Raw genomic sequence first — 72,089 nt, forward strand, 5'->3', positions numbered from 1 at the left:
GTTTTGGCTACTGTCAACGTACCAATGAGTACAAGGTTGTTCAAATTCACATGGATGGTAAACTTCAAATACACACTCTAGGAGACAAAAAGGGATGGAGGAACATAGCAGAGGAGATTCCTTATACTTTTCGGAGTTCAGGTGTGTACGCACATGGTTGTATTTTTTGGACGGATTGTTGTCAGTGGGATGGTGGCATAGTTTCTTTCAATTTGGAAATTGAGACATTTCATCAACATTCATTAGAAAAATAATCAATCTTCAAACAGGAAAATGGTTGGTATCCTAGCGACAAGCTGGGCACCAACACCTTTTTGAATCGCTACACCAAGCCTATGAAAAATAAAATTATTTATTCTAGTAGTAACATCATGACTAGGAAGACGGTTCTTTTTTATTTTTTGGCGTTTGGATTTTTTCTTATATATAGTGTTGCCGCTAAATGTTGAGGCATTGTTTAACCAGCCAACCTTTGTTTTTTTTCTTTTTTTGCTTTACACCTATGGTCAAGCCGGCCGGCCCACCCCAACCGACCTAGGTAATTAGTTGGAAAGTAGAAAAATTATTTGGGTATTTCCTAAGAGATCGTGTATATTAAATTAAAAAGGAAATTAGATAAATATGAAAATATTCATTCCATATCTCATGAGATCGCGTATATTATTTGTTATGTTCGTAATGTATATTAGATTAAAAAGGAAATTAGATAAACATGAAAATATTCGTTCCATACTACAATATTCGGTGTAAATACCAAAGAATAAGTGTTTTAAGATAATGATGGAAAACCTAAAAAATTAGGGTTTTCCTTACAAATATATATAAATTCCACCAAGCATAGAAAAAAATTAACATAGAGTATTAAGAGGAAAATGAGTTATGCTAAGAGGGATAGCAGAGATGAAACTGAAGAGAGGATCCAAAAATATCCTCGACTGATGCTTGGTCCTCGTAAATTGAGGATTATCATTACTGTGGACGGAGTAACTATTGTTCCTAGTGTTCCTCTCGACGCTGTAATTAGTTCTGTTGTCAGTAGTGTTGACACTGATGATGTTCCTATTTATGCTGATGTTATTCATGGTGTTCCTCTGGATGGTGTAATCAGTAGTATTGAGAATGCCGATGTTCCTGCTTATGTTGACGTTCCTACTGTGAATGATGATGCTCCTGCTTCTATTATTGATGAAGATCCCGATGTTCCGGACATGGAAGAGGATCCAAAAGTTAACAAGCATGATCTTAACAAGCATGTGGAGCCTGATGAAGCAGAAAATGCCAAATCTGAGGATGACAAGCCGCCCAAGCCTGCTGGTTGGAGTGATCAAGTTCACTTCAGCATTGCGAGAAGAATTGTTTGAAGATGGGGGATGGTTATTTGATATGTTTTGTTTTTTTGATGATAGGGTTTGATTTATGGATTTCTTTTTGTGGACGCTTTGAAAGTTGTTTTCATTTCTTGTTTCGTTTGCTAATTTTGTCATTTAGAAGAAGGTGATGTTTAAAATTTCTTTTATTATTTAGGTATTGGAATCATGAAATAAATCAGATAATTATTCACAAGTTCACAGACTTTACAGAATGCAATATACTCTTGCAAATTTATTTATTTATGGGGTGTGCAGTCTTTAGGAAAAATAAATACAATTAGCTGAAATAACGGAGGAAATGTAGAAACATACAGTTGTTCCCCCCTGTAAACGATAAGAATCAATTTATCACTTTAGGTCTGATCTTATTATCTCCTTGCCAATACTTTTAACAAAAATACGAGTTTGAACAAGTAAAGTGTTATTGAAAGTAAAGTACTGCTATACGACGATGTTAATGATAATGATCTTTGCGTGGGTTTGGATGAGAATGAGGAACCAGACTAATCTGACAAAGAACCTGACTCATCTAACAAGTTCTTTGCTTTTTTAAATAGGGTTTTTGATGTGTGAACTTTTAGTTTATGTATTTTGTAAGTACTGCACTAGATGCATGCTTCTTATGCTGATAGATAGGTTGACATTTATGTGATGAACGATTCACGCTGAATTTTTATGTTTTCTGGAAATGATGAACATGAAAATGGATGGGTTTAGTTTATTTATCTCTACTATCTTACTGTATGATTAGAATAATATGTTTCCTACATAGGTGCCACTAATAATTCATATGTTTCCTCCCTAAAATACAGGAGACAACCCAGCATAAAATTTTTAAGGAAAATATTATTCGAAATAGGAAAGTAATTTTTTTCTATGGCCTCTTGTCGATTTGGTTAGAGATAGGAAACTAAATTTCGAAAATTTTGGGAAACAATTTTATCATAACTGTCTACGATATATTCTCTCATAAAATAAGGAAACTAACCATATTGGTTACACATCAAAAATTTGGAAATTAAAAAAGAAAAACACCAAAAATCTTTTGTTTGGCGGGTGATGAAAATGAATTTTACTGGGCGGGATGATTTCAAAAGGAAAATCAATTCCCGCCTGATGGTTTGGTTAAATACCAAAAAGAAAAAGAAAGATGAGTTCGATCTACTTTTTTCATTTGTTATTACTCGATTCATTCTCTCTATGAAATCATAATTATGCTACTGTCTCTAATATTTACAAGGAACCTACCTCTTCAGACTTGATCTTTGTTGTTGGTATTATTTCTACGACCCATTATCGAATGAATATTAAATTGATGTTAGATTTTTTATTCGATCTGATGGAATCAGATGTTAGATCTTATAGGTTTACTAGTTAAAGCATGATTAGGGTTTTTATTCTATTATTTCTTATAGGTTTACTAGTTAAAGCATGATTAGGGTTTTTATTATATTTTTACTATCTCTAATCTTTACACGGAACCTACCTCTTCAGACTCGATCTCTGCACTCGATATTTTTTGTTGGTATTATTTCTACAACCCATTATCGAATGAGTCTATGTTATTTGGCGAGCCTGTAACGTCTGCATTTAAGTTTCCACTTTTAATGATACCGTGTTGCTGGTTGGCTAATTTTACAACCATATTCAAGCTAAAAATGGATAATCATTATGTGGTGCTTTAGTACTCTTGTCCTTTGTAACAAAAAGTACCTTTCGCTTCGTGTATAACACAATATTCATGAGGATATTTTGTGGGTTGCATTGATGTTTTAGCCTCAAGTTACATGCATCAATGAGTTCATGTTTGTTTTCTTTTCATATAATAGAAAATAGTTGTAACATATGTTTCCTATCTTGTTAGGTTTAGCTAATATTTTCCAAAATAAGCTCAAATTCCTAACTGAGATGCACGTACCTAAATAGCTTTTGTCATGGAAGAAGATGATGATTACAACGTGCCCCTAGAGGAGGACCAATGGGATGATGAGGTTGACTCTGATAAAGAAGCGATGGAGTTGGATGAGAGTCAATATGAAATTGTACAATCAGATGGCGGTGATGATGAAGATATGGTCCCCACTGATAGATTTGAAGAATTAACAGGTAATGTTCGAAATCTTGTACTTACTTGTTTCTACTTAAACATCACATGGTTTCATATTTTGCCTCAGTTATTTCTAGAGTCAGACGATTCTGAAAATGAAAATCTTGAAGTGTTAGAAGAAAAAGAATTGGAAAATGCTCCAGAAGCAGAAAAGCAGCCACAACAGGGAGACTCTACAGAAGAGATCAGAAAAGAGAGGGGAATGGCAAGAATGTTGAAGTTGAATAAAGACTTCTCGGATAAAGAATCCAAAAAAAGGGATATTCAATTTGACAAAATGTTCCGGCCTATTGGTGGCCATAGAATTGAATTCAGTAGTTACCTAGGCTATTTGGCATGTGATATGGTTGGCATAAAATATTTATGTTGGAAGGAAGTCCCTGCAACAACAAGGAAAAATATGTGGGAGAAAATTCTGGTATGCATATGCGGTTATCAATTCGTCGTTTTTGTTGTCGAACTGTGAGTCTGTGATGAACATACATTAGTTGTTATTGCAGTTTCATTATGAGGTGCCCTATGAATATAAGCGAGCGGTCATGAAGCGTCTACATATTCAGCTGCGGGACTTCAGAAGGAAATTGTACAATAATCATGTAAAACCCTTCCTGGAAAGACCGGACAAACTAAAAACTTTCCCCAAAAAGTACGAAACGGTAATAAATCAAGAAGACTGGGACAAATACCTTATGTATGTACTAGAATCACCTATATTCAAGGTATGGAATACACATTGCTTTTTCTAATTTGTGTTTCATTCTTGTTGTCTATCCCAGCATACTAATGGAATTATTTTTATTTCTTCTGCAAGAAAAATTCGGAGAAGGCAAAAGAGGCAATATCACAATCCAAGTTCTCACATCGGACGGGACGAGGAGGATACTCGGGATTAAAACTAAAATTAGTAAGTGTGTTGTCTTATTTATTATACACTGCACAGTAAAACCAGGCATATCAGATACTTCTATTTTGTATGTCGTGTTGCGTGTCTCATATATGCAGAAACTTATAACGGTATAGGGATGTTTCCTCTTACACAAATCTGTAATTTTGTCACATTAGATGCTTTGGAATAGGTTTTCTGTTTTACACAGTTAATATCTGTGCGGATGTAAATCCTTACTTGTTTATGGTAACTACTAGGTCAAAGAGGGAAAGGTTGCCGAAGAAGATCTTGAAGACCGGTGCTTCATGTGGTCAAAAGCACGCGAAAACAAAGACGGAATCGTACCAGACAAATTTTTCAGGGAGAAGACAAATGAAGTTGTGAGAAAACAGAAACTTTATAGTCCTCATGTTTTTAACCAAAGTAAGTATGCAAGGTTTATATCAGAATTTAACACATTATTTGAACAGGTAGAGAAGCGGAAGATGATTCAAGAGGGAACTCTAAAGGTTGGTCATAACGAGGATGCCCTAACAGTTGTGATCGGCCCGGATAAGGGTGGACGTGTCAAGGGGGCTGGCTTTGGAGTGACGGCAAGACTTTTCTTTCCAAATGGAAGAAAACCAAGACACTCAAAAGAGAATGATGAACTGCATGAAAAGTTGAAAGCTAAGGAGAAATAATTAGAGTCTACTAAAAATGCGTATCAAAGATTAATATATAACTTGTTATCTCAAGGTCACAACATTGCTAAAATTGTGGGCAACAGTATCAGCAAGTCTGGAGGAGAGGTAAGTGAAATGAGTTTTGATTAGATTGTTTAATTTTTTAAAAAAACTGGCAGACAATATCTGATTTTTTCAAACAATGTGTTCAACTACAGTGACAGGATGCAGGACCTAGCAACGCCTCCAATCCATCTAAGAATAACATAGGTCCAGAATCAGTTAAGCAACTTCCAAAAAAACATGGGAAATCCGGTCCGCAGAAGTCATCTGAAAGCATCAAAGGGTCCGCGAAGCGGGACTCTCCTTGTACTAAAACGCCGAACGTTTCTACTGAATCCCCGGTGTCTTTAGTATCAAAAAAGAAGTCTCTGTCTCCTCCATCCACTGGGGAATCTCAGAATGTGGCATCTGAAAAAGTTACCATTGATGTGTGGTTTTCCAATGCATTTAAATTTTTAATCTTCCATTCACTATCTCTCATGCGCCTTGTGTTTCTGCAGGGCATAGGATGCAAACTTTGGTCTGGAGAAAAGGACAACATTGTTGCCTTTGGTAGAGCTTACTCTACAAAGAAAATACTCTATAAAATGAAGTCAGGAGTGACGGGTTCAGCTACATGCTATGGCGTCCGGGTTAGTGAAGTACTAAATGAAACCATCAAATTACCCTTTGGCAAACCTGGGTTAAAAACTTTAAGAGATGTTGGTGATGCTGAAATTAGTTGGCCATCAAATCAAACCATCTTGGATCAAAAGGTTGGTTGCTTGGCTTGTTTGCTTTATTAACTTATTGTATATGTTTTTACACAAACCAGTTTTATATATGTATCTTGTTTGAGATAAGAGACGAATATGTTATCAGCTATATGAATCACGGATGTTAGTGCCTATTTTAGAACGAGATATGTGTTTAGCTACTTGATTATGAGTCAGTTGTGCATTGTTCTTAAATGGTTTCATTGAAAAAAGAAGGTACAACTTTCATTTCAATTTTCTGATGCAGGTAAGTCAACCAAAACATTCCGAGGCTGTGAAATCAACGGCTCTACTCAACGGAAGCCCATCTCGTATCGCAATATCTGAAAAAGTTTCGAAGGTATATGTTTTAAACCAATTACATGATCTTAAGACCATATGAGTCTGAAATATGCAATCAACTATATGAATCACGGATGCTAGGGTATATTTTGGAGAACCTTGTATATTTGTTACCTATTCAATTCATCAGTGTCTTTGCATTCACGGTGGAATTTGGTATATTTGTTACCCGAATATGGAATATTACTCTACTGCTGCAGGTAACTCAACAACATACTTTGATGTGACATTAAAAGCTACATTTAATCGAAGCAAATCTGAGATCACGAAAACTGCAGAAGTTCATCCGGTATCTGTTTTATTTTTACATGCATTTTAAATCTCAAATTTGCTTTGAAATTTTCGCTTGAAGATGTTCATATGCCATATATTTCCGCAGGGTAAAAGGTGTTACCTTTTTGACGAGTCTAAGGAGAATGTCCTTGCTAGAGGTAGATTTTTTCTGTTAGCAGGAAAACAACAATTACATGGAAAGGATGGGGTGGAGGTTGATTGCCACAAAATCCTGATTGAGGAAGTAATAAAACCGAATTTCTGCCTACCCGTACGATTTGATGGTATGGAAACATTAGGACAAACTCTTGGAAAAGCGATTCCTTGGCCAAAGTATGGTGTTAATCTTACCGAGCCTGCTAAGAAGGTTAGTTGCTTGGCTTGTTTGATTTGTAAGTCGAATATACATAAACCAATCTATCAATTATATGAATCACCGATCCAAGTGTAAATTAGAGAACCTAGAAAAACAAAAATATGTGTAACTTTCAAAAGTAGCTAATAACTCTTTTAATCTTATACAGAACCCTACCAGTAATTCACAACCAACTACTTCTCTGTGGAAGTCTCCTGCACGTAGCAACCCTTCTGATGGATCTAAGAAGCATTCTTCTAATCTTATGCAGAACTTTACTAGTAAATCCCGACCAAATCCTTCAATATCACTAGAGAAGTCGTGCACATCTACGGCAGAACATCTGGCTAAGACATCTAATGGAGTATGTTTTTTTTGATTTTTTTTTCTTCGTAAATCTATATTGCTAATTCTAGCATCTTTTTTTATATGATGTTCATATGTCGTATCTCCGCATAAAGCAAAATACAACTTTTGGAATGGATCTAGGGGAAACGTCGTTGCTAGAGGCAGTATTTTACCTCTGGTGCCTAACCAGAAAATACATGGACAAGAGCTTCGTAAACACTGTTATGCTGCCAATATTCTAGAGGTCATAGATCCATCATTCGTGTTAACGGAACCAAATGGTGAGTTTAAATTATTAAGGGAAGTTGAATATGGTTTTGTGGCATGGACGAAAGATAACTGTTCCATCTCTGATGACAAGGTTAGTTTCTTAGATCTTTTGCTTTGTTAATAAAGTATATAAATTGTTTTACATAAATTGTGTATTCAGTTTGATTAAAGAATAAGTATGAGATAAAAAATATATTAACGCCTAAATGGAACATGAATGCCAGTGTAAATTAGAAAATTGATATTTGGTTATGAATTTTATTATGGGCGGAAGCTTTGAAAAATGGCGCGGCCTTCAGTGAAGTTGGCTTTATTACATTGTTGGAAAAATGACTTTTGTTTGTCTCTTGTTGAGAATTCACATGACAGACGAATTCGCCTTGGATTTAGAATATATATATATAATACATTTAATGTCTTGCTGCAGGAAACTCCACAGCATGGAAAACCTCATAAGCAACCAGAACCAGTTTTAGATTTTGAGAAGAAATTGGACAGTGATAAACTGAATAAGGAGCACCTAGCAGTCAATCCACATTCGGGGAGTCATGCATCCTCTGAAAAGATTTCTCAGAAGATTAAAAAGGCGCAGAGAAGGTTATATGCACTAACTGTGCAGAAGGCGTACCAACTTTCAGATGGGCAACAAAGGAAGACAAGGTTTGGCGCGTCGAGAATGTCAGAACCTGATCCATTGCATGCAGAGACACCACCATCAAAAAAGTTGAAGAAAAACTGATGAGTTTTGGATAAATTCTCTTTAATATTTTTTTTTGCGGACGCTTTGAAAGTTGTTTTCATTTCTTGTTTCGTTTTCTAATTTTGTCATTTAGAAGAAAGTGATGTTTAAGAATTCTTTTATTACTTAGGTATTGGAATCATGAAATAAATCAGATAATTATTTACAAGTTCACAGACTTTACAGAATGCAATGTACTTTTGCAAATTTATTTATTTATGAGGTATGCATTCTTTAGGAAAAGTAAATATAATTAGCTAAAATAACGGAGGAAATGTAGAAACATGCAGTTGTCCCCCCTGTAAACAATAAGAATCAATTTATCACTTTAGGTCTGATCTTATTATCTCCTTGCCAATACTTTTAACAAAAATACGAGTTTGAACAAGTAAAGTGCTATTGAAAGTAAAGTACTGCTATACGACGATGTTAATGATAATGATCTTTGCGTGGATTTGGATGAGAATGAGGAACCATACTAATCTGACAAAGAACCAGATTAATCTGACAGAGAACCTGACTCATCTAACAAGTTCTTTGATTTTTTAAACAAGGTTTTTGATGTGTGAACTTTTAGTTTACGTATTTTTAAATATAAAGCATTTCGTCTGACCATTTTGTTTTCAGTGGTGGTTTTATTTATTTTTTAAGTACTGCACTAGATACATGCTTTTTACGCTGATAGATAGGTTGACATTTATGTGATGAATGATTCACGCTGAATTTTTATGTTTTCTGGAAATGATGAACATGAAAATGGATGAGTTTAGAATAATACGTTTCCTACATAGGTGCCACTAATAATTCATATGTTTCCTCCCTAAACCAAGAATAATACAGGAGACAACCCAACTTAAAATTATTAAGGAAAATATTATTCGAAATAAAGTAATTTTTTTCTATGGCCTCTTCTCGAGTTGGTTAGAGATAGGAAACTAAATTTCGAAAATTTTGGGAAACAATTTTATCATAACTGTCTACGACATATTCTCTCATAAAATAAGGAAACTAACCATATTGGTTACACATCAAAAATTTGGAAATAAAAAAAGAAAAACACCAAAAATCTTTTGTTTGGCGGGTGATGAAAATGAATTTTACTGAGCGGGATGATTTCAAAAAGACAATCAATTCCCGCCTGATGGTTTGGTTAAATTCCAAAAAGAAAAAGAAAGATGAGTTCGATCTACTTTTTCAGTTTTTATTACTCGATTCATTCTCTCTATGAAATCATAATTCTTCTACTGTCTCTAATCTTTACAAGGAACCTACCTCTTTAGACTCGATCTTTGTTGTTGGTATTAATTCTACAACCCATTATCGAATGAATATTAAATTGATGTTAGATTTTTTATTCGATCTGATGGAATCAGATGTTAGATCTTATAGGATTACTAGTTAAAGCATGATTAGGATTTTTATTCTATTACTTCTTATAGGTTTACTAGTTAAAGCATGATTAGGGTTTTTATTATATTTTTACTATCTCTAATCTTTACATGGAACCTACCTCTTCAGACTCGATCTTTGTTGTTGGTATTATTTCTACAACCCATTATCGAATGAATATTAAATTGATGTTAGATTTTTTATTCGATCTCATGAAATCAGATGTTAGATCTTATAGGTTTACTAGTTAAAGCATGATTAGGGTTTTTATTCAGTTGTATCAAAGAACAAGTTAATGACAATCACGGGTTGTAAGATGAGATGTGATTTTATTTTGTAACAACAATACTGTTTTAGGCTTAAGTTACATGTATGAACTATTATAAGATTTAGGTAAGAATCTTTCTTTCATGTTACTTAGTTAGGCTTTACTAGTTAGTTAGGTTTTACAAAACTTAACGATGCTAATAGTTTTCTCGGGTTTTTGTTTTTGTTTTTGTTTGGGTTGGATTTAGATATAACTCTACTTTGATCGACGATGTTGTGTCAATCATATATATATAAGGCTTCTCAAGATTTAATTATTTGAGTCTCTGTTACTTGGCGAGCCTGTAATGTCTGCATTTTAAGTTGCCACTTTTAATGATACCATGTTGCTGGTTGGCCAATTTGACTATCATTTTCAAGCTAAAAATGGATAATCATTATGTGGTGCTTTTAGTACTCTTGGATTTTGTAACAAAAAGTTATATAAGACCGTTTAATCGGTACCTTTCGCTTTGTGGATAACACAATATTCATGAGGATATTTTGCGTGTTGCACTGATGTTTTAGCCTCAAGTTACATGCATCAATGAGTTCATGTTTGTTTTCTTTTCATATAATAGAAAATAGGTGTAGCACATGTTGCCTATCCTGTTAGGTTTAGCTAATATTTTCCAAAATAAGCTCAAATTCCTAACTGAGATGCACGTACCTACACAGCTTTTGTCATGGCACAAGATGATTACAACGTGCCCCCATAGGAGGACCAATGGGATGATGAGGTGGATTATGATGGTGGACATAGAGTTGAATTCGGTAGTTACCTAGGCTATTTGGCCCGTGATATGGTTGGCATAAAACATTTATGTTGGAAGGAAGTCCCTGCAACAACAACAACAAAATATGTGGGAGGAAATTCTGGTATGCATATGCGGTTATCAATTCGTCGTTTTTGTTGTCGAACTGTGAGTCTATGATGAACATACATTAGTTGTTATTGCAGTTTCATTATGAGGTGCCCCGTGAATATAAGCGAGCGGTCATGAAGCGTCTACATATTCAGCTGCGGGACTTCAGAAGGAAATTGTACAATAATCATGTAAAACCCTTCCTGGAAAGACCGGACAAACTAAAAACTTTCCCCAAAAAGTACGAAACGGTAATGGACCAAAAAGACTGGGACGAATACCTTAAGTATGTACTAGAATCGCCTATATTTAAGGTATGTAATACACATTGCTTTTTCTAATTTGTGTTTCGTTCTTATTGTCTATCCCAGCATACTAATGAAATTATTTTTATTTCCTCTGCAATAAAAATTCGGAGAAGGGAAAAGAGGCAATATCACAATCCAAGTTCCCACATCGGACGGTATGAGGAGGATACTCGGGATTAAAACTAAAATTAGTAAGTCTGTTGTCTTATTTATTATACACTGCACAGTAAAACCGGGCATATCAGATACTTTTGTTTTGTATGTCGTGTTGCGTGTCTCATATATGCAGACGGTATAGGGATGTGTCCTCTTACACCAATCTGTAATTTTGTCACATTAGATGCTTTGGAATAGGTTTTATGTTTTACACAGTTAATATCTGTGCGGATGTAAATCCTTACTTGATTAAAGAATAAGTATGAGATAGAAATATATTAACACCTAAATGGAACATGAATGCCAGTGTAAATTAGAAAATTGATATTTGGTTACGGATTTTATTATGGGCGTCAGCTGTGAAAAATGGCGCGACCTTCAGTGAAGTTGGCTTTATTACATTGTTGGAAAAATGACTTTTGTCTGTCTCTTGTTGAGAATTCACATGACAGACGAATTCCCCTTGGATTTAGAATATATATATGTATATAATACATTTAATCTCTTGCTGCAGAAAACTCCACAACATGGAAAACCTCATAAGCAACCAGAACCAGTTTTAGATTTTGAGAAGAAATTGGGCAGTGATAAACTGAATGAGGAGCACATTCGGGGAGTCATGCATGCAGCCTCTGAAAATCTTTCTCAGAAGACTAAAAAGGCGCAGAGAAGGTTATATGCACCAACTGTGCAGAAGGCATACCAACTTTCAGATGGGCAACAGAGGAAGACAAAGTTTGGCGCGTCGAGAATGTCACAACCTGATCCATTGCATGCAGAGACACCACCATCAAATAAGTTGAAGAAAAACTGATGATTTTTGGATAAATGTTCTTTAATAAAAAAAATTGCAAAATGTTAGACCAAAGCTCAACATTTTTTACTGTGTTATTAATAATAATATGAATTTGAGTTTCAGCTTTAACCACAATTTATAAAGTATAAGAGAATTTGGATAGTGCCAGGTGGATGGTTTAGATGCGTCATATCTGAACGGCTTAGAGGCGTCACACGCGTAATACACACGCTTCGAGATTAATTGGCGTGGCTAAACATAATATAAAGACACATTAAGATATAAATTGGCGTGGCTAAATATCATATAAAGCCACGCTATATGGCGTGTCTATAGGTTCTCCGATGAACGGCTCCCAACGTTACATGTGGACGGTCAACGTTACATCTGAACGGTCAATATTGCATCATCTTAAACGAGATCCAATGGTTCCTAATACAGCCACGTGGATGAAGGTAATTGTAAATTGGCGTGGCAAAATATCACATATAGCCACGCTATATGGCGTGTCTATAGGTTCTTCAATGAACGGCTCACAACGTTACATGTGGACGGTGTAGGATGCATATAATTTAACGGTCAATATTGCATCATCTAAAATGAGATCCAACGATTCCTAATACGGCCATGTGGATCAAGGTAATTGTAAATTGGCATGGCTAAATATCACATATAGCCACGCTCTTGAGGCGTGTCTATAGGATATCCAATGAACGGCTCACAACCTTACATGTGCACGGTGAAGGATGCATATAATTGAACGGTTGCATCACCTTAAATGAGATCCAGCGATTCCTAATACGGCTACGTGGATCAAGGTAATTGTAAATTGGCGTGGCTAAATATCGTTGTCATGTACTTGGATGATAAAATGACAGGATAAACACTTGATTCAGAGAATCAAGTTTCTCTGCTCTTGCGAACATCCCAAAATCGAGTTAACGATCAATTTGATTATAATTTGCTTAGAGTTTCTTTACAGGTTCATTAGCTTATATATCCCTCACTCACTACCTAGCATCCAACGGCTAAACAGCCCCCAGGTGGTTACATCAGTCCACACCCTTACAATTTATAAGGACACCCACTAATAAGCTAGTTACTACCAATGATCTTAATACTAAGTATTTCCATTGAATGTGATAAGGGACACCCTCTTCTCATCATGTCAGGTATATGACATTCCCCACTTCTTGGAAACATCCTTGTCCTCAAGGATGAGAACTGAGATGCCAAGTCCTCTTCTCATCATGTCTGGTACAGCCTGGTAGCATCATGATAGTACTGCCAACTAGAAGTAGAAGATCGGAATCCAGAATTCCAGTGATCACCCTTTGTGTAGCGTTGTCGCACCTGAACTCCAAACCCAGCAATCCAGTGTCCACCAGACCACGAAATAAAATGAGCACACAAGGTAGTAGGTCCACCCAAAATGCAATTAGGGAACTGAACTCGCTTGTGCTTGGTGCTCGACAATAAGCATGTTCAGAATTATCAAAATTCGGAACTTGGTAGTCACTAATAGAAATGGCACTAGGAACAATGCTCATGGTGGCTGAGATATGAATATGAATCTCCAAGTCTGGCAGAAAATTTACGGACCATAACCAGAGGTGTTGTCTTGACAACCAATGTTGCCACTGCCTACAAAAGTTGTTTAACAGTTTACCTGGCACCAAGGAGACTGAAGTTTTCACTAGTTTCTCGTCTGTAGAATTTGCATTAGCTCCAGAAATTCGCACCAATTTTCTAGCCTGACCAGAAATTCGCACCAATATATCATTGAGATGAACATCATTATTTGTTGTAAGTGCAAACTTCCGTGTCGAAGGAATTACCCTCAGTGGATAAATTCCTATGATCCTAACGATAACACAGTCTATACAACCATAAATCTTCACCGTTTGATATGTCAAACCCCATAGAGCAGTGTAACAAGAAACATAATATTCACTACAATCAAATTTGTACAAATCTGTCAGTTTCATGCAGTGCGGGTAAAATACCGGGCAAGGTGACACGAGTGCAGATAACTCCAAAGGAACTGCCTAACTTGCAATCCAATTCTCTCGTGATTCTCCAGTCTTCCACATACTTCTGATTGAAGCCACAGAAAATACAAGTATAAACCTATCCAGGACAGATAAAAATGACTGCTCACATTGTTAGAAACTGGAAGGACCGTCAAGAGAATTTCACACTGTTTCGAAAGAATCTGTAGCGTAAGAGGATGTCTCCCTGACAGCGCAATATACAGCTTAAGACGACCACTATTATTCTCAGCTTTAGCAGACAACAGCACAAATAAAAACATAACTAAGGATGCCGGTAGCAATTCCAGTTGGTACCCAAGTTCCAAAACCAATGCAGGAGCATATTTGCTAGCACAAGCATCAATAAAATTCCACCCAGTACGAACAATCAAACAAGAAGTAAAGTAGAATTTTAAAGTATGTCTATCAAAAGTAGACCACCTCCCAACCGGTTCAATTTCTTTACCACGATCAGGTATTAGGCGAATATACTCAGCAGTAGGCAAACTAGCACAGAGTAACCAGAATTAAGTACCCGAAGAAGTGTATCTTGGTGAAATCGGTTGTGTAGGAAGGAATTTGTGGAAGAAGCAGACAAAAATAATGAATATCAAAATTCTGAATTCTTGTTTTCCGATGCTTCCCCACATAATATGCAAAGCCACCACTGACTGAAAATCTCCCATAGACCGCGAATGTAAGCAAATTCAGCAGGATATGAGCAATAGTAAAAACAAGCAGGTTAACTTCAATAGGTTTTGGCACCGTTGCTTGCTTATAATACCACTTTTGGTGCCTTTGCGCATCTGAACGAACCTATAACGAGTCAGAAAGCATGAATTTTGTAACAATAAGCACACCACCTTGAAGTTTTGAGAGAATATCTGCAACACCATTACTCACTCTCCACACCAAGCCCTCGGCGAATTTACCAAAAACTGTCTTACTCGCAACCACTGTAACGGTCAGATCCCTCTCAACAACAATTGCAGCATCATGAACACATAAAGGAACAAGCAACACTTGAAACATTTGCGATAAAACATGTCGAACATATGCCGAACTTCCATTAATTTGTTTAAACCAAGTACCCTGATCGGTAGCAAATCGCAATAGATAAAGAAGTGGAGCCCCAATAATGAATTGCAAAGCCATAAACAAGTGGGAAAAACAGATAATAATGCACAAGGCTGAATTGTAACCCCAACAAGCATTCTGAACTACACCCATTCACAACCACATAAGCATTTATAAACATTATGAATTCCACCAATTCGTAGCCACAAAGCATCGACAAACTGTTGGTAAAAAAATTCGTAAGCAACGGGTGGACAAGCAATTGACTGTTATCCCCATAAGCACTAGATGTAACCAACACAATGAATAAGAAGTCCGTAACCAACAGAATGAATAAGAAGTCCCTAAGCCACACTTGCATTCGATGAACAAACTTAGAATCAAGTGCAGGAAAACAAGAAATCCATATAATAAGGTTTACCTCCTTCCCACGATCAAACACACTGCGGATAGAATCGAACATAGGGAAGAAACATTTATCAACCAAAAACTTATAACACACCTGACCCATTTTGAGCCGTAAGAGTAAATCAATTCCTACACTACTCAAACTTCCAGGTTCACTGTCAGGCATTTTATCAAACAATATCCAAGCAGTACCAATAGCACCACCTTTAGCTAAATTACAAGCAACAATTTTCCTAAACAACCCATCTGAATGATACCCCTGTTTGTGAACCAGTTTGTAATTAAATTTTCCATTGTAATTATCCATAAAAAATGATCTATCAGACGCCTTCTCACGATCAAATAGGGAACAACTATAAACGAAGTAAAGATAGAAGCAAAAACCACCAGTAGAATTCATACAAACAGGTATAATTGAGCAATAATTAGTTAGACCAAAACTGAATTCACAGTCAGCCACAGAATAGGAAAGTCCCTGAATTAGTTCTGATCTTTCTCCACGATCAAATAAAACTCGAGAATAATCAGAAAGAACAGGAAAACAAACTTTACCCATTTTGAGATTATTCCTTTCAAAATCAATCACCAAAGCGTCACCGATTCCTTTAAATTCAAAACTCGCAATATCAGTGGAAGTATCAGCTTCGTTTTCTGCAAGGAAAAATGAAGGAATATACTCCAATTCGAGAGAATCCTTTTCGTCATCAACAACAGGAGGAGCTGATTTGATTTCCTCAGATGGAGAGACAGTAATATCCTCAACTGAAATAGTAGACTCTTCCATGTTTGATGGCTGAGGTAGATCGACTCCAAGCAGATTCAGAATAAGATCCAATTTGGTTCTCATGGAACTAAGCACAGATTTGATTTCAGTGATTGAATCTGTATGTTGTATGTTGAGTAACGATAGTTAGGATTTCTTAAAGTTTTTGTGTGGTGGCCATGATTACAGATTCCAGGATTAGAATCTGATACCAATTGTCATGTACCTGGATGGTACAATGACAGGATAAACACTTGATTCAGAGAATCAAGTTTCTCTGCTCTTGCGAACATCCCAAAATCGAGTTAACGATCAATTTGATTATAATTTGCTTAGAGTTTCTTTACAGGTTCATTAGCTTATATAGCCCTCACTCATTACCTAGCATCCAACGGCTAAACAGCCCCTAGGTGGTTACATCAGTCCATACCCCTACAATTTATAAGGACACCCACTAATAAGCTAGTTACTACTAGTGATCCTAATACTAAGTATTGTCATTGAATGTGATAAGGGACACCTTCTTCTCATCATGTCAGGTATATCATATATAGCCACGCTATATGGAGCGTGTCTATAGGTTATCCAATGAATGGCTCACAACATTACATGTGGACGATGAAGGATGGGTTTAATTTAACGATCAATATTGCATCATCTTAAATGAGATCCAACGATTCCTAATACGGCCACGTGGATCAAGGTAATTGGAAATTGGCGTGGCTAAATATCACATATAGCCACACTATATGGGACGTGTCTATATGATATCCAATAAACGGCTCACAACGTTACATGTGGATGGTATTCAACGGTTCCTAATACAACCACGTAGATGAAGGTAAGTGAAATTAGCGTGGCTAAAACATAACATATAACCACGTTAAACCTATATGGCGTGTCTATCGGATAACCAATGGCTACTCCAAAAAGCAATTTGCGTGTCTAAAGTGAACCAAATAGCCACGCCAAAAAACAATTTGCGTGTCTATAGTGAATCAAATAGCCACGCCAAAAGCAATTTGCATGTCTATAATGAACCAAATAGCCACGCCAAAACAATAAATCATGTGTCTATAGAGTACCAATACTTAAGTTTTTGGGACACTAAATAGCAACGCCTATACGACTCTGGTGTGTCTATTTCATGCAGAAATAGACACGCATGGCAGGCGTGGCTATAAGCTACCTAAAGCCACGCCATTTTACCTAAAACCACTGGTGGGCCCGAAGGTGTGTGAAAATTAAGCGCAATAAAAACGGGCCTACAGTAATACCGCAAGTGCACGGTCGTCAGTTGTAGCTCGTGCAAGTACGGGTCGATCCACAGAGACTGGGGGTGTTTGGAGTTTCTAGCTATTTGGGCTCTAAATTGCTATTGGGCTTCTAATTGTGCTTTGGGCTTAGTGGATTTTTGTAACAATGAAATGGTTTTGGGCTCAGTGGGCTTTTGGATTGACTGTGAACTTATAGCCCAGAATTGAACTGGACCTGGAGCAGCAGCAGTGGTGGCAGCTGGGGGAGAACTGGCAGCAAGGCCAGTGAAGGAAAAGTGCAGAAAAGCCAAAAAGACCTAGTGCAGCTGGAGCTAAACAAGGCAGCAGAGCACTAGGCCAAGGTAAAACATGGATATTTACAATGGCAAAAGCAAACAGCACAAAAGTATTATGAGAAGGTGACAGAACAATGAAACTAAACAAAGAACAAAAGCAAAACAAAATGGAACAAAGTGAAAGTGAGAAGGTGACAGTGAAAGTGATAAAATGTGAAACAATGAACAAGTAAACTAAAACAGCAAAGAAACTACTAGGTGATGACAGTGACTGGAAAAGTGACAGTGACACAAAGAATGACAAAGAGATAAACCAAGGCCTAAGCCAAGGGCAGTGGAGATGAGAAATTAAGTTAATAGTGAAGTAGAAACAGTGAGACAAAATGGTAATAGGGCAGTGGCACTGAGGTTTTTGATTTCACCTCAAACTTATGCTAATCAATCTTCAATGTGACTCAAATTTCTGCCTCTTGTTCTTCCTATGGGATATCCTAATTACAGCTAAAATACTTACCAAAGTACTAATTGTCTAATTAAAGTACAACTAGTCAAAGGGCTTAGCAACAACTGTGCATGAGATGCAGCACCATTAGTCACAAGGCTAGCCTAACTAAGTGCTTAAATTATGATTATCCTGCACAATTTCAGACCACAAAACTCTTCTCTACATATCAGTTAACTAGCATTCACATGAAGCTTCATCTTTTTCCTCAGCAAGGTGACAAACTAAAACATGGTAAAACTGAAATTAAAAGAAAACAACAACAATAACCTCACAGTAACAGTTAACAGTGGATAAAACAAGAGCAAAATATGAACAACACAAAGATTGGAGAGACTGGCTAATCCAGCTCTCCCAAAATCAGACCAAATGACACTGGCTATTCCAGCATGGTTACAACACACACCCACACCTTCTATTTATACCCAGAATTCAAAATTAGGGTTTACAATGTTTTCCCCCAAATTCTCAAAATTAGGGTTAGATATTTTACCTAATTTGATGTGACAAATCACTCAAAACGGTCGACCCATTTCTTCTCTGCCTCTTCTGGTCCTTCTATGCCTTCAATTGACGCCTTTGATGCTCTAATTGTTCCCTAGTTCGAGTTATTTTACTCACCCCAAAACCTAGGGTTTCAGTGGTTGTGAGATGGGGAAAATAACTAGGCTAGGGAGATGGGTTTGAGGTAGGGGAGGTGATGGTGGTTGAGACAGCGTCTCTGTGATGGTCGGGGAAGAAGGTGGAAGTGGTGAAGCTCGAGGTGGAGGCAGAGAGCAGTTCTGCCATGGTCGGGGAAGAAGAAAGAAATTTGGGGAAAATTGATTTGGGAAGAAGGAGATTTTTGTTTTAGGTCGATGGGTTCGATGGCTAGGGTGTTGAGCGAAATCATCTGAAGTTGATGCGCAGCGAGGAGATCCGTTGGATAATCACTTACTAATTGAATCGAACGGCACGATGTAAACAAGCTCTGAGCGACCGTTGGATTAAGTGATACAACGAAGCTGACGGCTCCAGATGGAGTTAGGTACTATGGTGTTTGACAGGAGCTTTGGATTTTGATGCACAATGATGAGGCGACCGTTGGATGACAAGATGGATCCAATCTGACGGCTCTCATGGAAATGGGTATGGATAATGGAAATTGATTTGGGTAAGGGCCTTGGGTATTCCATGCCCATATATTCTTTAAGAACAATTATTCCTCTTCAAGCCCACTTCTAGTTGATCCGGCTCTTGCAAACATCATTCTTCGCTTCCTCCTAGCGAGAGTCTTTGCCGTTCCTTTGCTCTTTTCGCTCCGTGAGTTAACCAGGCTTTATTTAGTACCTAAAAATGCAAAATTAATTAAGAAAATTATTTATTCTTGAAAACAACGAAAACACAGAATATGGGATAAAATGTAGAATTAATGCACAAAAGATGAGTTAAATGCCAAGAAAAATATATAGAAATATGCACTTTTTAGCACTCATCAACCACGTAAGCAGGAGCCACGCCAAGTCCAAACCAAAGTGGAGTGTCAAAACCCCTATGTACACGCCAATTTGGCGTGGCAAAAGGGTCTGTTTGTACTAGTGTATGTTGTAACGCGCAATCTTTGCGCTTCACTAACCAGACCTATAATAGACCTACCCTACCCATTATGTTCAACGTCCTCGTTTAACGCAAGCAAGCATAAAATTTTGTACTTGTCTTCACTTTGCTGCATGCACTCTCATAACCCTTTCTAAAATTCAGCAATCTTTGCTGGCTTTTGCATTACGTCCTTAGCCTACTTTCATGCCTTAGCATCAACATCACTTAGCTTTAGTGCGTTGCCAACTTGCCATCATTGATCCTACTGATCATGAGTTTTTATTGTCACGTAGCGGATACGCTCCAACTCTACCTCAAGTCGTATATCAATACCCAAATGCAAATTGAAATTCCTCTTGCCAATTCTCTGAATTAGGCTTGAATTTCGTATAAATCATCTGCGCCTAAGTGCAGGTAAGAAACGATTCTTCCCACTGATCACAATGATCATTGCCGTAGTCATATGCCTTCACTTTCCGACTTTATTTACACTGCGCAACATAACAGGACTTATACAAGACTTGTCCTTATTCTTCAATCATGTTGCGCCTATGCCATTTCGCATGCCAAAGAACCAACACCTTGTTTTTATTTACTTGCACTGTCGCAACACTATGATTGAAATGCATGACTTTGGTATAATCATGACTTAGGACTACCCGGGAAATCCCAGCGTCACTACGGACAAGGTATCCTCTTCACGAGCCTTTGAAACCAACAAGCCTCCATGTTCTTTCAAACTGCTATGCTTTAATGTAATGGAAAACAACATGTTCTTCCAAGCCATGAGTCAACCTTAACTCATTTAACTCGATGGGCTTAATCCTACATTCTTGCTGTGTTAATCCATGCTATCGCTGACAACATGCCATCACACTTCTACATAGCTCTCAACAACAAACTCGTCTGTGCCACCAATTTTATTTGCTTCTTTCACTTTCAGCGTTTTCTATTGCATATTTTGGCGTAATATGCTATGTAGCATCTTTCACGTGAACTAGCTTTACTTTGAAAAAAAGAGACAAAAACTCTCGTCTCAAATACCCTCATTCACTACTACCTTACATAGAGAGACAATTCCCAACACCAAGGTCCAAACCACCTAAACTGAAAGTATATTCAACTTGAGCAAATTATTACACCAACTGATTGCAAACTTGCAAACTTGCAAGACCCAATAATCCTTGTAATACCGACTTCATCTCCATATTTATGCAACAAAGAAGGAAACGAGACAACACCTACTGTCTCCAATGTAGCAATCCTCTTTGCCACATGCATTCTTCCAACTATCAACGTTCTTATGCAACTCCCATAACGTAGCACAATATAATTTACACTTAGTTAAATACTCCTTCAACCTGAGGGTATCATGTTGCTTTAGCTTTCATGAATATTTCCTCAAGAATAACTTCATTTCATCCTTATACATCACCACTAATTTTTCCTTCCTTCTCCATACATCTACAATTCGCCTTAACTTGCATTTTAGACACATTATGCATCCTGGCCATGCCTAAATTCCATTTGACGCATGCTAATATTGCATGTTTGTCATGCTTGTTAACACCCAAGATTTGACACAAACTTATGCACCTTTGCACAACTGGATTGGACTAACTTGGTGATTCTGAGCATCGTCATAGAACTCAGCAAAGTCATATCAATCAATGACTTTTGCGGACAAATTCCTTTAGACAATCTCAAACAAGGCTGTAATCCTTGCAAATGAGGCATCCACTGCCTACGTACCTTGAAGCAAGCCGCATTCTTCTTCAAGTTGGAACTCATTTTTACTGTCCATGCACATCTGGTTACTTTTGTCTTTCTCCAAAATCAGCTTAGTTGCAATATTGATTTGCAGTCAACAAGAATATCCGCTTGTGGTATGATCGAATGTAGGTCTTTGGACACCCTTATCCAAGCATATGGATCCCACTTTCATAAACCATGTGCAAGCACACTCCTTGTACGTATCTAGCATCAAGGAAGAATTATTTGCAAACGCAAGACCGTGGTGTATCAGTTTTTTTCCTAACTTACGTTTCTTTCTTCAACCTTTCCATAAGCTTTATGTTAGACACGAATTTTGGCCATCTAATTCTTTTTTCATGTCATCACATTGCCACAAAAATATTGGTTCACAACCAGATTTTGCATTACCACCAAGGTATATGCATTTGAGAGAGGTAACTTTCATCTTCCACCAAACTAGCTACGATGAGACACCTTCAATTCTATCGCATAGACAAGTTCTCCATTTTCTTTGCACTGCAAAGGCTAACATCATCTTTGAGTATCAGAATTTTTGCAAAATTCTGATTACAATTAGTATTACAAGTTGTAATGTACTCGCTACTGATAACACTACGAATATATGCATTCCGAATGCTTAATCTTCGCATACTTGTGAGAGACATAAACTTAAACATCTAACTTGCACCATAGAAGTCAGCATACTCTTGAGTTTTTTCATACAATCGCTTGGAAACTCGGCTTCCAATGATTCTCGCATGTTCACCTAACACTTTAGGCAAGAATTTTGACATCTTTGTCATAAAATTTCATAGCCTATTGCTACCTCAAGCTTCAAAGTTCATTCCAATTGATCTTTCCACACAAGACCAACTTATTTTAGTCTCCATACTAACGAAACCCAAAAAATTCACTTCTGAATTTGACAAACAAATGACACCAACTTGAGTAAAAGAGAGAAAAATCAAGAACTGTATCCCCAAACACAGCTCTGATACTAGCTGTCACACGCCCATTTTATGACCTAAAATTTTCCATGGGACATGACCGGCAATACTCCGTGGTCCAGTGAATCAACTTTACCCATAAGTACTCAGCCTTGCACATTTGCATCAAAGTATGCATCTATCTTCACTCTTAAGGCTTTACGCAACGGAAGTCTTTCTTCTTTTTTCTCTAGCTCTTTATACCCATAAGAGGTTTGTCATGTAGTACATAAACAAACTCAACAAGATCGGCAACTTAGTGAACACAAAGAGAGAATGGAACGCAACATTTTATTGCATTAAGAAACATTACACAAAACAGTCCATCACATGGACTAAGCAAGCCATTATTCTCTTAATGACGTCTTATTCTCTCAAACATGAGATTACATCTCTAAAAACTCTCTCTATAATCAGCCGTTCTTTTACAAATCGAAAAACACCAAACTTATCGATCTCTTGACTATTTATATTACTAGGATCAGACCAAAATTGTGTGCAACCGTTTGCACAAGCCTTAGACAACCAATCGTCCAAGGGGTAGTTTCCATAACCGCCTAAAGTGTGCATAACTGGCGAACCTTCTCTAATTTGTGACAGCTCATGCTACACATGTCCCAAACGATTGTGGACACTCTAATATGGTTATAAACACACTTTATAACCGTTCACATTTGTCTCACACCTTTGACATGCTTGTAAAGCCAATAACAACTACTTGAGCCATAATATGTCACTTCTGCGTATCACTGCACTATGGCCTTGTCATGAACTTGTTAGGACGCTTTAGCTAATCCAACTTCATGCCAACATACTTCACAACTGATGCCAATATGATTCGTATGTTCATATATGTTATTCTTGCTTTATTTAGCTAATTACTCGACAATAGTGATGCATACTCTTGCATCACTAGCTTGTTTGCACTGTCCAAGCTTTGGAAAGCCTTGGACTTATACATAAGTTAATTCTTGAACTATTCTATACTCTTGTATCATCCTTGAGTTTGAGCCAACTCAATTCCATGGATATGCATCAATGCCAACATCGCATGTTGCATTTGTCAATGTGATTTTGTCATTACTTGAGCACTGACTCTACAGCGCCATCTTTTCGCTTCACTGGCCCTGCAAGGTTTCGTTATCTTAGCACTTCATGATTTGTACAATATAGTGGCATCATGACTGAACACCGACTAGGCCGGCTATGCTGTAACGCGCAATCTTTGCGCTTCACTTGCCATACCTGTAATAGAAAAGAAACCCCGGAAGAATGAATGCAAAAACCCTCGCCTAGTGACTACTATAACAAACTTGTCAATCATTTACGCATCGCCTAGTACTACCTTCTAATCGTACTCCCCTATACTCCCACATTCTCTCTCTCTATTTCTCTATTTCTCTATTTCTCTCAATAACCATTTCTCTTCTCTGTGTATCTGTTTTGGTCTCAGTAAGTCAGATTCAAAATCATCACATGAGACATGAGCAACGAAATCGAACCTTCATCATCTTCATCACCCAAACAACAATTTCTTCATGTAAGAAGAGAACCATTTGAATATGGTCTTCTTCCAATACCAAAACTCATCTTCTCTGATGGAATTGTAACCCTAACTGATCTTAAACATAAACTTCTTCTCAAAGCTGCTGCTGCTTCTAATCGAATCAATGCTGCTGATATATCTGAAATCCTTCAAATCTCGATTGATAATGCTCATATTGTTCTTGAAACATTAGCTTCCATTCTCCCTTTTGATTCTGATCCAATTGTTAATGCTAACCCTAATGAGATTGATTCTGTTGGTGTTGATGTTTATGATTTGATTTTGTTTCTTTATATTCAATCTTATAAGAGACTTTTGCCAAGAACTCATAAAGATTCAGCTGTTGTTTCTGATGTTTGGCCTTCAACTTCTGCATTTGATGGATGTCTTTCTGCTATGTCTCCATTACAAGTAAGTGTTTCTTGTTCCTTTTGTCCTTCAAATTTATTATCAAATCATGGTTTCTATATTCATCTTCTGTGTTTGTGATTGGATCAAATGAATTCTTTGCAGCTTGTAAGGAGCAATAGCCGCCGATTTGTGCCGTCACAAGTTGATGAAGAGATGCATCAGTTATCCTACTTACAGAAGCACTTTGCTAATATACTGTCTCTCTTGGCCGATTCTGTGGAAGGGAATGAAAATGATGACGAAGCTATGGTTGGTACACACACACAACATTTCTTACTCCTTGTGTAAATTTTTATTCATCAGCTGGTCTTTTCACAACTTTAAATTAGTTTCTTTGGCACTTCAATCATTTCTTGTGCATATTTCTTGCATTTTGTCTTTTGAATACTAAATCATGTTTTTGTCCATAATGTACTACATTACTTCGTACTGGTTACTACTGTTAAATAAACCATGTTTCTACATTAAGTAACTTGTTAGTTGGATTCATGATTTGTTGTTGCGTGGAAGAGCTTACAGTTAATGCTATTCTTACGTTGCCATTAACTATTGTATGGCAGGTTTTGTCGTTAGACAGGTTTGACCACCTTGGGTTCCTAATTCAGTTTCGTGAAAATGGTTCTGAGGGAATTCCATTGAGCCAAGCTGCTCCCTTTTTTGCAAATTCTGATCCGGAGATGCCAGCTGCTCCAGTTCCTGCAGCACAAGTGCATGATTGGATTCTGCAGAATATACTGGCTGCGTTAGAACATTCTGGTGAAAAAGTTTCCTCCAAGGAAACTAGCCCAGCCAATGCCACTGATCAAGATGTTGCTATGGCTGATGCTTCTGGAAGTCCATCAAAGGGTTCAAATGGTGCAAGAAATATTAATTTTGTGGAGGCAGTCTCGAAAACTTCAGTTGTAAAGCAACCATCTGATCTTAAGGGCTCTTCTATAAAGGTACTAGAGAAGGATGTACTTAGTATTTCTCCATATCTCTTGGAGTTATATGCTTCATCACTTGAAGCTATTTTTCGCTCTTATTCCCTAAATACTCTGGATTATAATTTTCTGTTGCAGGTTCTGAACTGCCATGACTCGGTAATTTACATACTAGCACCTTTACAATATGCAACAGTTTATGGATGTTCTGATGCAACTGTTGTTCTTGGAGCAATTGGCAAGGTATGCGTGAATTGGTACTTAATGGTGTCTTTCAGTACTTCGAGTTTGGGGTTTTTTCGTACCATCTATCTTTATTGAAGTGGGGAGTTGAGGGTGTGAGTCGTGTGACCTTTATTTGGGGAAGAGTTTCTTCAGCAAAAAGGCTAATGTTATTTTGGGGTCCTAGCAGAATGTACAAATTAGGTGTGACTTCATGTCTATATACTTCACTAAGACAATAGACAGCTGATATGTGCATATGTGTATGAATTTTGTGTTCCAAAACAGGCTGTAAGAGTTGAGCACTGTGAAAGAGTGCAAGTTATTACAGCAGCAAAGCGGATTTGCATTGCCAATTGCCGCGAGTGTGTGTTCTTCTTGGGGGTAAATCAGCGACCAGTTTTTCTTGGTGATAACCATAAATTGCAGGTTTGTGAATTTGTTATCTACATATATATACTCTGTTTCTGCCAAACCATCTCTCAGACGCACCAGCAGACATATCTTAACAAAACGTTGGTCTGTTCAGGTGGCACCATACAATACATTTTATCCACAGTTGGGGATGCACATGACTCAAGCTGGTATTGATGCAAATATTAACAAATGGGATGAACATCTGGTGCTGGGAATGGTGGATCCGCATGATTCACTATCTCATCCCGCAGGTGTTTCTGATGTCCAAGCTGATTCTGCTGCGTGCCTTGATCCTGATCATTACACAAACTTTTTGGTATGCTCCTAAATTCAGATTCAGAGTACTAGCGGAAGTCACGATCTCACATGTTACTTTGGATTTCCTGTTAACTATGTCACTTGTGTTTACTTGGAAGTGTTATTCTCCTGCATAGATTTTGTTGTATCTAATCACGAAGTGATCTTTGTTTTTTATGTTGATGTGTAGATTCCTAACTGGTTTGGAGATGTTCCACACGAGGCTACAAAACATAACCCTTTTCCCCTGCCTGAGGTTTACATGACGTCTCAGCAGAAAAATGTATGTCCTGATGGGGCACTTTGTATTACAACTTTTAGGTGATAATTGCGTTTGAGATTCTTTACTGACATGTTTCACAATTTGAATTTCTATATAGTATCAAAGCGCTGAAGAGATTAAGCAAGCTTTAAGGAATTTGCGACTCGAGGATAATAAGAAACGGGAGTTATCAAATGCCTTGCATCTATACTTCAAGGATTGGTTGTATGGTAATATATTTTTTTAGTTCTGTTTATTTCGCTTAATAAATTTGGAAACTTTATGAACCACATAACCAGTTACTTGGATGCTTTATGATAAGAAGAGTGAGCTTCTGTTACCCACTTATAATGTGGGTGGGTGAAGTTCACGTCCACGATTGATTTTATCAATTTGTTTTCGAAAATCATGGATGAAGTAGCCTGTGCTTTCTTACGTGATTAGTCATCCGTAGAGGCTATGCATGTTGATCTACATTAAATGAATAGCTAAGGCTGAGCCATTTGTTTTTGCCGTTAAAAACCTCTCGTTGTTGTTCACTTTAAACACAATGCAGGTGTATTGGGGGGATCTGACCTCAATAACTATCTAACAGTATATTTATTTTCGATATCGCAGCATCCGGAAATATCCGCCAGCTTTACTGCCTACAAGGTGACTAACTTTTGCTAGGATTACTGCACTTGAAGAGGCTCTTCGGAGAGGTTGTATATTTGTCTTTGTTGTTCTCGATGTCAGTTATCTGTTGCGAACCCCGATTTCTTTTTCCTCTAGAGTATTGAAGAAAACTGTACCAATTTTGTGTTATCTTTTTCCTCTCGAGTGTTAAAGAAAACAGTACCAATCTTGTGTTACGCGCAGTACTGTACATATGTGTTTGTTCAGGATCTTTATTAGTTGCAATCGGAAATAAATGTCCTTGATTGACTAAAATGTATCCCATTTTACCGAGTAAATTGACTAGCTTGCCAAGCTTTTTTATTTGTTGGCACGAATAATCACCTATTTAAACCAAATCTGGTAGTTCAGACAAAATCTCAACTTAGGTCATTTGGATTAGTCGGTCTTTTCCTGTTTAAGAATGCTGTTGTTATTATCAGTTGCACTTGCATACCATCTCTATAGCATGCTGTGCTGCGTAAATTTGAATATATGGCCTAAAATTTACCTCTTAATCTCCAACTCAATTTACAATGTAGTAAACTGAAATGCTTAGTTAAACAGTGTGCTGCCTTTGGTGATATGTTTGTTGACAATAATTCATATTTTGCCGTCAGTTAATTACGTATGGCAACTCTTGGTTGATCAAAATAATGTTGATGCACTTGTAGCCATATTTTACCTTCAATCACTTGATTATTCACGTCACAACTCTTGGTTGATGGAATAAATGTAAGAAAACCTACTATCGCTAAACAATTAAACTGTTTTTAGCAGCTCCATAGCAACTCTTTGTTCTATATAATTCCTACAAATTTCTCGACAGATTATCCAGCTTTAAGGCAAAAGAAGGTCCTTAGCTCAATAGCAATTTGACCAGACTTTATTAACTCAAAACTTTCTCACATTAACTTTTGCTCCCTTCTTCATACCGGATTCAAGCATTGCTTCAAGAACTGCAATATCTCTTGCACCTTCAACAAAAGAACTGCGAGGTTCAGCTTCATGGTCACCCACGTCCTGCAAAAATTCATGGAGTGTGTCTTTTTATATAACTTCTAACTTGAAAGGACTCCTAGACATCAAAATTTATACAGTACAAAACAACTAAATAATTTGTAAAGAAAAGGAATAAATTTATTTTTTACAAGCATTTTAGTACCTAGAAAATTTACTTTCATTCAGGTGCATGGTTTCTCTTTCTTTTTTGAGAGAGAGAGAGAATGGAACTAGTCTTGGTCTTGTCTAGTTCCCTTCCATACATGAAATTCCAAACCACAAAGAAAAAAATCCTCAAATCCTGCAAATTATCACATTTTGCTGGAAAAAGGAGTTTCATTATTTTTGTACCTTGAGGGTTGACTGAGAAATATCGTACACCAAAGCTTTTAATTCTTCATTAACCCCGCTAAATGGGTGAAAGGAGCTTTTGCATTGTCCATCAACTGTGTAATGCAAGACCTGCAAAAGCAATGAAATAGAAAGGTTATTGGTCTAAAAAGTTGATTTTTAAGGAACTGAGTTCTCGCAATCTGTAAACTATCAATATAATTTGCCAAAGTACGTTACTGTATGAATTCGCCATCCACCTCCATACACGGAATAAACAGAATACAATTGCTTTTCTTATCTTTATCTTTTTCTATTTTAGATTTTACCGTGTAACCATGTCTGCCATCTTTGTTGCCACGCTCAACCTGCAGAGATCCTTTTGTGCCGACAACTTTCCAGAATATCTACGAGAAACACTTCAGTATAAGAGTGATGCATAAATATGGAGGTGATTTGACGATTGGGGACATACCTTGGGAGATCTTGACGATACGACCATTACAAACACCCCAGCGCAACCGTTTTCCAATTCACTGGACACCAAACACAAATTAAATTCCAACTTTCATGCCTAGTGTAACAAACATTTTATGAGGATACATTTTTTTCTGGGTTCAAAAACTTACAAAATAGAGGATATATTGTCCGGTGGAGGCAAAGTTGTATCTACATGAGAGGTTATAGCAGACACAGAGGTTACCTCACACCCAACCACCTGTTTAGTGAGAACAGAAGAAAAAAAGTCTCACAACCTCTACTCAAGCAATTGCTTTTTAGTTTTAGTGCCAACAAGTGAAGGTGCATGCACGCGCAAATTATATGATGCATATAGGGCTACATGGTAATGAGTGAAGAGCTCAGCTTGATCTAAATAATAAGCATATCATCCTCTAAAAAGCGGCTGACAATTCAATGCATATATATCCCGTGGAAAGTGTAATTAAATTTTGCGGTAAAGCTAGGAGTCACGAGACAAGAAAGCAATTTAGTGAAAAGTTGTGACATGAAAATAAGGTTAGTTTTTTGTGAAGGTACGGAATACAGATGAGAATACCAGCACAAAGGAAACGCATAATGTTTTTCTGATATGGTGGCTGATCAAGATACATGAAAATTCAGGAGCCTACCATTCTCAATCCTGCAATGTAATGTACTCCCATATCCAAAATGAAACCACCCTGAAAAAAAAAGCATGCAAAGTTATATTCTAAAGCGGAGGTTGAATGCATTCAAATTATTGACCTCTTATATAAAACAACAAGAAAAAATTTGTTGTGCTCCCAACTGAAGGTTGAGGTTGAGTCTAATTGTCTACATCCAATCATCCAAGGGATGAGACTTCAACCGTGCCCTTGAGGTATGTCACTTGTACTTGTACATGGTATACCATAGAAAAGACGTCAATAATAGCTCATAGTGAGCCTCAAAGACCATGCTAATGAATGTGCAACAGAATATCTTTTTTTCATTGATGGAGACAATGTCTAAGATGCTTATACTACTAATATTACGCTGAAACTTCGCTTAATTGTAATAATGACATGAATCTTTGCATTTATTTTTTTTCACTTTTTCATCACTTCAGCGGAGTATGCTTGTACCTGCTTTTCACTGTTCTGATTATCTGTTCTGATTATTTAATAGGTTAAGAGATATCGGGTAACACATTTTACAAAGAGAGAGCTCGCATACTGTAAAATTGCGCCTCCAAGAACTTGAGAAGTAAGGATTTGAACTGGTCATCGATCCCTCAACCATTATTTGAACGCTCATCATGTCACCAATTTCTTTCAGAAGGTTCTTGCACTGTAAATATCCGGTAATCGTCATCTTGATAGGCAAGGCTAAAAATACGTAAAAACATAACAAACAGCAATAGCAACAGCTGAAACATGGTGCACAGATATACCTCCACAAAAGCAGGCTCAAACCGATAATTTTCTCCAACAGCCCATATGGGTCGATGAGAAAGAGAATTGGCACCCAAAGATTTGTAGTGTGAGATTGCAGTCTCAGCCTCACTAACAGCTGTATAACTCAAAAGGGCATATAACTTATCACAAATTCGAGTAATATCATTTTTAGAAAGAAAATGAACAATCATTAAGAATTGATCTATTTTGATGATAAAGTATGATCTCACTTACAGGATGCAGCTGGTTTCTCTTCAGATCCACAATATCAATCAGGAAATGCAGGCGCAAGGAGGTAAAAACAGAGAGAGACATTTAGTAATTCACACATTACACATACAGAATCATGGAAACCTGAGAATGGTGTGTGTGTGTGAGAAGTTGATTTTACTTCATCGGTTCTGATGTGTTTCTACTATATCTTCTACGTAATAAATAAGTAAAACCCTCACAACCTATGACATACTGGAATGAAACAAGATAATACAGCCATAACATAGTCTTCACCTTGGAAAACATGCTTCCCTGCCTTTAGCATCCTCAATGACATGTCAACCTGCATATAATATATCCTTCTGTTAATTGAGAATCCTTAGTTGGCTATAGAATGGGGGAATGTGCATTGTCATCAAGAAGCTTCTGAAAGGTCTCTTGAAACCGCGAATGTTGGCCTGTCCTAGACCTATGGTAGCTTGTGTCTAATTTCTTTTGTATACTTCGTGATTCAGTAAAAAACAGGAGCTAAAATTGTAGGTTCTATATTGAATGCCGAGATATAGTGTAGCAAATTGCAGTATCTAGGCAAATCTGTACTAAGTACAAAAAAAAAATAAGAAAATCACTGTTACCTTCACAAACAAAATTATTTTAAATCTTCACTCTTACAAATTTCATTAGTAAACAAAGGAGGGGAGCCCAAAGGTGATCAAGGTGAGAACTCATGATCTTCACAAACTACTTTATCGATGGTTACTGAGTAAGCGAAGTGCAGCGTTTAACAAAAATACACACAACACTTTCAGCAGAACTAAAGACTAATATTTGCATGACAAACAAAAACGACGAGAAGAGAAAAGTGCAAATCAATCTGAAAATGTGGTTCGATGGGTGTACCTGAATTTGTCCAGTAAGAACAACTGCAACACCAGAAATTGAAGTATCTTTAATAATGTCCTCAAGACCAGCATCGCCCCATTTACATTCTATTTCTGGGAAATTCTGGCGAGCAAGGTCAACAGCAGCTTTTGCAGATTCCTACATTGATCAATTGGTATAAATTTTTAACAACTTTATTTCATACTACTTCAAAGACAAAGAACAATAAAGTTAAAACATAAGTGAAAGACAGTTACCTCAGTTCGACTCCAAATTGTCTTGAGAATCATAATATCAGAGATCTCATAAAGTCTAGGAAGATATTGAGTTCGAACAAATATACCCGCACCTAAAACTGCAATTTGGGGACGCTGTGCCATACTGAAAACTGCAACAAACGAAAATTGGTAATCAAATTGAGGTGGTGAACTACCATGGAGACGGTACGGCTTTTCATCATAGAGAGAAGAGGACAGATTTAAACAAATACACTTGGAGAAATGAAATCAAAATCAAGAAATGCAGAAACAGAAAAGTAAACTGATTTGAATCAAGAATGGTTTGTAGGACTAATTGAGATTGTTAGAGATGCAGGAAGAGATAACAATTTGATGGGGGAAATGACGGGCTAAGTAGTTCGCAATCACAAAAGTCACATCACTGCAACCACAGATGTGTTAGCTGAAGGAGTATTGTGTAGTGAGAGAGAGAGGAGTCGCTGAGATCTGATTTCGTTATGTCAGTGTAGTGGAAATTTGTTTTGGGGAGTTCAATGTTTATTTTTAGGCATTTAATGTCCCAATGAGGCTCGATGACAAGTCACAGGAGCGTCATTTTGGTTATTAAGTTGATTGCTGGGCCGTGTATGACCATAGATCGATGCAGCTACATTTCAACATGCCAAACCTTCTTGATAGAGCACGCAAAACTGACTCAATGTTTTACATGCATACGGGCATACCGATACTATGCCTGAATATTTTCACTAATACCATGACTGAACATTTCAGTATGAATTTCATAATCAGTTCTTTCTGTTCTACACAATTTTGAGCTACATAAAGTTATCGTCACAGTAGACATAATAAACACCTCTGAAAATTCTCACTTGACATCCTTTAGATAGAATGCAAAGCAAGAAACATTTTTAACTTTATATATAACTGTTATGAGGCTGATAACTTGGATTTCAGGAGTTTGACGAAGAAAACAGCTTACAAATACATGGCTCTTTACTGGAATAGCCTGAAGACACAAACAGGGCTACATAGGTCGATGAAGTTGTGTGTATTGTCCACTGACTGAATATAAATGGCTTCTCTGGGCTCTTCACTCACTCCACTCTGTGTGGCGTAGTCCATTGCCATCTCGTAATCCACCTGCACATTAGCCATTAGATAATATACAGAGGTTTATTAGAACTTGAAAAGAATTTAATTAGTTCTATTTTGTGAGATTTTCGAAAACATCTAATCTTATTATCTTTGGACGTTCATTTTCTGAGAACTTAATTGGACATCAGAAGTGATTAAACAAACATGAGGGGTATCGGGAGCTGACCTGCTCAACGTGTTTGGCAAGTTTATCATGCAACGTCTGCTTTGTAATCAAACGAGCTGACACTTGCTTTAGGATTTCAGCATCCTCTTCGTCATAGCGCTTCTTCTTTGACGAATTTGCTTGAGCCGTTTGTCTCAAAACATCATAAATAGCACCCGTAACATCAGGAATGTACCTAAAGATTGACGAAATAATATTGCAGCAATTCCGATGAGTAAGTCAGATCATCAACGAAAATAGACCCAAAATAAAGAAGCAAGAGAATGACAATGAAAATTGTTGGCCATGGTATGATCCACCAAACAACGTTTACCATCAAAAATTCAATCTTCGGTGTAAAATCAATCGTCTGATTCATAACACCTCTAGGAAAAAACATTAAATAGTTTAGACTTAGAAAGATTTCTGAAATGGATAACTGCAACCTAATCAGATTGAATATTTTATTTTCAGGTGGAGAGCAACAACAAGCCTGGTAGAGAAAACAAAACTACCAACATTGTGTAGGTTTGGGATTGAATTTTGATACCATCTTCATCACCATGATCAAACATTGGGTAGGTTGACACCTCATCACACGGTACCCAACATTTGATATCAAAAGAATATTGAATACTCTGCAGCAATTGCTCATATGATTTACCTTGTTAAGTTCCGCTTTCTCTCTTGTTGCTCGCGAGCTTGAAATTTTTTTGAGTATTTTGGATTTCAGCTGAATACAGCACTGCTGAATGGCAGCCTGAAAAGTAATTTTGTTGTCAGCTTATCAATTCAATTTCTTTATATCATTCATGACAAAGAAAGGAAAAAAAGAAGGAAAAAAAAATGAAATAAAAACACCCACCTTGACAGCTGATGCTATCTCACTAATATCATCCCCAATATATTCCTTCCCAGTGCCTTTGAAGGGTATTTTAGTGCTTACTATGCTCACAAAAACACCGATCTTATCTTGTGTCTGGTTGATCTTGTAGTTGTTCCAACTGGTCAATAACGTGCAGTGAGTTTTCTGTTGTACACTTATAGTTTTTTGTTTCCCTCAGAAAGTAACTATTATAATATTATTGCGTAAGAAAGATAAAGGGGACAACAAAAAGAGTATTAATCTCACTTGATTCTCTTCTGGGCAGTTCTTGTGACGACATCAGCACCTTGCTCAAAAAGGAGAGGGATACGGTTTGCAAACCGAAAAATATTCAAACCCTACAATTTATCCAGCACCAGCCAGACAAAAAATCTGTATATGTTATTCGTGATAGCAGCACAAACAACCACCAAAAAGGTATGCGTAAAGCATAGTTATGTTCCCAATCGAAATCTTATATTTCTTACTTGCTTAACATCTTTTCCTCCCAAGCTAACACCAGCTTCCACAATGAATGGATGACCTTCGAAAACTTGAGGACTGTATCCAGAGAGTAGCCAAACAACAATCACACTTGGGAATCATGTGCTCATTATGCATCAACAACTAATACATCATCAATGGTTTGAACATAACTCGTCGTTATATCTAGACAATCACTCAAGATATAAACAGATTTGCAGAAAAATGGAGATAAAAGACAACCTGCCTGAATAAGTTGCAACCAAGTCAGGATGCAGCTCCTTAATGATGCCAAGGCGAAGGTTGTACTCTCCAGCAGGACTAAGACACTGAAATAACCAAAAGTGGTACAGTAAAAGTGGAGAACTGGAATGCAAGGTTGTAACAGCATGTAAAATAAAATATATGAAGAACCAAATGGAAAACAAAGGAAGAGAAAAACATAACTGGAAATTAATTATGTAGTAACTTCTCAATAATATTGAATAAATACAATACAGAAACCAAGAAATAAGTGTATGTGTTACGTTTCCACTGGGGTCATCAAATTTTGCCTGACGAAACAACTGATGGATCCGAACTATTTGTTGCGATGTGAGAGATTTAACTGCTGTCTTAGGACTAAAATCTGGTCCCATTTCTCCTGCAAAACAGAATGGATTTCGCTTAGTTTCAAAAATTCAAAGGATGCACACTATTTGCTCATTTCTCCCGAGAGTGAAAACTTCTTAGAGTTGCTGAAAACCAGACATTTTATATTTGAGGATCAAAGAAATCTGAAATCCTAGTAGCACTCAAAGTTTCTGCCAAGTTTTAAGTTTTTTCATTTAAGGCACCATGCAAAACAGGTTATAACTTTTTATGACAAGCAGCATTGAGCAATGAAAAAATATTGAATAGAGCTTACCAATTAAACGCTCGGCAAAGGGTTTGCCTATATTTACAAACTCATTCTGGAGAAACTGCAAAAGGTTCGGCTTTGAAGTTTCCGTGATAAGTCGCTTGATGATGCTTTGTCTCAACAGGAACTGGAGGCATTACATCTGTCCTGCGTGCAAATCTTATAGTGACATTTTTACTGCACCAAAAGAAAGAATCCTATCAGAGAGTACTGAAGGAACTATCTCTTTTACTTTCAGCAATTTACATTTATGCAACAATTGATCTGTCTGTAATAATATGGTACAGGAAGCATAATCGGTTCTGCCTCGTCTAATTGAGGACTTAATTACCAATTACTGTACTATAAAATTGGAAAGAAAAAGAAGAAGAAGAAAAACGTAAAGGAGTATAAAAATATTTAAGATAGAGACTTACTCTGCTACATCTGAAACGAACTTAAAGAGAAATTGGGCATATGGAGTGATCACAGCCATCTGACGCATATAATGTAGGATCTTTGACTGCATATGATAATGCATATTGTTTTAGATCCAAGTCAAATGCAATAATATATCCTACCATTTGGAAGAAAAAAAGAGTATCTAAATTCACGGTAGAGATGCTAGACTTGAAGGTCCGACAGATGCATAGATAATGTCCATGCAACAAAGAACTCACACGATATGTCGTCCAGTTTCCCTCAATGACAACTTGAACTTTAGCTCCATGCCACCGCTCTTCATCCCGTTTCTCATGTAAATGCACATGTGGGATGTTTCTGAATAGTTAAAAAAAATATAGCAAATAATTAATACCAAATGCAAAGGTCATAGTGCTGAAAGTTCATTTCGAAAAAAATAGATATACATTATCCTACACAGCCTTCATACATACCGATGAATATCAATATCCAGCCTGCAGAATGTTGTATAACTTTGACCCCTCATTGATGATGAGATCTCTATAGGAAGTCCAGTACTCATTTCGGACCAAATCAGAGCCTGCATCAGGTGTGAATCTATTAAATTCCTGATTATTCTGTAAAACTAAATAGGTTGACCCAAATGCTACACCCTTGCATGGACATTGTTGAGAATGTCTGAAGCAGCTCCAGAAATGTAAGTATGTTACCAAGAAAGAGGTACTGTTAACATGTCAACTGAAAATTTAGTGAAGGTATGATTTTCTCTATTCTAGTCTCTAGATATTAATATTAATTCTAATAAACTAAAGGCATAAGCTGATAAAATTGATTCCCCAATGTTGTCCTCTTCTAACTATATCAGAATAGGACTAACAGAAGTTAGATATTCATGAATATTAATGGTGAGAACAGACATCGATGTCAATATTATGTCAAATACTACAGAATGGAACTAAGACTTACCATCTTCGCACCAAGTCCAAATTTTCCACGGGTCTGTTTCAAGCCATATTTTGTCCCCGACAGAACTGTATGAATACCAAAAGTATTGAAACTAAATTACCATAAATCACATTAACAGAAACGGAGTGCAATCTTTTATAAAATTATAGGCAAATGGAAATTGATATAGTGAGCCAATTGGAAACCTCTTCCAAACATATTGGGGATGTCATCATGAGGCATTCCTTTTCCATTGTCCTGCATTCAAGGAGCTCACCACCATTAAGAGCGTCCACAGTGGTGCGAGCATAACTAAAGACCAAAGACTAAAAAAAAAAGATCAAATTTGGGTTTAGTCCGTCCTGTGACGTAGCGGGTGACGAGTAAATTTGGTCGCGCGTTGATATAAAGTCCGCTTCATCGTCCAGCGTAGATAAAGATTACGCCTGGCATGGGGCGTTGATAAAGATAACGCCTGGTATGGGGCGTTGATAAAGACAACGCCTGTATGGGGCGTGAACTATAGCAACGCCTGGTGTGTGGGACGGAGATTATACGTTGGCCCGGGTTCAAAAATAAAAAAAAATAAAAAAAAAAAGAAAATGGGGCGTTGATAAAGACAACGCCCTAACCAAAGTTTTGTAAACTTTTCAAATTTGGGTTCATGACTATATCAACGCCCCATTCAAATTTGGTGTCCGGCGTTGATTATACCAACGCCCCATCCAGGCGGACATTATACCAACGCCCCATGCCAGGCGTTGATTATACCAACGCCCCATTCAGGCGGACATTATACCAACGCCCTGCATCAGGCGTTAACTTTACGAACGCGCGGCTACAGGCGGACATTATACCAACGCCCGTCGGGTAGGCGGACATTATATAAACGCCCGACTATATTTGGATTTGGTCTTAATCGCCGACCAAATTTGGTCCGAGTTTTACTCTTTGATCAAATTTTGATCGATGGTCCGTCCCATTACGCCAGCCCACTCGACACCAAATTTGGGTTTAGTCGTCCACTGCAGTTGCTCGTATTGTATCATCTAAATTTGGAAATACAGACTAATGCATAGCCTATAATAATACAGATAGTAGATGTAATCAGAATAAAAAGTGCTCACAGACACAATGATGCATTACTTGGGAAAGATATTGAGTCACACCTTACAAGTCACCCTGAAAAATGAGGCCTCACCCCGTCCCTTCATGGCCTTTTGAGCAGGCTCTTTGACCTTCTTCCCAGCTGCAATATTTTTCGCCTGGGTTTCCTGATCTCGAGCTTCTTTGGCAAGGCGTTTCTACAATAAGAGTGAGGTAAAAAGAAATGAAAATCGACATAACAAATTTGGAGATATCATTCATTCCAGGCAAGCAATGATGAATTACATACAAAGTCCTAAATACAAGTAATTGCCCATACCAGTAACAAAGTTACCAGTATATGAAGTTAACATGCACCACTAACAGTATCTTGTCCAAGTAGTATAGAGGTGATAAAACAAAAGAATCAAAACAAAAGTGGACTCTCATCAGAAACACCTTCCATAGCCAAACAATCCACTCTATGGGTCTGTAAAAAGGTTTATAAAGAAAGGAGGATCCACTAGGATCACATTTTAAACACACCTCGCGGGCTTTAGCATTTTCAAAATCATCATATAATGCTTCATCAACGCGTTCTCGATCAACAAGTCCAATCATAGAGTTAAACTTGCTTTTCCCAATCTCCTCACTGTCACCACAAATCCATCTCATTAATATAAAGTACCACTATTCCTGAATGCAAAAAAGTGTCAATTATAAAGTTGTTCTTACTTACATGGTTACTTCAATCACAGGAAGCTCGGAAATGGCTTCCGCTGAATCAAGTGAATTTTCAACAAGTTCTCTCACAGTTGTGTATAGACTTTTCCCGGGCTGAAATTTACAAGCATTTGAAACACCAAAATAGTTCAGGTCGCAAATAAAAATCAAATCTTTATCATCTGAAGTTCTGCACATGCATGATTGCGATAAAGTTTCAACAAATATATTCAATTAAAGCAAATTCATTTACTTTATCAAATCCTGCAATGTTCTTATTTTCAGCAAAAAACTCCGCGGGAGATTCTGCAGAAATCAAATGCACAACTCAATCAAATCTCAAAATAAAAATAAAAATAGAATTAAATGAACAAATTTAAACAAAGAGGTGTTGATCCACTGGAACAAAAAACACTTACTCTGCTTTAGAATACTTTCCTTGGCTTTTTTTGGAGCTTTTGATTTACTTCCTTTTTTTGCCTCAATAGGAGGACTTTCACTACCAGAAGAATGCATTACCAGGATCTCTAGTTTACAAAAATAAAAGCAAATTACAAAATGGAAAAATGGAAGAAGAAAAAAATCAGAGAAGACAGATGGAAGAATCACAAAGCTGATGATGATTAGATTTTAAGAACCCTACAATTTTATGGCGGGATTTCCTAGGGTTTAAGACTTTTGAGTAAAATTTCGGAGAGAGTTTTCTCTAAATCGCATAATTTAACAATAATTTAAAATTACATATCTGTCCTATATTAGAAAGTTGTAGACGGGTGCAGCTGTTTTGCTGCACGGTGGACTCTTCTCCCACCCTAGTTAGTAAGTTCGCGAATCATTCGCGAATCATTCGCGAATTTTTCCGTATCACGAATTTTACCGTCTTATTCGCGTACGTTTGCAACTCCGAACCCAAGTCGCGTATTATGTGGCATTCCCGGATTATTCGCGAACCGTTCACGAATTTTACGTATCCCGAATGATACGTCCGCTTAATTCGCCATAAATTCTTTAGCTTTTACTTTTCAAAGACTCCACCTTTTGGGCTTTACTGCCTCCCGAACATACACGACCGGATATTAAAAGTGTTGTAATTTTTATGAAACAAAAACGACTGAAGAGATTTGAAGGTGAAGGTGAGAGAGATCTCAAACTCACTAACCAAGCATCTAAACCACCATACGACGTCCTTTTGGATAACTAATGTTGTATATATTATTAATATCATCATATTAAGTTTATTTTTTCTTTAAATAACTCACACATATGCATAAAAATTGGTCTATGACCTTATAAATACAAATTATTTGTTATATATAGATACCGAATTTTCAGAGCCGAACTCACATTTATAAATCGAATTATACACGTACGTATGCCGTTCCGAATTACTGACGAATCACGTCCCGTTGACCGAATTTTGGACCGAATCTGGATTTTACAAAACCGTATAATACTCGTACGTTTGCCGTTCCGTACGTTTGCCGAATCCCGAATTGCTAACTATCCCACTGGAAAATCAGTCAAAAGTGGTCCCACAAATGATTTATTAACACGTGTCAATATATAAGTGGTAAAACAATTAACCTTTGATTATGTTTTGCTGTGTAGTGCCAATAGCCAAACCCAATAGCATGTGCTTTTTCCCGCTAAGCGCAGGCGGTATAATGCGCACACGGCGCAAAGAAGTGAAATTTCTTAAGTAGGACTGCGACCTAAATGGATAAATCCCCTACCTTCTCCCTCATCCACTTCTTCGAAACCTAGAACATTTCCACTCTGAACCATAAATTCTGCAAAAAATGGCGTCAATTTCTTTAGCTTCAAATTTACTTCAACAACCTACAAAATCATTTAAAATCCAGTCAAAATCTTCATTTTATCAGCCTAGAGTAGTTTCTGTTTCAATTTCTCGTGGATTTTCTTCAACATCAATCTCCTTAAATCCCAGAGAAACTCTCTCGAGGGTTTCTGCCGTTGCTGAAGAAACAGATGTATCTACTCAAGATAGTTCGTCCCCATCTGCAAGAAAATTGTATGTTGGTAACATCCCTAGAACTGTCAACAACGAGGAACTTGAAAAGTTGTTTGCCGAACATGGAGCTGTGGAGAAAGTTGAGGTATAAATTTCTCAGTCTTGCTTTACATTGCGAGTGTTTTAACTTTGGATTCTGCTAGCATTGTTCGATTCAAGTAATTTGTCCTTAATTGGGGGAAGGTTTTAACATTACTGATTAGGTTCATTTGAATGGATAAACTTGACTGAATAACTGTGCAAAGTGCAAACGCTGCCTACGTATACTATTAGTGGATATAAAAGCTGATGTCTATTGTTAGAGAGTAGGTATAATTGGAGGGCTTTGGTGATAGTTGCTGCTTTTACTATAATTAAGCTGCGGTGAATTTCATGCATATACAATTTGATTCATGGATAACACCTAACTGAGTTCCCAGTTCTGTAGATACCATTTTTCGGAGTTTATTACTAAAATTATGTTTGAATTTATTGAATGGGCAAGGGTCGGCCATACTCCATCTTTTTTGTAACTGGGTTGGTTTTGGTAACAGGTCATGTATGATAAGTATTCTAAGAGGAGCCGTCGGTTTGCATTTGTTACTATGAAGACATCAGAGGATGTAGCTGCAGCTATTGAAAAGATGAATGAATCGGTAAGTAAAACAATTTTGTTATTATTGGAATACTGATTTGATTTTTCTTATTTACTAGCGAACGGGATAGAAAAGACATTATACACGTGGTTTGTGAGAATCATCTTACAAATGATTTTATCCATCTGAACGTTTTGTGATGAATAATAGGAAATTGGAGGGCGGCAAATTAAAGTAAATGTAACTGAGAAACCTTTGGATACCACGGATTCACCCCTTCAAGCTGCAGAATCCAAATTTATTGACAGTCCATACAAGGTCTACGTGGGTAATCTTGCAAAGACAGTGACTTCTGATATTCTTAGCAAATTTTTCTCAGAAAAGGGTCAAGTCCTGAGTGCTAAAGTGTCCACAGTGCCTGGAACTTCAAAGTCCAGTGGTTTTGGATTTGTTTCCTTCTCGTCAGACGAGGATGTTGAGACTGCCATTTCATCATTTAATGATGCTGTAAGTATTTAACTACCTCATGTCAAATTTTAGGCTGCTTCAAACGTGTTATTACACATATATTTGTTTAGATTTATGCTCCATGCATTAACACAATAAAAGCCGCAAACGAAACAAGTAATAATTAATGATTTGACTTTGGAAAACGAAATAAATATATTTGTGTGCTGAGTACAAAACTTTGCCATTTCAATGAAGAAAGGATCTAAGAAGTTACCGTTTCAGTCTCAGTTTTTCCCAATTTGGATCATTAAATGAAATTAACTTCAGTATGTGGTGTTGTTCAGTTCACTTTACCTGATGTGTTTATGTACTTTTCTTGCAGTTACTAGAAGGACAAAAAATCCGTGTAAACAAAGCCTGAGCTCGGAGATGACGAATATTTGTGTGCATTATAAGTAGATTTTTTTTCTTCTTCATTTTGTTGTTTTCTGAGAAGAAACTTTGAGTAATGTCCCAGTGAGTATATTTGCGTTTCTTCTCCCAATTTTCAAGTAGATTCTTTTCTTTGATACAAAAGGAAATTTTATCGCTTAGTGAATGATAAAGTTCTGGTCTATGGCCAGAAGACCACATATTACACTATCAAAATCATCAGAAGTTTCTAATGCCAAGGCTTTCTCTCTAACAGAGCGTCAGCCACTTGATTATCATCCCTACTAATAAAAGAAAAATCACAAATTGTAAGACTAGAGATTAAGTGTTTTATCTCTTTTATTTTGAATGAGCAAAGTAGATCCAGATTGTATTACAAATTTTGCATCGGCTTCAATGTAGATTTTAGATAGCTGCAAATCTTTAGCCCACGTCAAAGCCTCACGAACTGCCGTACACTCCCCTGCTTCAGGACTTAGAAATCCATCTCTATAGCATCCTTTGATTCCAAGACATGCACCTATGTGATTGCAAAGAACAATGTCAGTACCCACTTGGTTACTAACCATCTACATTAAGCTTAAGAAAACCATCTACTGGAGGTTTTCAACGTGACACATTAGGGATATTCTGAGTATGATAACCAGAAGATTCAATATGCTTATGAGAGGTCAAATGGTAATATATTTTATGAACAAAAGTGTGTGGGTTAAGAGAGAGACCCTAAAATACAACATCACATCTTTCTTTCCATATTATCCATGCTCCAAGCATGACCGTGAATATCCACTTATCTTCATGAATAATACTAGAGGTAAAGAAACAGCTAGTGACCCATTCTAAAACAGAGTTGCAATTCTCTCTGACTGAGTCAATATTGATATTAACACCCCTCCAAACAACCCTTGCATGTCTGCACACGAATATAATATGCTCAATAATTTCTTCACAGCAACCACAAATGTCACATTGAGTAACTTCACTTCCATTATGAGAAGACAACTTGATTTTTGTTCAATGAATCTCTCTGATACATTTATATGCAAAAAGTTTAATCTTAGGTGCAGTTTGACACCCCCATAATATTTTCCAGACTTAGGAATCAATAACAACACCATTAACTTGAACTGCATTATTGCTCATTGTGAACTTCTTGGAAGTGCTTTTAACTGAGAGTTTACCATCTCTTGCAGGCATCCAGACCATGATATCTTCTTTAGTATTACAAATATACAAGCTCAGGATTTTGCTTGAGTTATCAGAATCAAAAAGTTAATTGAGAAGACTTTATATTCCAATGTCGAATATTTGGTATAAAAAGCTCAAAAACATCATAAAACCTGAAAGTATCATGCATTGGAACTGGGGATGATGCATACCTGGTATCCACCTGTCTTTCCAGATTTTAGTCTTTTTTCCATTGTTTACCTCCATGAAGTAGTTTTGCTGCACAATTTGAAGACCCTTAGTGATTCCACTCCAAGTATAGGAACAGTTCTTAGCTGAGAAGTTTTAATAAATGATATCTCCATATCTGAAGTATCTGCTTTCCAATACTTGTGTCATAAGATTATCTGGTTCAGTGCATAACCTCTCAATCCTTTTGGCTTACAAACTTTGTGCCAAGCTATGGGGTTATTACCTTTATTGTTTTTGTATCACCAAAATAATTTTCTTTATGTAGAAGCGAGTTGATTAATCAAATTATTGGGAATATTGAATGTACCCATCTGGTATATTGGTACTGAGTTTAAAACATGTTTAATCATAGTAACTTTGCTAGCTTGAGATGAAAAAATAAAATTGCAAGAAGAAAGTATGTTCTCAAAGTTTTCTTTAATTGACTTGAATGATTTTTGTTTATAAGTGGAGATCCCCTGTACTTTTATTTAGAATTCATCCTTTTAACACCAAGAATATGAGTAAGAGTTTCTGCTATCTCAGGCTTAATCTTCTTACTGAAGTTTTTTTCAAAATTGATTACCTGACCTGATTGAGAACTGAAATTGTGTAGTAACTCTAAAAGATTGTTAACTAAAGTAAGATTTGTTTGAGTGAAGATCAAGCAGTCATCTGCAAACAACAAATGATTAATGGATGAAGATGAAGCATCCACTTTAATGCCTTTTATAGCGTTGTTGTGTTGAGCAACAGTTAGATACCTATAAATAAACTCCAAAGCTAGGATAAATAGATAAGATGAAAGTGGGTCAGATAAGATGAAAGTGGGTCACCTTGTATAATGCCTCTTGTATGATAAAATTCTTCACAAGGAGATCCATTGAGCATGACTGATAGAGAAGTTGTGCTTATACATTATGGATTAAGTCGCAGAAATCATCATTGAATCCTAAATATTGAAGAATTTTAATTAAAAATAACCATTCTAACCTGTCAATAGCCTTGGACATGTCTAGCTTTAATGACATCCAACTCTTTTCTTCTTCATTGAGTGGTTCTTTAGCAATCACAGTATTATCATTGATCAACCTACCAGAAACATATGTTACTTGAAAAGGTGAGACGATTTTGCTCATCAATGGCTTCATCCTGCTAACAATGATTTTGGAGATTATCTTATAAGAAGTATTACACAATCCAATTGATATGTAGTCTGCTGCTGAGATGGATTTCATTTTCTTAGGAATGAGGGATATGTAAGTTTTGTTAATCGGTTTAAGAATGTGTTTAGTTTCAAAAATTTGGAAACCATTGAACATACATCATCATCAACTGTATTCCATTAACTCTCATAAAGCCAACTTGAAATCCCTCAGGTCCTGGTGCACTCCAGCTCTCCATGCTTTTAAGTGTATCATGAACTTCTTGATTAGTTGGTATTCTTGTAAGCAAATTCTTGTCCTCAGCTGTGATAATGGTAGGAAGAATACTAAAAATACCTTCTTCAAGAATAGGATTGCTGAAAGTACTAATACCTTTGAAGTGCAGTGTCAGATGAGAAGACATTTGCTCTCTTGATTGTAACCAATTGCCATCATAATCTTTAATATAATTTATATTGTTTCTTGTTCTTTTCCTGATAGTCTTAGAATGGAAGTACTTACTGTTGTTATCCATATCATTGAGAAACAACTCTCATAGAATTTTATTGATAGAATTCACTATTGATCTTGTGTCATTTATTTAATTACTTGTTAATATGAATGATTTCATTGCTTATATTAACATCATGTGGTTGTTCTTGAAGAAAACTTAGCTTATCTTGAAGAATATCAACTTTGTGATTTAGGTTGCCAAAATGTTATTTATTCCGTAAGGGTAGCTCTCTTGTTGTATATTGCAGTCTTTTAACTAACTGAAAAGCAGGAGAACCACTCACATTGGCCTTCCAACATTAACAATAACAATAGCACAAGATTCATCATTAAGCCAAGTAAGAAAAATTCTAAATGGTTTCCAACAATTAGGAATTGAGGCATTAGTGACTAGCATAACAGGACTATGATCACTCCCAACTTATGGAAGATGTAAAAGTATAGAATTAGGAAAATTTAAGCTCCAGTTTTCATTCCCTAAATCCATGTATATCCTAGATCTCTTAGTCCCAATACCATGTTATTGCTAGACCAAGTGTAATCTTTTCCTATAAAACCAATATCTTTAAAACCACAATTATTGACTATGTTATTAACCCAACCATTTGTAAAGGAAAAAGTACCTATATCATTATCAATAGTGTGAAAGTTTAAATCTCCTAGAACAACCGAATGACTATTATTAGCTTCACTAATTTGCTGGATATATTCTCAATGATTCTTTTTCTTGGAGTAATTAGAGTAACTATACTTTCATGTAAGAAGAAACTGTGATTTACTAGCCTCAGCTTGAACCATGACGTTGAACATGTTATTGTAAGCATCAACAACATTACAAGTGAACCCATTTTTCCACAAAATAACTAGGCCACCAGAAAGACCCTCAGGCTCTATGTAAGCACTATTAGGGGAATAAAATTGTTTGAGAAGAGGTTGAAATTTGGCTTGATTGATTTTGGTTTCACATAAGAAGATGATATCTGGATTCTAAGACCTAATTAAGTCACTTAAACGATTCCTTGTGGATGCCTTCTTAAAACTTTGAACGTTCCAAGAGTTTATTTTCATGATGACAATCAATAAAACAATATGTAGATATTTGTCAAGACAATGATTCTTAAAAGTGTTAGGCTTCAATCTTAAAAGAATGCAAGAACAAAAAGTAAAGCTGATTTAAAAAAAGTAATGAAAATAAACAAAAAGAATAAATTTTAAGAGAAATATGGAGATGTGTATAAAGTACCTGATTCTCCTTGATTGTATTTGCAGCTTGGTTATCTCTAGTTGTGACCCTGTGAGCTGTTTGGGAATTAATCTGAGGTAAGATCATTAATGATTGTGGTGGAATCAATCTCATTTTCTTTAGAAGTAGTAGTGTAATCTTCAGCAACTCTGTGTCTCTTTCCAAGTCTGTTAGCTTCTTCATCATCAACCCCAACAGTCTTCTATAATAAGAATCCAGATTTATTGTCACATCATCTTCTGGAGGTACAAAAGTAGTAGTTTTCACAAAAGTCTTGTTACTTTTCCTTGATACATAAGCAGTGCTTGTGAAAACGCAGGGGGTACCAAGATACACCACCAACTCTTTCTTAGGCAATATGTATGGACAAACTCAACATAACTCCGAGAGTAAAAACTCAATCAAGGAAAGTGCCTAGAGTTATCTCTCTCTCTCTCTCGTTGTTAAAACGTTTACATAATTGAATCTGTGAACCTAACTACAGAGAGAGTTCTTGGACGGTACCAAAGACCAATGTCTAAGGATCAATCAAGTCTTTTCCAACTAACAAGGTTGGACCTAGCTACTGTAATTGATCAACGCACAACCTGTGATATTTAAATTATAAAGATAAACAATATAAAAGTCATGTTGTGACGAGGTCAACCTCGTGAGAACTATCATAAGGGTGCACTTTTTAACCCTTGGATATTATTTTATAGATGCACACATATCCCGAAAAAACATTTATAAAATAAAAAATATTTTTATTTTTTAAATATCTTTTAAGTCCTTACATTTATTCATATTTTATCCTATTTACCTCACTGAATCTAAAACCTAGTCGTGGGTTTTTACTTCCTTTGGAAAATGTTTCCAGATTCGCGATTTGATGTTGTTTCTTTTGAAGGGATGAATCACTGTTCCTAATGCTAGATATTAATTTTTATTATTTAAATGTAGAGAAACTAAGTGTTTCATCTCAGTTCGAAAACAAAGGGAGACAGCTCAACACCCATTCGTGGAACTTGATTGGACTAGATTCTGAAATTAGGAACGTTTTGTCTCTTTCTAAATGAAAATCAATCAACTTGATAATGACACTCCAAACAGGATGATTAGTACGATCAGAAGGTATTTTTTCCCAAACGTGATCTACAAAGAAAATGTTATAAAGGTGAGTTAACGGAGATGGAACAAAATATAGATGTGTCAATAATCTTCTTATATGTGTATGTAAATATGATTGTTTAATATCTAATTAATGAGTAACGGTATTAAACATTTCCTTCATTCCTTCAAAGACATTACTGCGGATGATCGATTACAAATCAGGTCTTCATCCCTAACCTGGAAGTGAAAATAGGATTATAGTATCACGGCTGGTAGAAGGATTGAAGTGTAAATAAAATAAAATATAAGGATTGAAGAATAATTTAAAATAATTTTTTTTTATTTAATAAATGTTGCCTAGGGATGTGTGCACATCTATGAGATTATATCCAACGGACGAAAGCTGCACCCTTGTAGTTGTTGTCACAAGGGTGACCTCGTTGCAGCATGACTCGACAATATAATGCAGAAAAAGAAATAACACAGACACCAGAAGTTGTGTTAACAAGGAAACCGTAAATGCAGAAAAATCCCGGGACCTAGTCCACATTGAACACTACATTGTATTAAACCGCTATAGACACTAGCCTACTACCAATTAATTTCGGTCTGGAATTTAGTTGATCCCTAAAAGGAAATCCACTGATTAAGGTACAGTCGCGCTCCTTACGCATCTTGAATCTCACAAGACTCTGCGCAATTGATTCTCTTAGCTGGTGTCACCCACAATTAAGAGTTGCTTCAACCTCAATTAAAGGCTTTACACCAAATTTACCTCCCACAGATTAAGCTTATAATTGATTTCCTGATTCACGATCTAAACGGATGATCAGATCAAACGATAGATCCAAGTGATGGAAATCGATAGCAACTTAGACAAAAGTCTGGCTATCCTCAAAATCCGGACTTATGCAACCCTAAGTGCATCCTAGATTATTATTCACCTCATAAGTATAAAACTTGTGTAATCAACTAAGTACGAGACGGAAAAACTTTGTTGATTACTACTCCCTCCGTTCCATTTTACTTGATGTTTTAGGGTTTTTTTTATATTCCCAAATAGATAAGTGTTTAAGCTTTTTTCCCAAATTCTCACTAATTTTTTCTTGCTTTGAAATCATACCATATCATTAATTTTCATTGAAATCAGTAGATGGATAATTAATCTAGTTTCTAAATCCATTCTATGGAGGATATATACTCTATCCCGAGTAAATTACAATAGGATTCGTAATTTACACTAAATATAGAAACTACAAACTAGGTGCTTTAAATTTTTAGGAAACTATTAATATGAGTAGATTTGGAGAAAAAAATTACTCTATATGTTATTTCTTAATCTGCGTGAAAAACTCTACAATATCAAGTAAAATGGAACAGATGGAGTATCTATCTTGATCGTTGAAGCAAGCTCTACAAACAATCAAGATCAGGATACTTAAGCTATCAAGATAAAAGATAACTGGACCTGGCTTCACGAATCCATGTGAAGTCTTTATAGTCGCTAAACCCTAAAAGAGTTTCTGGAGAGGACGACTCTAGATACAATTAGGACACACCAAAAAGTAGTGTTGGGATTCAAAGATCCAAGTTTCCAATAAATCCTCTTATACAGACTTCAAAGTCTAGGTTGCTTTAGGTTTAAGTTAAGATAGTTTTGGAACCAATCAAGCAATATCCACCATTAGATGAAAGCTCTGAATCTTAATCACATAAAGATATACACTATGGTTAGGTAAACCATAACCGAACCGTGTATAAAGACTATGTTCAACATGGTTAGCCGAAACTAGCCGATTTGAACTGAAAAGCTTAACACTCATTTTTCATCTTCACTAAGACATTAATATTGAGTCACAACCATGTGATCAATTGAGTCTAATGTTAACTAAAGAAAAGATCCAATGCAAATTACTCCATGAAAATAATTTAATTGCAGTTGAATCATGATCGACATAGTTTGTAAATATATAAGGTACAATTACTTGAACCGTTCGTGAATCGACTGAGTCACAGTACGTGGACCGGTTTGCAAACTCATATGCAATTACCGAATTCCAGAGTCAACATAACTTTTCAGTTAATAAACCGATTTGCACACTTATGCAATTACCAAGTTCAGACTCTTACAGAACTTTTCAGTTCACGTACCGGTTTACAAACTTTGACCCAACTCAAAGTTCCGGAGTTTACATAACTTTTTAGTTCATGTACCGGTTTGCAAACTCTTAGACCTTTATCGGTACCGGAGTTCACAGAACAATCATCTTGCGTATTTGGGTACTTAACTAGATCTAGAACATAGAACTGTTTTGGATCGCATACCAATTTGATTAGTTTAACCCAGTTCCTTACCACAGTTCCACAATTGTCTGTATACAAATATACACACCTATCTGGATCACGAAACAAACAGATTCTCCCATGATGTACATACGAATATGCATATCATACAAATCTGAAAGTCGATATACAGCTACTCCGCTACGTGTACGAATACATGTAATACGACTTCAGACATGTAACAATTTTCTCAGTTTGTAACACTGATAACACTGTCTTGAATTCCGAATATAGTAGTTCTATATTTCTCTAAATCAATTTGAAACATTCCCGAGTAACAACAATGACACTTATTACTGTTCAAGGCTATTTTCGAATGATGAACTTGAATCATGATTTGGTTTCGAACAATAAATTGTTCTCCACCGAATTTGATCAAGTATGAACAAATGTTCATTAACCTTAGTCATTATATTTCGAGAAATTCGTAAACTAAATGATTAGTTCTCGACTCGAAATTCTTGTCTATGCAAGCTAGTCTAATTAGTTATGCGACAATCGTCTCAAGATAGAAAAGTGAATACTTGAGAAATAGGTGGTTCATTCTTCACTTACCTTTTGTTGATGGAGTTCTCCAAAAGCTTCGGTTGATCTTCGCAACACAAATGATGACTGGATCATTTCTCAACTCCATTATTCTAGACCGAGACTCAACTAATTGTAGACTAGAAATGAAGATATAGTTTTGACAACTAAATTTGACAAAAAGCTTGGCATAGCAACACTTGTGAGTTCGATCGAGCAATGCTCTAACAATCTCCCCCTTTGTCACTTTTAGTGACAAAACTATTTAATACTTATGGATAAAAAAAATAAAGTTTTGAAAAACACTCCTCGATCCACCATGTCTTCTTGATTTCATTGGTTTCTCCAACTCTCCTTGAACTCTTCGTAATTTCAAGTTACAATGATTCTAAACGTGTTCAACTCAGTATCGTTGTTGTGGATGAACCGATTCCATAGCGATAACAACTTTTTGAAAACAAAATATTCTCAATCGTTGTTACGTAGACACATAATGTTATTATCTTCTCTCCAAAGTTCAATTGTATCTCAACTCTGGAGTAATACTATGGTGATATTGAAAGACGAGGGTACCCAAATATACCACAATCTTAAACTTTTTCACCTAAAAGTCCTCTTACCGAAAGTGATTGTCTATGGACTGAGTCGAGACAATACAACGAATCGGTATTCACACTATGCGTGATCGTCTATGGATGCGAGATCGAGACAATACAACAATCAAAGTGTGATTACTTGATAATAGTTTCGGACTTAACAAAACTCTATAGGATCACTATCAAGTAATACGGAGTTAACGTTTGTGTAATTTACTTTAAATTATAATAACAACGATTATAATTGCGGAAAACAAAAGTAAATGACACAACAAGATTTTGTTAACGAGGAAACCCCAAATGCATAAAAACCTTGGGACCTAGTACAGAATTGAATACTCTCAGAATAAAGCCGTTATAAAAAATCACATCAACTTCGTAAAGTTGAGACCAAGCAACTAAACCTATAGTTCACCTAGTTTCTTCAGTATCCATGTGCTTATGACATTCAATAAGTGCACGCACTGGAACAATTCCTTTGGTTCGTATTCCAAACAATAAAGGAATAATAAATATGTTCGATAATAACTCTATTCAATCTCAGTGATATGAGTTAGACAAAGGCTCTTCTGTTTAATCCAATAAACTCCTTTGTCGGGTTTAGATCTATCTATCCAACAACTACCAAATAACATAGTTTAGATTTCGCAATCAAATATAGGATCTACCAAGATACTATATAGGGATGTCGATCTACGCAACTAATCAATCAAATCTATCAAATATAAACCGATTATAGTTGGATCCCAGCCGATCATGTTTTATGCACACCGAAGATTATGAACCCAAATAAGAAATCTTCTTCGTCTTCAAATTTTCAATAAACACTTGTACACCACAACTTGAATTTCTTGTGATCAATCACACACAGAACGGAGTCTGTTGACAATGGATTATCACAAGACGTCTTTGGATCTACAAACAGTTCTAAAGATCTCGTCAACACTTCGATCTAGTTTGAGTGAATCGTATATCAGAATAGAAGATTCTCATGAATAAACAAACTAGGTGCAATCAAATTTCAACAACCATTAGTCAATCAAATCAAATCGAAAACTAATAACACTACAAATTTCTAGTTTTCCACCAACGGTACTCGTAGAGATTCTTGATCCCACATAAGTCTTTAAACGAGCGGTCATAAGATATTTCGTCTAATTAGGGTACTTTCCTCTCCGAATAGACGGCTCCACCAGTAATGGCACAACACGGTAGTTTTACTGGCTCTTAGGATAGTTTTCTTGAAATGTAAACGTGGGTATTTATAGACCAAAGAAGTTTGGACACCAAGGAATTTCCAAAACTGAATATTCTCAAGATATGCAATATATTTCCAAATTCGGTTTTCATAATTCCTAGAAATGCTCTGTCCAATTAACCGAAATCCTACCAGAAAATCTCCAATTATTAAATGCACATTTCCAATCTTTATTTTCCAGAGATATGCATTTTAATTGCTGGTAACTAAAAGCATATAAAATTAACAACCTTAATTAAAAGATTCTGAACTTATTTTGGTCCAGGATCTCGTTGAGTTATTAAGGAATAAATTTGAACAATAAAAGATAAGATTTACTGAATATGTTCAAAGTATGTCGACATCTTATTTCTTTGTAAATCCTTTTTCATATTTACAATCTTGGAACCGATTATACCACACTTCTAAACAAGTTTAGAACTATTTCATCTGATTTCCAAGAACTATGTGATTGATCAAATCAACACACTAATCATGGGTTTACGGTTCTACCAAACACAAGGATTGGTTCTACCTTAATATGGTTACTGGGACCGGTTACATCAGTTACCAAATCGGTTACGTCAATTACCAGGACCGGTTAGCATATTCTCATGGTATTGCCTGTGATTGGTCACACCAGTTACCAGGATCGGTTACACCAATTACCAGGACCGGTTACACCAATTACAAGGATCAATTGCACGTTCTTTTGTGATCGGTCACACCAATTACTAGGATCGGTTATACCAATTAATAAGATCGGTCACACCAATTACAAATATTGATCATACCATCTTAGGTGATTACTTAGGATCAGTTACACTAATAAAAGTCATACCAATACATAAATCAGGCATTGTGACTAGTTTTGCCAAGATACATAACAAGTTATGACCGGTTCTACTAACTCACACATATTGGGAACTGGTTCTACTCATTTTGATGATTAAAATTGAATTGTGGTTGAATTAAGAAGCAAAAATTTTGTTATGCAAATTGGTGCGATTGAATCGGCGATTGAATTGAAGTGTAACTCAGTATTAAATTTTCGGATTTCTCGTTTCTAGATCTCATCAACACTGATTACAACAATTTAATTCTGATGATCAGTGTTAATCAATATGGTACTTATAATCTAAATCATGTCTGAACAAATTGATAATCATTTGGAAACAACTTCGATTATGAGAAAGTTGATTTAAGGGTTCCGATTATGGATTCTACAAAAACTACAGAAGGTAATGATTCTCCTTCTATCTTTATTCTTGATGAAATTATTGATGAATGTCTAGATGAATGGCAATTCAGTTTAATTGGTAGACTAGATCTGGTCAAACTCAAGATGAATATTGTTTCTGAATCCTTATTCAAACAATGGCAACTCAAAGGTAAGGTTCAACTTATTCCTCTAGGAAAAGAATTCTTTATAATCCAATTGGATAATATGGAGGATATGAATTATATTTGGCAAGGACTTTGGAAAATTGAATCACATATTTTAAGTCTTAGAGCCTGGGAAGCAAATTTTAATCCAGCTGCTCATAAAACTACTTCTGCTTACGTATAGGTAATATTTCCTGGTTTGAGCATTGAGTATTGGAAGGAAAGCATCATATTGCAAATGGGTAACATTCTTGGAAGATCTATTAAAGTAGATGAAATTACCCTGAAAAGTTGTAGGTTATTATGCTTGAGTTCTGGTAGAAATTGATATATCTAAATCCATTCCAAATACCATTTGGGTTAATTCAAAAAATGGGAAGATTGAACAATCATTTCAAGTACCTAATAAACCAAAATTCTGTAGTCACTGCGAATCTATGGGTCATTTTGTCTTTGAATGTAGAACTAAGAGAAAGGAGAATACTCAAGGTCCTTCTGATGATGGATTTGTATCTAGACCAAAAAAACAGTGGAGACCAAAAAAGGTACAACAAAAAGGTTTGGACATATGTGGGAATGATTCATAACTTGAATTCAATAATGAAAGATCTTTAGTTAATTTTTCTTCTGCAAATTCAGTATAAAACTTTTCTTCTGGTAAATTCCATTTATTGCAGGATAATAATGCTGTATATAATGGTGAATTTCCTCCCTTGCATTCCATGGAATCTACAAAGTGTACTGGTGAATCAAGTGGAAGTGTCAAAGAGATACAATGTTCTAATATTCCTCCTCAAGTAACAATTACTACATCTCAGATTGATCATCCTATCATCACTGAAGAATCTAGTGAATCAAGCTCTGAAGATGGTGAAATTAAAGAGGTTAGTTCTTCATATTTACTTCTCAGCAATACAATATCTACTCTTGTTATTATCTTAAGGCATGAATCTATTAGTCCTAAAGTGATTACAAATAAGATTATCACTAAAAAGAAGAAAGGTCCTGCAGAACCTAGAAAACCTGCACCCATTACTAGAAAAGCTAGCAAAGAAAGTCAGAAAAATTATCTTCTAAGGGGAATTCTCCCCAAAACACTCATCAATGAGAGTTATCTTTTGGAATATCAGAGGCCTGAAGAGGGATGAGGCCAAAGATAAATTGAGTTCTTTAGTTAGACAAATAAATCCTTCCTTAGTGTTTATAACAGAACCTAAAATTCATTTCAATAAAAAAAATAGAATAAAACTTCCTGGAATGCATCATAAAATAATTCACAATATGTGTGATCATAGGAAAGCAAATTTATGGCTTTTTTGGAATTGTTCACTTTCTCCTCCTTCAGTTATTTTATTTACCAGACAATGTATCACAATAGAGATTGGAGGGGGTTTGGTCACTGGAATTCATGCAGATGTGATTACTGTGAATAGAAGAGAATTATGGTCTGATTTGCTCACTATAAGTAATCTAAATAAATCATGGTTGGTTTTAGGGGACTTTAACACAAAAAAGGGTGGAAGGAGTCCTCTTACTTCAGCTCTTAATGATTTTAATGAATGGATAGATCAATGTGGTCTACTTCAGGCTCCCAAAAGCAGGTTATAATTTTCTTGGTCAAATGGTAGATGTGGAAAAAAAAGAATTCTTTGTAATCTTGATAGAGCTCTTTTCAATCAGAAATGACTTAGTAAATACAATGGATGGAAATATCATGTTACTTCAAGAGGGATTTCAGATCACAACTGTCTTATTGGAACTGCTGCAGATTTTCTTAAGCCTAATAATGCACCATTTAGATTTCAGAAGATGTGGTTGTCACACCCTGATTTTATGAGCATAGTCACTGAATCTTGGAATGGACAGATTGCTGGGAATCCAATTTTCATTTTTATGAACAAACTGAAGAATTTGAAGATAATTTCAAAAAAAATGGAATTGGGAGATTTTTGGGAATGTATATACCAAACTGAAAGAAGCAGAAGATAAGGTAACTAACATTCTATCTGATGTTGATCCAACAAATGTGGAATTATTAAATAACTATGTTACAGCTAGAGGTATCAGAGATATGGCAGCTCAAAATTATCACACTATGTTGAGTCAAAAGGCAAGAGTGAATTGGATCAAATTTGGTGATGCAAATACTGAATTCTTCCATACTCAGGTTGAACTCGGACAGGCAAAGAATAATATTGCAGAACTTGAAGATACTTATGGAGCCATTGTGACAAATAAGCAGTCTATTGAAAATATACTTCTCAACCATTTCAAGGAGAAATTTGCAACACAACCAGTAAATATATCTGAAATTTTTTTATCAGCAATTCCTGATATTGTCAACTCAGGAGATAATAAAATACTAGAGAAGATTCCTTCTCAAGAAGAAATTAAAGAGGCAGTTTTTTGTCTTAATCAAGATGGTGCTCCTGGACCAGATAGTTACACTGGTATTTTCTACAGAGAGGCTTGGAATATTATAAAAGAAGATCTGACATTTACTATACAATTTTGTTGGAGCAATCAATTAATTCATTCTGGTCTAAATTCAAATTTTCTTATCCTTATGCCAAATATTCCAGGTGCAAAAAAAGCTTCACAGTTCAGACCTATTGGTCTAAGTAACTTTTGTTTCAAGATATTTACAAAGATTCTAACTATAAGAATGAGAAACTTACTACAAAAGATTATTTCTCCACAACAATGTTCCTTCATCAAAGGAAGAACTATCCATGAACAAGTCTTGTTAACCTCAAAACTTGTTAATGAAATGAATACTAATAGAAGAGGTGGAAATGTGGCCTTAAAGTTGGATATATCTCAAGCTTATAACACTGTGAGCTGGGATTACTTAATAGCAGTGCTAAAGAAATATGGTTTTTCAGAGAGAATTACAAATTGGATTTTGGTGCTTCTAAAAACAACAAAATTTTCTATTATGGTGAATGGGAGTCCTGTTGGGTACTTTGGTGTTGGAAGAGGAGTGAAATAGGAAGACCTCTATCTCTAATTCTTTATGTTTTGGCTGCTGATGCATTAAGCAGAAAGTTGACTCAACTAATTCAGGAGAGGAAAATTCAACCTATGGTCATCAGAAAAGGTATCTTCCCTTCACATTTATTCTTTGTTGATGATATTTTTATCTTCTGCAACGGATGTAAGCAAACTCTGGTGAACCTAAAACACTTACTCATTGAATACCAAAATGCTTCTGGACAACTTGTTAGTGCTGCTAAGAGCAAAATCTTTGTTGATGGAACTTCTGGCACAAGAAAAACTCAGATTGCAAAATGTATGAACATGAAATTGTCTGATTTTCCTGATAAATATTTGGGTGTATTACTGGTTAAAGGAAAAGTCAAAACTGAACATCTTTGGTCCTTTGTTGAAATGTTGCAAAAGAGGCTGGCTACTTGGACATGCAAACTCTTAAATTTTCAAGCGAGTTTAACTCTTATAAAATTTGTACTCAGCCGTATACCTCTGTATAATATGTCTATATATAGATGGCCTAGAAAAATGATTGAGGCTTGTGAAAGAATTTTAAGGAATTTTCTATGGAGTGGAAATGCTGAAGAACAGAAATACATCATTATAGCTTGGGACAAAGTATGTGTTCCATTGGAGGAAGGAGGGCTAGGAATTAGAAGATTTGAAGATATTAACAAAGCATTATTGATGAAATTACTGTGGAAAATTCTTAACTCAAATGAAGAATGGGAAAAATTCTTCTTAGCCAAGTATAACGATAAAAATGGTCTGTGGATTTCATATTATAAGCAATCATCAGTATGGATAGGTATAAAATGGATTATTCCGGAGTTTGAAGAAAACACAAGATGACTAGTTGGGAATGGTGAAGATATTTCTGTTTGGTATGATTCATGGATTTATGTTACAAGCATTATTAAAAACTTCCCTGAAAATGTATATATACAACAAAACAGTACCATGAAGGTTAAACAACTTATTATGGATGATACATGGAATATACCAGAAGAGATGCTTAATTTTATTTCCACTGAAGATCTCCCTGTTATTACTTCTTCAAAAGACAAACTGGTTTGGACTGCTACTCAAGATGGTAAATTCTCTACTTCTAGTGCTATCAATGTGATCAGGAAGAAGCAGCCAAAATTAAAATGGTATAAGAAAATTTGGATTTCTTGAGTCCATCCCTCCACCTCAAGCAATATATGGAAAATAACAAAAGGAGCTGGAAATACTGATGAAAACACCACTAAGAGAGGTATGTTACTTGCATCCAGATGTTATCTTTGTCATAAAGAAGAGGACAACATGAACCATATTTTGTGGAACTGCAATTATGGTCAAATTTTATGGACTTGGATAGGCAACATTTTTGCTTTTAAAAATCCAAAGTCTTTTGTTGATGTTATAAATCCTTGCAAACATAAGAGTTCAGTTATCCATGAATTGTGGTAAATAGCAGCATTTAACATAATAGTAGATATATGGTTCACCAGAAACAGAGTATTCTTTGATAATATCCTGCCTGATAGTGACAAGGCCAAATCCAAGATCACAAGAATGGTGCATGACTGTGAGATTAGACTGAAAGGTTTTATATTCAATACAACTTATGATTTGCATATTCTTAAATTCTTTAATATAGGCTGTAGGAGGGTGAAATCTGCAAAGGCTATAGAATGCTCCTTCTTTCTTCCTGAAACATATGATTTTATACTCTGTTGTGATGGGGCATCTAGAGGTAACCATGGTAATGCTGGGTATGGGTTTATTGTCAGAAATAGCATGGGTGAATTCATTACAGCTGAAAGTGGAGGCTTGGGAATATCCATAAACTTCATTGCAGAAATTATGGGGGCACTTTGTGCTATGGAATGGGTTGTGAAGAACAAGAAGGATAAAATTATTATTAATGTTGACTCCACTGCTGCCATATCTACCTATATGAAGAACAAGCTTCCTTGGTTTGTATGGAACAGATGGAAGTTTGTTAGTACTAGACTGAAACATATTCACTTCAACCATGTCTATAGAGAAGTGAATTTTTCTGCAGACTTTTTTGCAAAAAAAGGTGTTCATCTACCTAAGGGACAGACAATGATTTTCTCCACAAGACCACAGAATGGAATGGACAGATACTACTTATTACATGTTTGATTGATAGCTTTGTTGACTTGTAAACATTGTTTTTATTTTGTTGGGCTTGGACTTGTTGTCCTTTTGTTTTTATTTTTCTGTTGTTGGGCCTAGGACTTGTTGTCCATATATGGCTTCCAAATTTTTGTAATCTTTGTTTTCTAATTAATAAAATCTCTTTGGTTTAAAAAAAAGAACTCATACATATTGGTAATCCAAAGATATGCAATGAATAACAATACCAATAAGCCTAGCGATTTCCCTTTCGATTCATAAAAAAAAGTTCATGAATGTATTTCCTTTAAACGAATGTAAACATTGTTTCCTATGACGAAATCTTCACCCATACCCATACATATAATCACAATAGCATTCATAGGATTATGTCGATGTCTTATATACGAAGTTCAAAAGATAAGGTTTATACTTCGTATTCTAATTCACAACTTCGCAGTTATGTTTTCAATATAGCACGACTTGAAAGATGCGTCGGGAATGAAACAGTTCAAGTCAAAATATTACTAACCTCAAGAGGAAGGATGATGTCGTCGATGTAGCTTGTTACTTCTTCACATTCTTCAAGTCTTCGAGTAATACTTGTATGTCTCATTATCCTAATCTTTTTAGCCCAACCTATACGAAGTTGTCTCTAGTACATAATCAAGCGACTCTTTAATTGAGTTTTGATTCACTAAAATATGACAACCAAACTTGACATACCAACGCTTGGTGGGTTCAACTGAGCTGTGCTCTAACAAATATGTTTCTTCCCCTTAATCAATACTTACATCTTTTGTTTAATAGGAAAACCTATTGCTTAAATGATCCACTCCCACTTACATAATGATCCGTAAACCATATGTATGTAGTATGAAACTACTAAATAATTCTCCCCCCCTTTCTCAATAAATTAACAAAGGTACGAAAATCGGAGGATCATAATAAATACAACCAAAAGATATCTCAAGTTTAAGGAAGATGGAGATACTCAGATACTACATAATAGCATAGTTAAAATGTAACTCCTCATATCAACTTGTTTTAGATGATATCACATAGTAATAAATACTTAGCGCCATCCTAGGAGATTAAAAAGATACAAGCATCCCCTTTGTAATTCCACAACCACGCTCCCCACAAAGATATAGCAATTAAGCACAAGCTCATTTAAGAACTCTCCCCCATAAAATGTCATTCCCGAGAGAACAACATGTGTGGACTTACTTTCATGAGAAACAAGAATTTATGGACATGAACAAATCACAAGGATTTGTATCCATAGTATCGACATAAATTAATCTCAAAGCCAGTTACGAACAACGAGACAATTTTACTCAACATAATGTCAAGCAGCAAAACACAAAGGTGTGATAAAAAAAGATCAATATTGCGAGAAAAATCTCAAAGAGTTTGTTCTATTTTCCGTTTATTAAAATATAATAGATTTAACTTCTGAGCATATATAAAATATTATCTCGATTCACGAAAATGTCTAGGCACAAATATTTCATAAGATTTTTGCAATAATTAAACCAATAATGATTACATACTTCAAGTTCATCTTCCAACAATTCTAGAGTTTAAATAAATAAATCTAAAAACATGCAAGATGAAAACGTTGGAAACAACTATGTGTAATCACAATCTTTGTTATACCAAACCATAGTTATCCTTCTCAAGAATAAAATTCTCAAAAGAAGTTTCCTAAAGAAAAAATAAATAAATTCATATGTAGTCTGTAACTTGCGTTTTGAGATAGTTGAGGTCTTTAGAGGCTCTTCCTAGTTCCGAGAAGATGGGGATCCTTTTTGGCAGCAGACAATTGTTTAAATACCACTTTGATGTCACTCATAATTTTTCCAACCAAATATCGAGACATCTGAACCTGTTTGACCTTGAGTGTTCTTGAGCATAGTAACATGCTATGTTGACAGGATTTACATAGAACTCAAGAATACATGAACAACCATCATCCTCCTTTTTCTTGTTATCATCCTTTATGTTGATTGAAAACCTCGAAGCATCCATGGTTTGTGAACGTTCGTGAGTTATTCAAGCACTTTTAAAATATAATACAAGGTGAGCGAACCTTATATATATCATAGTTTCTGGGTTTAGAACCCTAGAAGAAGAGAGATTCGTTTTAGAATCTTCTTGGAGAGGCTTTGACTCAAGATCTGTGCCGGTTTTGGAACTCAACTCACATGGGTCCACGAACATAAGAGTCGTGTCCGGACTCATATAAACAGATAACCTTAATCAACCTTGTTCTTATCTCAACATATAAAGATCTAGAGCACAAGAAACAGTTGAGATTTCAAGAACTAAGATGAAAAACTACTAGGAATTTTAAAACAAAAAATATAGTACATAGTACCAAACCATTATGTGTTAAGAAGAATACCACTCTTGAACGAATTTTGCATTTTCCTTTACATGATTCAGGAAAAGGCAAAATTTACCATAATCAAATTCTGTTATGGTAGGCATCCATTAAATGCCTATCACGAACAACATGATTCTTTGATAAACATCTATGATTTTTACTTGTTTTAATAAATAACCAGTTTTCATCTTCAAGGGAAAATGATGTAGAGTTTTTACCTGTATTTGGCATTCTCTTTGCCTTCCTGATGCCCTTGATTTTGCTAATCTGTTTTCTGAACTCAGAAATAGTATGTTTAACCTTAGTACGAAGGCTCAACCCAATAGTAGTTTCTGATACAGATTCTTTCAATCTCCCTTTCTTCCTGTTAATTGTGTCAAAAATACTTGGAGAAGTATTTGGATGACCACTTAATTTAGACTTTATCTAACTAGGAACATCGGATCTTGTCTTTGTCTCAAATCGATTAACCTTTTGAAAATTATTACAATTGTGAAAAGGCTATGTCGAGCATTTATAGGAAAAACATGGTCTATCGCAGCACATATTCCTTTACCTAAAGGTTGGAATGTTGACAACCTGCACTGTTAAGAGTATTAGTATTAACATATAGTTTTGGTTTGATCACTTCTTGTGATGCCCAAATAATTACATCATGGATTTTTTTATCCCTTATGCGAAACGACGTTCCTTTTGCAGGTGACCATTTTTACCGCAATAATTGCACTTGTAAAAAGTGTTACTACTTGGAACCTCGCGTGCTGTATTTGGAGGTTGATATTTGCTCTTCCGATCTTCAACTACTGATTCACATTTAATGGAAACCCTGGGTTGAAAGGAAATACTAGTTTCGACAAATTTAACCTTTGTGCTCATAATTGTAGCATATATTCCCTTATAGCCCAATCCTTGTGTGTTACGATGATTTTTACTTTCTCCTAGCACAGTGGAAGATTTGATTAAACTATCAATCAACTTTTTCAAGTTTTCTTCCAACAATTAACACGATATTATCGTTAACAGTAGTTAAATCAACCTTAAGTTGTTTTTCTCGAGTGAGAAAAACAGTTTCTATGTCTTTAGAACAAATTTGTTGAGAGTTCAATGTTTCATCCTTCCTTGCAAGTTTTTCTTCCAACATAATGAGATTATTACAAAGTCTTTCGCATTCTAGGTTCCTTGAATGTGCTTATTCTTCACGATCCTTAAGGAGGGATTGTAATGAATGGTAATCACAATCATAACCTTTAACGATCTTTCTCAGTTTATTATTTTCTTGATAGAGAAGAGTCAGAAACGGATTTAGAAACGATGTCGGTCTTTTTCCCTTTAAGAGATGGTCAAACAACTTAATGTATTGTGAGACTTCCTCAACATCAATGTCAGAATCTGAAAAGACGAGGGTACCCAAATACACCACAATCTTTTTATTTAAACCTATAAATCCGATACCAAGTTCATCAATACATAAGGTAATACCTTCATATCTTGATGATATTCTCTTTTATGATAATTTTGGTCCGTTTTATAAGAGAAGCAAGACCACTAAGCTCCCCGGCTACGATGTGGTCAGGCCACATACATTTTGTATGTAGCCCCTCTTTATTTTTTAATACCTAACTAACTAAAAAAATTTCCCCTTCCAAATCTCTTTAATCGTTCTAGAAGGGCCACATACTTGGAGTATGTGGCCCGACTACGTCGTAGCTGCACCAATCCCTAAGAGATGTGGTTCGACCACGTCGTAGCTGCACCAATCCCTAAGAGATCAGATAAAAGAAAATTCTCTACAACTCTTGAAGATAATAATTTGTCTCAACTAGATAGTTAGCATCTTGATTAAATACTCTGACTCGTGAAGTGCTCAAACTATTGTTTGATGAGTTCAGTGTATGTAGCACAATAGTCTAAAAACTTGCGAGATCTATGGAAGTATTCACAGGAAGGCACTTTCTTAAAATCTTTAATATTTAAATTTGTTGTTTATTCTATATTAAAGGAGAATATTTTTTATTTCCATAATCGGTGACCAAGTCTTTGGAAACTATTTATAAGTTTCGGTAATCTTTGAGTCTTAAAGAGAAAAATCTTGTTTATTCCTCTGGAACAAGAATTATGTACAATACAGATTACCGTGCAAAGCTTTCTGCAAGGGTTTCGAAAAGGTATGCTGAAAAAATGGCTTGTGATCCTTACGAGTTCTATAAATTTAATGGAAACGGAACCACCTCTTGCAATCATATCAGTCTTTCATATTCCATGATCAATTATGAAAAATAGTTTCACAAAATGGCACGAACTTGTGCGAAAATAAAGTTATAGGTTATGATGTTGAAGTGTTCTCTTGAGAAATCTCTACTAGTTCAAGCTCATCTTCTTAAGCAACAAGAATTACTTCTGAAAAGATTAAACGAAGGAGAACCTAACTTACTCAAGGTTGAGGAATTATTCTTTGATCAAGGAATTCAGAGAATTGTTCTTATCAACCAAAAGAGATCTCAACATCATGAAGAGATTTGATTTACAATTGAGTCTCTACTTCAGAAAATAGATATCAGTGTATTGATTTATCTCGATATTATTGTATAAGGTATATTTTGAATAAAACTATCATTATTATTATGAAAAAACAAAGAGAGCCACTAGGGGTATATTTTTAAAAATCAAGAATCGGTACAACATCGGTGGAGGATAGCCTAAAATTATTATGAATAAAATTATTATAATAATTTTTTATTTGATGTGATAGTTTCCAATTACATAGCCTGTGTATGAATGCTTATATTTTTTCTATGTGTTTTCGGTTTATAAGATGTTTGATTTCGGTTTTTATTAACCTTAATATTCGATATCATATGGTGTAACCCTTATGATTTGTGTGGGTTTTTGATTTAGCGGGATTAAGTTCTAGCCCACGTTGGTAGGCTTTATCAAAGGATCATAAGGTGTTCCGATTGAAACTCATATGTGAAAAGTCACAATGTGTTGAATCAATTTATGTTTACATGAGTTGTGTTTAGCATAACATACGTGTTCTGGGTTTTAAACCTTTGCTATTGGCACACATTGGTTAAAACTGATTCAACCTTTCTCTGGTAAAGGTTGATTTTGTTGTTGTTCTTTTGTTCTTGCGAGAGGATGACAACACATTGGGGAGAGTTCGTATTTGAACTTGTGCTTAATGAGATATCTTTCTGGAGAGTAGTGGCTGCGGAAATTGAGGTAACGATTTTATTTGTTAGTTAATCGTTTTCCTGTTTAAGAAAAGCCTGTTTATATTGCAAATATTTTGCTTTTGCTTAACAAAATTTTGGTGCAATTGATATGTTCAATTATTGTGTATGGATTGTTTATGTGATTCAATTGTTTCGGGTTAAGAAAAATTGTGTCAATTTATTGGGATTATAGTTTGGTATCTTCTTTATTGTTGGGTATCAAGTATTTTTGCTTAACGAAACTCGGTGCAATTGCAGTGTTGTAATGTATGTATTTGTTTCAATTGCTTACGGTTAAGAAAATAATTGTGCGAGTCAATTTATTTTGGTTTGTATCTATTGTATCCGTCTTAACAAAATACGGGATCATTTGTTTAGTCCAATTGATTCCTGATAAGAGAAACTAAGTTAATTCTGATCTTAGTTAGACTTATCAATTGGAGGATTCGGTTATTCAAGTCTAATCGAATGCCTTGACAAGAAAAACTAGTTAACTAACCTAATGTTTGTCTTGTCTAAAGGGAAAGGTCTAAGTTATTGTATGAATAATTAAAACCTGATGAAAAAAATAAAGTTAATTATGATCTTTATTTTGGTCTTGCCGAATGAACCGATTGTGTATGTGTACGAACCGTAAACCAAATTTTTTGGTCAATCTGGTTCACCAAAAAAATTGAGTATCTCAGTCGATTTGTTGACCTATTAGGGAAAATTACTTCAGAAAATTGTTTCCTTGATAACACTAGATGGTAACCCGTGCTCCACACCGGGTGACACTATTCTCTAATTTGCTTGTACGTTTTTATGCATCAAGTAAGAAAATTTGATTCACCAATGTTACACATAACTATAGTTACAAGTTTCTTTTATAATGTGTACCATTTTGTATGATATTTCTACAATTGAGATGCTAATCTCCTTTTCTTTTTTCTCCAGGTACAAATTTTTGTCATATATATTTATTTATTTTTGCAAATTTTTTTTGCAATTTACAAAATGAGGATGAATTTCATTCAAGGTCAACAATAATTAAATTACTACAATATTTTCTTCTCCACACTTTGCATAGACCTCAATAACAGTATGAAGAAAAGATTTCTGCAATAAAATTCATAGACATATCATTAAACAAAACGCCAATCAAAATTCTAACTTAAAACACTATCAGCTCCCTCCTGAATACCATATCCTTCCTTCTGAATTACCACGCTCCCTGCCCTTTGTTAGATACTGCATTATCAACTTTATAGTTGTTTGCAATTGTGCCCCCCTGTACCATCCTTCAAAAGTTCGTTGGTGCAATTGGTATACCAAGTGTAGGAAACCCACCGCTCATTGACTCATTTTCTCCTTCCATCACTATATACACTTTCATACCATTTTTTTTTATGCAACTCTTTAAGGCACTTTTGCAACTTTGGCGCATATCCGATGGTGGAAGGCTCTGAAAGTGTTTCTGTAGCAAACAAAAATGATTGTTGTCCTAACCTCAAAATGTCGTATCATTAGCTCAAAGTAAGAATTTTAGAAGTTGCAGGCTACTCAACTAATCATATGAAATATACTCAATCAACCAATAAATAAATTGATCCTTTTGGCTTTACCCAATTCTCATGTCTGAACGAAATAGGTTTTAATCATTAACAGTTTTACAGGTTAAGGGATTTAGGTCTAGAAATCCACTTAAAAATTGATTGTCTATGGCAACTCAATGTATCATCAGATTAAATCCCTAATAGATTAATTAAAAGATATAGGAAACCACCAAACACAAAGAAAAACCGTTACCTTTTTTAAACATGCAAGATGAATCAGTGCCACCAGGACTCTATCGATCAGCAACCAACTACTTAAAGTGAGTATAATTGATCAAAAAAAAAAAACTTAAAGGCAGTAAAAATGTAATTTGAATTAGTAGAATTGGAATATAAAAAAATTAATTATCCTCCAATTTGAAGAGAATCAGATAATAACCTACACGTAGAAATAGAGAGTCGAAATCAGTACCAGATACATGTGAATCCATGAAGATAATAATAAAATCGTAGAAATGCAGAGAAAGAAAGGGTTGAGTTGATGAAGAAGACCGATCGATTAATTTATGATGATCTCTGGTATATGCGATTCTATGGCAAGGTGATGTCTGTTTGATTTTTATTCACGATTTAGGATTAACCGAAAGTGGGAAGTGTGGGGCAGTTGTAGAAAGTGGAACTGTGGAGGGGCTTGTGCAAGTTTTGTGAAGGTGGGGTAAGTTATCTTTGTTTTCACTAATAGTGTGGCCTTGTGGTCCAAAATCAAAGAGAAAGTTTTATTTTGTAATACTCTCAGTCCACATCAAAGTTTTGTGTGTTCAGAGTGAATGAGAATTGAGTATTGAGTTTCAATTATCATCTAGTTAGATGTTGAAACCAAATTACTTTTGTAGTTTCGGTTTTAATATTGGTTATCTAAAATGATGTGTGAAATCTTCGTACTTAACTCTTATAGGTTGTATATAAGTCATATAGATTTGTAAGATCATTTCGGTTTGTCCTTTATTTGCTTGAACCTTTGTCATTTTGTGACAAAAAAGGGGAGAAATATATGGAGTAAACAAGTGATTTTTAATCACTAGGAAAGAAAATTGTACTTAAACATTATATCTAACGAAAGAGTAAAGCATTGACTAAGGGGGAGAAAAATATCATATTGTTATGTGATATTAAGACTACAAAACGGGAATAACAAGACTGATAACACTGTTTTGTATTCCGAATATAATAGTTATATATTTCTCTAAATCAATTCGAAACATTTTTGAGTAACAACAATGACACTTATCACTGTTCCAGGCTATATTCGAATCATGAACTCGAATCATGATTTGGTTCCATACAATAAATTGTTCTCCACCGAATTTGATCAAGTATGAAAAAATGTTCATTAAGCTTAGTTATTATATTTCGAGAAATTCGTAAACTAAATGATTAGTTTTCGACTCGAAATTCTTTTCTATGCAAGCTAGTCTAATTATTTATGCGACAATCGTCTTAAGATAGAAAAGTGAATATAACTTGAGAAATAGATGGTCCAGTCTTCACTTACCTTATGTTGATGAAGTTCTCCAAAAGCTTCGTTTGATCTTTGCCTTCAAACGGTGGAACGCAAATGATGACTGACTCATTTCTCAACTCCACTATCCTAGACCGAGACTTAACTAATTGTAGACTAAAAATCAAGATATAGTTTTGACAACAAAATTTGACAATAAGCTTGATATAGCAACACTTGTGAGTTCGACCGAGCAATGTTCTAACAGTTTGTGGAGTTAATAGCTATATTCTTCCTAATGTTGCTCCCTTTGCCAAATAAATAAGGCTTCTCATGTGCCTTTTTTAGAAAGTTAACTGCATATTTGTATGCTCCTTTGCAGTGCTTGACTACATAACAATTTGTGCAGATACCACCGGGTTTCCTTTCATAAAATAATTTTATCCACCGGGAAAGCCTTGCATTTATTACTGCTTTGCCTCCTCTTCTCAAAGTATTGGTACGGTCTATATTGACACATACCTTAACATGATCATTCTCAACTGGGATTACGTCTTTAGGTTATATAGTTGTAACTTGACCCATGATTTCACCTATTTTAGTTACTGCACACACATTCATGTGCTCATGTAGTAAATTTTTTAATTGAATCCAAAATTGCTGGAAGTTCCAATGCTTCGCAGTGTACCTCATGTATGGAATGTAGTCATTCACTACCAAGAGATGTTTTTTAATGCTCCAGGGATGTTCTTTAATAAATTTATTCAAAAGATCCCATTTGCTGAATTTTAATATCATAATATTTAGATCCACTTCTAATATCTTCAAATCATCAGCAGTCATGAATGGCCACGTAAAACCTATGAACTTTTTCACTATTTCAATCCTCATTCTTCCTTAAATAATGACCTTTCCTATTGCACTTGCTTCCCATGTGGTATCTTCTTCTCCTTCTTCGTTATTAGTTTGAGAATAAACTATTGTATCTGATGTATCACCTAAGTCCAGTGCTTCTTATTTGGATTGCTAACCGAATCAACTACTTGAGCAGGGTTGTCACCTTCAATTGTTGAGTAAGAAATCGTTTTAAGGTTTTTGATTCGAGAGCAATAAAAGTTTGCAGTTGCTTCTGAAATGATATAGAAATTAGGGTTGGGAGATAATATACTTGTATTATTAATCCGTATATTCTGGCGTTTTTCAATGAAACAGTGTAACAGAGACTCTGTTAACATAAGGTAAGTTATGCAGCTGGCTATTGACCAGAGAAAGAATGGGTAACAAACTTTTGGTAAGTAACTGAATTTTTTAAATTTCAAAACATTTGAATTGAGAGAAAAAAGGTGCTTCATTAATACCGCATCTCACTGAGTTGAATCAGAAGGATATCTTCATCCACCACAAACCTATGAAACTTACACAAATTTCTAATATCTTTAAACGATTGATATCAACATGCTAGGCAAACACCGTGATCACGATACATATATAGGAAAATGCCATTAGAGATAATTCAATATGTAAACACATATTAGAGAAAACTGGATATGTTAGTTACACATAAAGCAAAACTTTTTGTGACGAGAAAATATTGAAGAAAACTTGGAAAAAATGAATCAAAGATTTAAAGAAGTTAATAAATCATGTTAGAAAGATTAAGATGAGTTATAAACAAAGATGAAATTAACCAGTAATCATTAAAAGAAAAAATTCTAAGAAATAATAGCAAAAGGAATAAACTGAGTTGACTCAATGTTGTCGCCCGATCCTCGGAGCCATTGACCTTCATGTAGATTCATTTCATACTTATTTATGCATAACAACTTAATCCAAATTAAGCAATCTCAGCTGTAAGGTCCTCTTGTCACCCCTACCCTTGTGGATAGGGATGAGGTTTGATAGTTGCGGTAGATGAGATTTCCTTGCGCAATCACTATGTTTTCAGCCATTTTTTTGTTTTGATTAAGGTTGCCTGATATGGACTAGCAATTTTGTTCAAAAGTGGTTTACGCCTAGCTATAAGCTTAGATATTATTTGTATATTACGAATTGCATATAAAGGCATGATATCTGATGGGTTCTTAGAACAATTAATTTTAAGAATTAGAGATTAAATTATGGTTCATTTAGTTCAGATTTTAGATTATGTTCGAAATGGAGAAAAAATTGAACCATTTTGATAGTGTCCACCCCATCGGCATCCTATAATTGCTGGAAGAACCCTTGAGGGAAACCTTCTTTTCATAACTGGTTATGGCAGATTATAATGAATTATTAGGCTATTTGGTAATCATTATTATAATTGATTATGAGATCATAGTCAGTTATCCATCCCATGATCCATTACACGAGTGTTTGTTAAAATTTATAATAATTGATTATTTTAATTATAATTTTTTAAAAAAACATTACAATCATAAATAGGAAGAAGAAAAATGTTTTTGAAAATTATCATGATCAAATCTTTTTTAACAAAATTGACTTGTTTTTTTTCTTATTTTCTCTAAACTATTAGTTTTTTTTTCTTTTTTTATTTTGATCGGCTTCTCTAAACTATTAGTTGAGAGATAAAAAAACAATACCATATTAAAAAATCATCCTAAGTCCTTGTTCTTTCCACTCATCTTTGAGAGTATTTTTCTAAGATAATCAATTATTTAAATAAATAAAAAAAGTGTAAATTTATCATAGAGATGTTTCTATCAAAATCATTTATCTATTTATGATTATTTATAATTATAAAATGATTTTTTAATTTTTTTTTGCTGAATCACCAATTTTTATGAAAACAAAAGGCTAAAGAGTTTTACAAGAATGTAAGACAGAATTAAACAACCAAATAAGGACTTACAGAAGAACTAAAAAATAGTTAACAAAATCTATAATATTTCCTATGGGGCATCTCTATTTGAATTAAATAAGCTGGTCTTCCAATGTGATGCTCAATTTCTCCCATCTTCAAGTTTACTCCCTTCTTGGCTAAGCTATCAGCAGAGAAATTGATTTCTCTGTAACGATGTTCATAACAAATTTGAGAAAGTAAAGTTTTAGCTCTGAGCCATCTTGATCTAAAGCACCATGGAATTGCTCCTTTCTGGAAGTCCTCTGGCGCTTATATTGTGTGGTCACCTTTATAAAAACTAATTATTTTAAGAAATAGATTTCTCATCTTTAATTTTGTTTATATTTTATAAAATAAACATGTGAAGAAAGAAAGAAAAGAAATACTTCCTCCATTTTATGAAAAATGATACTTTCGCCCCTTCATATTTTATACTTAGGTGCACGTGATGGTGGGATTATATTCCTTGTCATAATGTCATGTGTACCTACTCCCGCCTTCCCGTTACTCTTTTAAGGTATACAAAAAGTTGTTTGACCTCTTCTTCTCCTTCTTCATCATCTGCATATACTGAAACCCTCCGGTTTGTTTACAAAGGTCTGAGGAAAAAAAAAAGGAAGAGTTTGTTTTAATTTTTTTTTCTTCTTCTTCCCCTGAAAATAACTTGTTTTTTACCTAGAAGAAATCCTAGGGGTAAGCAGTTGCAAAGGGAGGTTATGCCATCGGCTATTCCAGATAAGATTGTACCACTTGCTCTTTTTGAGATTTCTCTAATCATTCTCTTTGTTGATGAGATGGAAGTGCGCCGCCCTGGAGTGGCTTATCTATGTAAGTTTCCTTGTTCTCTTTTTGGGGATTTTCGCATCCTCTATTTTTGTTTTTGTTTTCTTAAATATACTGTTACTCATGATTTGTTGCTTATAATCAGCTAGAACGTATGAATTTAAGACAATTTTGTAAAATGTTGAAAAATCAGGTTAATTAGTATATGTGGGTGTTCTTGAATGTGTGATTTCATCTAGTTTTTTCTTAAATATACACAAGATCGTCAAGGTGGTGAAAGAGTAGTGTACAATTATTATAATCACTTACTTTTTGATTAAATTCCTAGAAGTTAATAAAACACTTTACTACAAAAAGTAAGGTGTTTGATTATTTCTTTCTAATAAACACTTTTAATATCTTTCTTTGGTTGTAAGTTTTTCTTTCTTAAGTTGCGTACGTGTTTGATAAAACATCTTATTAAAAGTATTTTAGCGCTCATAAACAAAGGGATATACAGTAAAACCTCTCCGGAGGAATAGTCCGTATGAGAATAAACTCCATATAAGAATAAAATTTTCTGGTCCTGAATTGGGCCAGTTATATTTAAGAATAAACTCCATATTGGAATAAGTCATAATTTTTTCTGGTCCCTTCTTAAGGAACCTACCTCCATATAAGAATAATTAATATTATTATAATATAAATATATAGATCTTGTTATACATCAAAGTTTAAGACGAAGAGATTCATGTAATCATTTCACAAGTTCATTTTGCTTCAAAATGGATTTCTTAATCTTTCACTCTTATAATTTCATTTGTCAATTTTCGATGTGATAGTTGTGTTATATGTGAATTTTTTATTACAAATTTCAATATACACATAAACATAAAACAAAATCCTCATTTACATAGTTTTTGTACGTACTTAGTACATTTTTGTGTTTTCTAAGCATATGCATGAATATTCCCAAGTACACATATGATTTTTTTTGTTTTGGTCTATTCAAGGTAGACCTTCGTATAAGAATAGCCTCCATATAAGAATATTATTTTGTGGTCCCTAGGATATTCTTATACAGAGG

The 72,089-nt window shown here is 35.4% G+C and overlaps 4 protein-coding genes, 1 long non-coding RNA gene and 1 pseudogene across 6 annotated transcripts; 3 read left to right on the forward strand and 3 right to left on the reverse strand.

The window, feature by feature from the left end:
- Window positions 1–24,008: 24,008 nt before the first annotated feature.
- On the forward strand, window positions 24,009–27,709 carry LOC113322659 (TBCC domain-containing protein 1-like). The gene is made up of 9 exons (XM_026570790.1): window positions 24,009–24,605; window positions 24,708–24,854; window positions 25,166–25,546; window positions 25,667–25,771; window positions 26,039–26,179; window positions 26,280–26,483; window positions 26,655–26,747; window positions 26,845–26,956; window positions 27,345–27,709. The coding sequence occupies exons 1-9, from the start codon at window positions 24,132–24,134 to the stop codon at window positions 27,386–27,388; spliced, it is 1,701 nt and encodes a 566-aa protein (XP_026426575.1). The 5' UTR covers window positions 24,009–24,131; the 3' UTR covers window positions 27,389–27,709.
- Window positions 27,710–28,031: 322 nt separating this feature from the next.
- LOC113322189 (uncharacterized protein YMR315W-like) lies at window positions 28,032–32,492 on the reverse strand. Of its 2 annotated transcripts, XR_003347075.1 has the most exons (13): window positions 31,984–32,492; window positions 31,745–31,885; window positions 31,139–31,187; window positions 30,866–30,883; window positions 30,628–30,746; window positions 30,411–30,524; window positions 29,846–29,896; window positions 29,345–29,433; window positions 29,191–29,251; window positions 29,045–29,122; window positions 28,737–28,847; window positions 28,549–28,639; window positions 28,032–28,406 (listed from the first exon to the last, which is right to left on the reverse strand). XR_003347075.1 is itself a non-coding variant. In XM_026570233.1 (12 exons), exons 1-12 carry the CDS (start codon window positions 32,104–32,106, stop codon window positions 28,278–28,280), a joined length of 1,083 nt encoding a protein of 360 aa, XP_026426018.1. In that variant the 5' UTR covers window positions 32,107–32,462; the 3' UTR covers window positions 28,032–28,277. The 2 variants fall into 2 exon arrangements, 1 of the variants encoding a protein (XP_026426018.1); XM_026570233.1 differs by lacking the exon at window positions 28,549–28,639 and having other exon boundaries at window positions 31,984–32,462.
- On the reverse strand, window positions 32,069–39,368 carry LOC113322188 (annotated as a pseudogene).
- A 1,042-nt stretch (window positions 39,369–40,410) lies between these two features.
- LOC113320254 (30S ribosomal protein 2, chloroplastic-like) lies at window positions 40,411–42,398 on the forward strand. The gene is made up of 4 exons (XM_026568180.1): window positions 40,411–40,787; window positions 41,236–41,337; window positions 41,488–41,784; window positions 42,110–42,398. Exons 1-4 carry the CDS (start codon window positions 40,470–40,472, stop codon window positions 42,146–42,148), a joined length of 756 nt encoding a protein of 251 aa, XP_026423965.1. The 5' UTR covers window positions 40,411–40,469; the 3' UTR covers window positions 42,149–42,398.
- Window positions 42,399–54,918: 12,520 nt separating this feature from the next.
- Window positions 54,919–57,480, forward strand: LOC113324385. The gene is made up of 5 exons (XM_026572706.1): window positions 54,919–55,238; window positions 55,365–55,594; window positions 55,692–56,087; window positions 56,220–56,598; window positions 56,682–57,480. The coding sequence occupies exons 1-5, from the start codon at window positions 54,919–54,921 to the stop codon at window positions 57,478–57,480; spliced, it is 2,124 nt and encodes a 707-aa protein (XP_026428491.1).
- An 8,024-nt stretch (window positions 57,481–65,504) lies between these two features.
- Window positions 65,505–66,488, reverse strand: LOC113321292. The gene is made up of 3 exons (XR_003346596.1): window positions 66,373–66,488; window positions 66,154–66,193; window positions 65,505–65,821 (listed from the first exon to the last, which is right to left on the reverse strand). It is a non-coding gene; the product is annotated as an uncharacterized LOC113321292 (long non-coding RNA).
- Between the last annotated feature and the right edge of the window lie 5,601 nt (window positions 66,489–72,089).

Source organism: Papaver somniferum, chromosome 11 (genome assembly GCF_003573695.1).
Source record: "Papaver somniferum cultivar HN1 chromosome 11, ASM357369v1, whole genome shotgun sequence".
Classification (NCBI taxonomy): domain Eukaryota; kingdom Viridiplantae; phylum Streptophyta; class Magnoliopsida; order Ranunculales; family Papaveraceae; genus Papaver; species Papaver somniferum.

Coding starts and splice junctions, on each gene's coding strand:
- LOC113322659 (XM_026570790.1), top strand. CDS start 24,132: ATGAGCAACGAAATCGAACCTTCATCATCTTCATCACCCAAACAACAA. Junction 25,547..25,666: donor TTAAGGGCTCTTCTATAAAG/GTACTAGAGAAG, acceptor TTTCTGTTGCAG/GTTCTGAACTGCCATGACTC. Junction 26,484..26,654: donor ATCATTACACAAACTTTTTG/GTATGCTCCTAA, acceptor GTTGATGTGTAG/ATTCCTAACTGGTTTGGAGA.
- LOC113322189 (XM_026570233.1), bottom strand. CDS start 32,106: ATGGCACAGCGTCCCCAAATTGCAGTTTTAGGTGCGGGTATATTTGTT. Junction 29,434..29,845: donor ACATTGCAGGATTGAGAATG/GTAGGCTCCTGA, acceptor CTCACTAAACAG/GTGGTTGGGTGTGAGGTAAC. Junction 29,252..29,344: donor GACAATATATCCTCTATTTT/GTAAGTTTTTGA, acceptor TTTGGTGTCCAG/TGAATTGGAAAACGGTTGCG.
- LOC113320254 (XM_026568180.1), top strand. CDS start 40,470: ATGGCGTCAATTTCTTTAGCTTCAAATTTACTTCAACAACCTACAAAA. Junction 41,338..41,487: donor TTGAAAAGATGAATGAATCG/GTAAGTAAAACA, acceptor GATGAATAATAG/GAAATTGGAGGGCGGCAAAT. Junction 41,785..42,109: donor TTTCATCATTTAATGATGCT/GTAAGTATTTAA, acceptor CTTTTCTTGCAG/TTACTAGAAGGACAAAAAAT.
- LOC113324385 (XM_026572706.1), top strand. CDS start 54,919: ATGTGTGATCATAGGAAAGCAAATTTATGGCTTTTTTGGAATTGTTCA. Junction 55,239..55,364: donor CTTCAGGCTCCCAAAAGCAG/GTTATAATTTTC, acceptor TGTTACTTCAAG/AGGGATTTCAGATCACAACT. Junction 56,599..56,681: donor GTGAATGGGAGTCCTGTTGG/GTACTTTGGTGT, acceptor TGCATTAAGCAG/AAAGTTGACTCAACTAATTC.